The sequence below is a fragment of the Ipomoea nil genome, unplaced genomic scaffold, assembly GCF_001879475.1.
Source record: "Ipomoea nil cultivar Tokyo-kokei standard unplaced genomic scaffold, Asagao_1.1 scaffold0146, whole genome shotgun sequence".
Lineage (NCBI taxonomy): Eukaryota > Viridiplantae > Streptophyta > Magnoliopsida > Solanales > Convolvulaceae > Ipomoea > Ipomoea nil.
This window is the reverse complement of record NW_017616574.1, coordinates 1,778,857-1,850,945: the sequence shown is the minus strand read 5'-3', so window position 1 is coordinate 1,850,945 and position 72,089 is coordinate 1,778,857. Positions and strand designations below refer to the sequence as shown.

The following is a 72,089-nucleotide window of genomic DNA, read 5'->3' as shown; positions in this document are numbered from 1 at the left end:
TAACGAAAGTCACTATTTGACAATATAGGAGAAGGTCCCCAAATATCTGTAAAAATCAAGTCTAATACATTTTGACTAGAATGTGGCACGCTATCTCACTTGAAACGGGATGACTTTCCGAGATGACATGATGCGCAAGACTCGGGGGACCAGTTTTTATTAGTCGCGACCGGACAACTTTGTAAGATTTTATTCAGCACTTGTTTGTGTGGGTGACCAAGCCGGCGGTGCCAAATTGCGGGAGTAGCCCGGGAACTGACGAACGCAAAATTTGACCGGGAAACCGGGAGCTTGTATAGCCCGCCAACGGTTGGACCTCTAAGTAGTACTGCCCGAGTTGTGGAATCCTTCACAATAAAGCAATTATTAGGAAATTCAAAGAAAACATTGTTATCCATAGTGAATTTATGAACAGATAACAAAGGTACGGAAAGACTCAGGACATGTAGGATATTATTTAAACATAAAAACTTAGACTCGGATGGGATCGATGCACGACCGATTCGCGAAATAACCAAACCTGCGCCGTTGCCCACTCGTAAAACATCCGGACCGACGTACTCTTCAGATTGTCCCATCATATTGGCATCCGGGGTGGCGTGAGCTGTGGTTCCTGTGTCGGGATACCAACCATCAGCTGGAATAACCTGTGGCGCAGCCAGGATCTCGTCGGAGACAGCTACGTGCGCCTGCGCCGGCGGAGGAGTGCTATACCTTTTGTAACAGTACAGTGCCGAATGTCCATGGGACTTGCATATCTGGCACCTCGGGCCTCCGCGACCACCGCGGCCGCCACGGTGTTGATTTCCACGACCGCTACGATTGTTTGAGCCATGCTGCTGTGACGGTGGATGTCGCCCGCCTCCGTCGTTCGAGCCACGACCAGAACCAGCATAGAACGCCGTGTGCGAGGAACTGCCATCTCTGGCCGGGTAGTCATCAACGAGTATAAACTCGTGTGCTTGGAGAAAATCCGACATATGCGAGAGAGTTACCGGCGTACCGGACGCAGTGAGCGACGTAGCCAACGACTTGAGCTCCGGTCGGAGGCCACGAATCACATACAGATTCTACTCCATTAACGATAATGGCCGACCAGTTTGGAGAAGAGACTCCACAAGGATGCCAGCACGCTCGAGATAATCCGCAGTGGAGGAATTTCCTTGACGGAGGAGCTGCATCTGCCCTAAAAGATTCAGGCATCGTGCCTGACTGGTGGAGCCGAGAGCGCCGGAGATGGACGCCCAGATGTCCGCGGAGGTGTGCCGTCCGAGAGCTAGATGAAGGACCTCGTCCGACATCGAAGAGATCAACAGTGATAGGATGTTTTGATCCTGTTTAACCCAGGCATGGTAGGCCGGGTTTGGAGTGGCCGCTGCTACGGTGGTGGTCGTCGAGGAATCACCTGTCGACAGGGCTCCGATGACTGTCTCCGGTGGGCACGGAAGACTGCCGTCCACATAACCCAAAAGTTCTTAGCCACGAAGGAATGGAATGAGCTGCATCCGCCAAAATAGGAAATTTTTCGAGGTAAGTTTCATGGTGACATAGTGATGTGCACCAGCTAGTGGGTTGGCGGCGGCTGGCGAGGGGGCACCGGCGGTCGGCGGAGTGTGCTCCGAGGAATTAGACGACATGGCAGATGAGATAGGGTGGGAGGGGGTAGATTGTACGGTGGAGGTTTGGGGAGGATCTGATAACCTGTCTGATACCAGATTAGAAAAGGCTGTTGATCATTAACACAACAATAGGAGTAAAGAGTCTATCTATAACAAAACTCTAACAAATCCTAACTGATAGAACAAGCTAAGTCATCTATTCTAAAAACCACATATTAAACAACTATATAATATAACAGAAAATATAATATTACTAACAGTGGGCACTGGAAGAATTTTACTCATTCCTCTTAACGGAACAAGGTTAATAATCGAAACTGCTCTCCTATATCCTCAATCAAAAGAACCTTACTTAGTTTTAAGGATATTCGGTCCAACGGGTTTCATATAGAAACTAAATCAAAAACAATACCGTATTCCTTGATTGTCTCTGTGACAACTGATTGCTATAATCTGCAAGCGCACAGAGTCAATCACAGTATAAATTCCTGGAGTATTCCAGGGTCGATCCCACGAAGAACACTATTAACTGTTATCTTAAATAATCAAATTGTTGATAAGGAAATTCGCAAATAAATAGAATTAATGTGATTAAGAAGAATATTTATGAATTTTAAGCAAAGGGAAATCCAATTGAGAAAAGATTAGGGATTTGGGGTTCACCTATTAGATAATTAACTAACTCTCCTAAGTATTGATTCTTAAGACTATAGTGATGATTGCTTCAAATATATCCTAATACTCCGTCTAGCTACTAGGTTGTATCTAATTAACTGTGATCATCCGTCGATATCTCACCAACATTAATTAAACCCATTAAGCAACAATCAAATATCACCACAAATACCTAAAGCTATGTCTAGTTTAGGTCAATTGTGTTTATCTTACAAGTTCTAGGTTCATAATTCACCTGTCAGTTCTTCTTATGAACCCTAATATTAGAATTATGCCGTGGCCAGTCACACAATTCACAATTAAAATACATAAAATAAATATAATCAAGTTCAATTATTAAATTGAAATTGAAAGAATCAACACATGAAAAAGTAGTCAATTAATCTAATCTAGGCTAATCCAAATCCCCAATTAAGGTTCTAGCCAATAATCATAATTAAATGCATAAACAATTCAAGGAATATTATTCTGGAAATTTAAACAAGAAATAAAATAAAGAAGAAAAATAATTCAAGCTTAAGAGATGATAGCTGTGATTGAAGCTTGAAAATTCCTCGCTGAAATCTCCTCGCCGAACCGCTGCGGCCGCTCCCAAGCTTTCTATTTTCTCTCCTCTTTTCCGTTCTGTCCTCTTGTGCCGTCTTTCGCCCAAAATATATATCCAAGCCTTAATCCCTTTCTTTTCTTTCTTATCCGCTGCGCAAAACCCTGAAAATAAAACAAAACAAAGTCAAATTCAACTAAAATAATTATATCCTAATGACATAATAACTCAATTAAGCTTAAATATTAAAACACTTGTTAAAAATAGAATGAATAAAACTACCAAATAAATTTAATAATATAGATAAAATAAAACTCTTCTTTATATATTAATAAAAATGCAACTTTAGCCTAATATTTATTAAAACCCATATTTGTTAATGCCTTTTGCTTTTTAATAAAGTTATTTTGCTTTAAAAAAAATCACTAACTAAAATTACTCTAAATAATGCCTAGAAATTAAGCTTATCAAATTTCCCCACACTCAAGGTTTTGCTTGTCCTCAAGCAAACTTATTTAATGAAATCAAACTACCAACCATAACCATGTCAACTAGGCATTCAATTCAAATAAATTTGTGAACACATAATACTTCATGAGAGTTCAAAGTCATACGCACACAAGACAATAGAGAATAGTAGTCCTCACGGTTGTTCACTCAATCTCTCACAAATATATGTATAAGAAATGTACACACCATCCTCTATTGAGAGTGCACTTGCCATAGGCTTGCTTGTCCACCAAAACTTCACTACCAAAATTATATGAAGAACACGAGTCAAAAGGTCTTTATTTATGGGTTGTAATGGGGGCAAGGGTATGTGGTTCAAGAAAGAAAGGATATAAGGAAATACAAATAAAGTCCAAGGAATCAGTAGAGCCATAATTTCACCATATCAAGAGCAAGAACTTGTAAACCAATACAATGAACTCTACCAAACCATCGTTTCCTCATTCTTCCTCATCCTTTTCGCTGATAAACTCCCAAAACAACTTCAAAATCTCATTTTCCATTTTTTTTTCTGTTTCTTTTTTCTTTTTTTTTTCTCCTTTTATTCTAGTAAAACCGAATAGATTGCTCCTCATTTTCACACAACCCTCAATGGTACTCTTCCCATAATCACCAAATTTCTATCATGCCTTCATTGCTCACAAAATCATTTTAAGAATAAAATGAGCACAAAAATTTGGACTATCAAGATTTTCAACCTACAATTTAGAACATATCATTTTGTTCTTTTTTTTCATTTTCACATCCTTTTGATCACAAACAGTTCCTCACCCCAAGCAAACTCGCTCTACAATCACCTTTCAACTCCAATCTCACCCATACTTCACCACTTTTGGTCATCTTGCACAGATAAATGAAATAGTGACAACCACTGACCCAAGGACGGGTTAATAAGAGGCTTCTTTTATGAGTTACGGTTCTTTGGAACTGGCTAATGAAGAAAAATGTCTTATATTTATTATAAAGCTCAAAATGGTTCACTAGGGGAAAAATAACATGTACAAGGATGTGGTCATTTTTAAGGCTATCAGGCTAAATCCTAATACCTAAATCATTCTCGTGTCATCATATAACATGTAGCTCTGAAATGGTATGAAGCAAGTTCTAGAAGTAACACAATCAAAGAGGGCAAATAAACACTCAAAAAGAAAATAAGTTGCAGTGGGCAACCTCTAGGCTCAAAAGCTCACGGTGTGACAGAATTTGACTACTAACTCTATGCAAGCATACATATAGCCAAACACATTCATTGATATTTTGCACTCCCAAAACACTGAACTTATCTCCCAATCAACATAATCATTGGATGGCATTTTTTAAACTTTATTTTGCTGAAAAATGAAGGGAACGATGCAGAAAATTCCAGAAAAATGCAGAAAATTAGTGCAGAAAAATAGAAAAATGCATGCAGAAAACACCTCCTAAACTTTCCCTTCCCCACACTCAAACTCAACATTGCCCTCAATGTTAAATATAAACGCAGGTACAAGAATATGAAATAAACAGGAAACTCCCATGTTAGTTGCCAATTCCTTCAGGGAGGAAAGTGATCGTGTCAAAATAGGCAACAGTTTCCCCCTCTTTGTAATGCTTGAGTCGTTGTCCATTGACTATGAAAGGCCTCTTCTCAGCTCCTTCAATCTCTATGGCTCCATTTGAATGAACTTTAGTGACCACAAAAGGACCTGACCATCTAGACTTCAATTTCCCTGGAAAAAGTTTAAAGCGTGAGTTAAATAATAAACTTTCTGCCCAACTTCAAACTCTCGTCTCAAGATCCTTTTATCATGCCACGCTTTGGTCCTTTCCTTGTAAATGCGTGCATTCTCATAGGATTCGCGACGTATCTCATCCAACTCATGCAACTGTAGTAATCGTTTCTCACCTGCAGCTTTCAAATCAAAATTCAAAGTTTTAATCGCCCAATAAGAACGATGTTCTAATTCAACAGGAAGATGACATGATTTACCATAAACTAGCCTATAAGGTGACATCCCTAAGGGCGTCTTATAGGCGGTTCTGTATGCCCATAATGCATCAAGTAATTTCAAAGACCAATCCTTCCTAGATGAAGTAACTGTTTTTTCCAAAATTCTCTTAAGTTCACGGTTAGAAACCTCTACTTGACCACTTGACTGAGGATGGTATGTGGTCCCGTGCTTGAGATGACAACCGTATTTAAACAACAAAGCTTTAAATTGTGAGTTCTTAAAATGCACTCCATTGTCACATATAAAAGCTCTAGGAACACCATAGTGTGAGAAAAGATATTTAACAAATTTAATTACACTACTAGCGGTGTTATTAGGCAATGCAATTGCCTCTATCCATTTGGAGACATAATCAACAGCTACCAATATATAAGACTTACCACGAGAAGGTGGAAAAGGTCCCATAAAATCTAAACCCCAAACATCAAAAAGTTCTACCTCAAAGATTCCATGTTGAGGCATTTCGTGTCTTCTCCCAATTGTACCTGTACGTTGGCATCTATCGCATGCCATAACGTAGCTCTGTGCATCCTTGAACAAAGTTGGCCAATAAAAACCACTTTGTAAGACTTTGGCAGCAGTTTTATTATCTCCATGGTGTCCACCATATGGAGAAGAGTGACAGTGATAGAGTATTTGGACCATCTCCTCTTCAGGTACACATCGCCTAACAATCCCATCAGCACATCTCCTGAAAAGCAACGGTTTATCCCAAAAATAGTGCTTGATTTCTGAAAAAAACTTCTTTTTCTGGTAAGTATTAAAATCATGTGGAACAATGTTAGCAACCAAGAAGTTAACAAAATCAGCAAACCAAGGTACAACATTATCCTTAATAAACCATAGTCTCTCATCAGGGAACTCATCATTTATGGACTCCTCAACATTAGATTTTTCCACATGTTCCAACCTTGACAAGTGGTCAGCCACTAAGTTTTCAGTTCCTTTCTTATCTCTAATTTCCAAGTCAAATTCTTGCAATAACAAAACCCAACGGATCAATCTAGGTTTGGAATCTTTTTTAAGAAACAAATATTTAATGGCTGAATGATCTGTGTGGACAATTACCTTTGATCCAAAAAGATAAGAGCGAAATTTGTCAAGAGCAAAAACAATGGCTAAAAACTCTTTTTCAGTAGTTGCATAATTAATTTCAGCATCATTTAATACTTTGCTTGCATAACAAATCACATGCAACTTGTTACTTCTTCTTTGTCCCAAAACAGCACCTAATGCAAAATCACTAGCATCACACATAAGTTCAAAAGGTAAAGTCCAATCAGGTGCAACCATAATAGGGGCTGAAATTAAAGCTTGTTTAAGGCTATTAAAAGCCTTTGAACATGTATCATCAAACACAAAAGGGACATCTTTCACCAACAAATTACAAAGAGGTTTGGCAATCTTAGCAAAATCTTTAATGAACCTCCTATAAAAACCAGCATGACCTAGAAAACTTCTAATAGCACCGAAGAAGGGGGAGGTAACTTTTCAATAACCTCAACTTTAGAACGGTCTACCTCTATCACTTTAGCTGAAACTTTATGACCTAACATAATACCTTCAGGTACCATAAAATGGCATTTTTCCCAGTTAAGCACAAGATTTGTCTCTTCACAACGCTGTAAAACACGAGTCAAGTTAGCTAGACAAGTATCAAAAGAAGAACCAACTACTGAAAAATCATCCATAAAAATCTCAATTATATCCTCAACCATATTAGAAAAGATTGCCATCATACATCGTTGAAATGTAGCAGGTGCATTGCATAAACCAAATGGCATCCTTCTATATGCAAAAGTACCATATGGACAAATAAATGTAGTCTTTTCCTGGTCCTCGGGGGCAATGGGGATTTGAAAATAACCTGAATAGCCATCTAAAATACAATAGTATGCATAGCCAGCTAACCGTTCTAACATCTGGTCAACAAAAGGTAAAGGAAAATGGCCTTTACGGGTAGCTGCATTTAGCTTCCTATAGTCTATACATACTCTCCAACCTGTGACAGTTCTAGTAGGAATCAACTCATCTTTATCATTTTTAACAACAGTGATACCACCCTTTTTAGGAACAACCTGTACAAGACTAACCCATGCACTATCAGAAATGGGATAGATAATACCTGCATCAAGAAGCTTGTGAATTTCAGCACGTACCACTTCTTTCATGTTAGGATTAAGGCGCCTTTGACTTTCCACCCTTGGGGTATGATTTTCTTCCATCAATATCCTGTGCATACAAATTGAGGGACTAATCCCCTTAACATCAGCAATAGACCACCCTAAAGCAATCTTAAATTGCCTCAATATTCTCATTAGTTTTTCTTCTTCTGCAGGAAGCAAATCAGCATAAACAATCACAGGAAAAGTATTATTTACACCCAAGAAAACATATTTCAAATGTGATGGAAGTGGTTTAAGTTCAAGTTGAGGTGGTGTTTCATTAGAAGGGAGTGGGAAAGGGTTGCCACTACCTAAATCTTCATATTTCCTACTAAGGTGTGTAGGCAAATAACCTTGACCTTCCAACCTCATCAAAGACTCAACAAAATCAGATTCTTCTTCTTCCATTTTTATACTAAGTGCAAGACATGTTTCCAACGACTCACTAAATGAATGTTTAACAAATGTTTCTTTTGAAAGATCATCAATAACATCAACAACAAGACATGATTCATCAAAAGACGAGAACTTAACAGCTTTAGAGATAGAGAATTCCTCTTTTTCTGTTCCTACTCTAAAAATCAATTTGCCTAAAGGCATATCTATTATTACTCCTCCTGTCAACAAAAATGGTCTACCAAGAATAAGAGATGTATCTGTATCACTACCCATATCAAGAATCAGAAAATCAGCAGGAAAATAAAATTTACCAACTTTTACCAATATATCCTCCACTACTCCAAGCGGGTACTTGACTGATCTATCAGCAAGTTGAAGAGAGATTGTTGTTGGCTTCATTTCAGCTATTTCCAACTTATTGAAAAGAGTTAAAGGCATAAGGTTAATACTGGCACCTAGATCACATAAGCATTTATCAACAACAATATTACCAATAGTGCAAGGAATAGAAAAACTTCCTGGATCCATTAGCTTAGGAGGTAATTTGCTTTGTAGAATAGCACTACACTCCTCATTTAAGTGAACAGTAGCAAACTCTTCCAGTTTCTTTTTATTCGACACAATTTCCTTAATGTACTTGGCATAAGATGGCATATTAGCAAGCGCTTCTGTAAAAGGAATATTAATTTGTAATTTTTTAAAAACCTCTAAGAATCTTTTGAAGTTATTATCCTGGTTCCGCTTTTGTAACCTTTGTGGATATGGAATGGGGGGTACATAAGGTTTTACTATAGAGGAAGTGAGGTTTTGATCACTAGAATTCTCTTTAGGCACTTGCTCCTCTTCTTCTTTATCACTCTCTTTTTCAACACTCGTGGGTTCTTTTTCTTTCATAACTTCATTCAATATCTTACCACTTCTCAAGGTGACAGCCATAGCTCCTTCCCTAGGGTTTATTTCAATGGTACTAGGAAACTTACCTCGATCTTTTTCTGCAACCAATTTAGCCAACTGACCTACTTGCACCTCTAAATTATGAATGGATGCTTGGTTGGACTGAGCAACCTTATCAATCTTTACATCCATTTTCTTCATCATCGTGTCCTGGCTAGCCATGTATTGCATGAACATCTCCTCCAATTGAGGCTTCTTTTCCTGAGCAGGAAGTGGAGACTGTTGTGGCGCATGTGGCTGCTGGAAAGGTCTGTATTGCTGATGTTGGAATCCTGATGGTCCCTGTTGCTGGAATCCGGGTGGTCCCATTGGTCTTGCATTACCTTGATCTCTCCATAAGAAGTTAGGGTGATTTCGCCAACCTGGATTATATGTATTAGAAAATGGATCATTTCTTGGACGTTGCCTACCCATGTTGGATCCCATGTAATTAGCTTCCTCATAAGATGGTTGTGATGACTCTTCATTCATACAAACAGAAGAATTATGACCATATGTATTGCAATAAGAACAAAATTCTCTATTCGAACTATCACGAGTCATCAACAAGTTCATCTGTTTAGTCAATTCAGCCACTTGTGTTGTCAACTCAGATTGTGTGCTAATTTCATGCACAGCAGCTCTTCGACCTCTCACTGCCTTTTGTCAAGAATTAGTAGCTAAGCTCTCATAAATAGCTTCTAATTCATCACTATTTTTATCACCTGTGTATCCACCTGCAGCAGTATCTACAAGAGACTGACAATTAGGAGTTAAACCATCATAAAAGAATTGTGTCAACAATAACAATGGAAATTGATGGTGTGGACATTGTGTCAAAAGCAATTTAAAACGATCCCATGCCTCATGAAACAATTCACCCTCTCTTTGAGTAAAAGTGCATATTCTACTCCTATAGTCCATTGTCTTTTGAGATGAATAATATTTAAACATGAAAGCATTGTAAACATCATACCAAGTTCTTAAAGAACCCTCTGGTAAATTTAACAACCACTGCCTAGCATCACCCCTCATGCAATATGGAAAACATTTCATTCTAAGCTCTTCTTCAGATAAATTATTCAAAGGTAAAGTTTGTACCGTACTATAGAGCTCTCGCATGAAACCCAAAGCATCTTCACTTCCCAAACCGTTAAAGGTCGGGAGCATATTCAGATGGAAAGTCTTGAGTTCATAATTTCTAGCTGCATCAGATAATTGAATACAAGAAGGATTGACAGCTATTACCGGTCTTTGGATGTCTTGAAGACGTGGTTGAGCTGCTTGATTTTGAGGAGGTGGAACTATTGGTGGTACGGGGTCATCCAGTTGACCCACTCTATTGTTCTCAGCCATTTCAAGCCGCCTTCGTACCCTGTTTTTTCTGCAAGTACGCTCAATTTCAAGATCAATAGGAGAAATTCAACGTTTTTATGCCTCAGTGATCGCCTTAAGTTCATAAATAGAATAAAATAAAAATAGAAAAAACAAAAACTAAAAAAAAATAATAACGAACCTAAGAGATGATAGCTGTGATTGAAGCTCAAAAATTCCTCGTTGAAATCTCCTCGTCGAACCGCTGCTGCCGCTCCCAAGCTTTCTATTTTCTCTCCTTTTTTCCGTTCTGTCCTCTTGTTCCGTCTTTCGCCCAAAATATATATCCAAGCCTTAATCCCTTTCTTTTCTTTCTTATCCGTTGCGCAAAACCCTGAAAAGAAAACAAAACAAAGTCAAATTCAACTAAAATAATTATATCCTAATGACATAATAACTCAATTAAGCTTAAATATTAAAACACTTGTTAAAAATAGAATGAATAAAACTACCAAATAAATTTAATAATATAGATAAAATAACACTCTTCTTTATATATTAATAAAAATGTAACTTTAGCCTAATATTTATTAAAACCCGTATAAACTAGTCTAAACTAGTAACATATACTAAATATAATATTTATAATATAATTAACCCTAAAACTTAATTTATTTAATCAAATCACTAACTAAAATTACTCTAAATAATGCCTAGAAATTAAGCTTATCAACAACCCAAAATTTATTTTATAAATCCGGTTTTAAGAAAATCCAAAATAGCCAATTTTCGCTCCATAAAAATTTTTACGAAGAAAACGATGTTGAATAAATTATTTGAGCCATTTTAAATTTGATTCGACGCCAAGAATGGATTTAAATTCCAATATCCTAAATTTTCGGGTACATTGCGTGCCAAGTTTTGAACTGAGAAATTTATCTAAGAGAAATCAGGAGGAATCTGAGAAGCTTAAAACATGTGTTCATCAATAAATCATTTGGGAAAATTCCCTTTTTCAACCCCAAACTATATTAAATAGCAATTCAAGCCCTTGGTTCATGAAGCATGGTGGACCACAAGCCACCAACACTTTGTCTGATGCAACTTTCTAGCCAAAGCTTTTCCCCTTTTGCCCTCCACCAATTATGAGTGATCAACCTAGGGTTTTGTACTTCTATATATTGAGCATTTATCAGACTTAGCCTCTTGTTTCCACCCTTGAGCTCCCCCCTGCAAGAACACCAAGAACACACAATAAGTTCACCATTTTTCTACATTCAATCCTAGCCTTCCATTTCATCTTTGCTTTCATCCTTCTATGAGTTTATAAGTTAAGATTGGTTGTATGGTTTGTTTGAGATGTTTAGGAGGTGAAGGAGGTTGTAGCTAGCTAAGGAAGGAGGTGGAAACCAAGCTAGAAGAAGAGAAAGCTACAAAGGTATAACTCATGGACTCCCAAGTTATTTTCAAGACTCTATGAAGTCTTTTGATGTGTAGAAATGAGTAGAAATGCTAGATTTTGAAGTATTTGAGCTATTAAGTGATCTATTACTTGTCTATGATGTGCTATTGATGTTTTGGAGGAGTTAGAATTGTCTGAGAATGTTTTGCAAATGAAAAGAAGGTTTCTGGTGCACATACAGTTGCACCAGTGGGTATAGCGGATCCAGCCAACGGCCCACAGAGGGGACCGTTGGCTAGGGTCGTGGCCAGCCGGGTCTAGGGAACGGCCCTAGGAGGGGGCCGTTGCCTAGAGCCGGCATTTGATCGGTCTGAGGGGCGGGCCTAGTTGAGCACCGCCCCAAGTTCCGTTGAGTGCTTCCAATGCAGTAGTCGGGCCCTTGTGGCTCAGCTTCGTGTCGCTTCGGACGGGGTGTCATTGGCCCTTATGGCTTGGTACCTCGGGGTCATCTTGACGCACGTTTTGACTTTGATTTCGTTAAGTTTGGAGAAGATTTGAGCCTTTTATGCTTGTTTTTGTACAAGGATTTGTTGCAAAAGTATTTGGTTTTACTCCCAGTATTTGAGCTTATGAGCTATCAGACTTTGTTTATTTTATTTGTTGAGCATGTCATAGTATGATTGTTGAATAGAGAAGTATGAGCCTAAATGGTTGATTTTTTAGCTAGCAAAGCATGCCTAAAGTGGTTATTATAAATTGTTGAAGTTCACTGCCAAGTCGAACATGTTTATTTGAGAGTATTTTGAGTTCCAATAGCATGTCAACTACTTGCTAAGTGCTTTCGAGAAGATTTGTTAAGTTGTGAGTTTCAAGCATGATTTATTGGTTTTGATTGAGTTTTACAGTGAATAGAAAGTAGAAGCATATCTTTACAGTAAATGCCATTTTGAGCATGTCATGTTTTAAAAGTGCATAAGTGGCCAATGTGAGCCTAAGTATTATTTTTCTACAAACTCATATCCATTGTAGAGAGTTATTATTTGTCATATTGAGATTGAGTTGAGAAGTTATGTGCATATTTGCATAAGAAAAGTGTTGCATATTTGAGATGCATGAGTGTTAGGAATAATTGTAAATTTTGATGAGCCGAATGTATTTTTGAAAAATCAAGTAGTCCCCAATTTTATTCTATTTGAGTCAGTTTAAGTCTACATAGTATGGTGCACCCATATCATGCAACCCATGTACAAGTCTAGAAGATCATAATTTATTTGAAGAAGTTAAGCGGGATTATGGCTTAACACAATTATGATGTGGATAAGTCACTAAGAACTATGCTAAAAGAGTTGGATGATACGCGTGTAAGCTATTCCCAAGGTTGCAAAACACGCTAGGCGCCTAGGCGCCACCGATTTTTTGATTTTTTTTTTTTAAATTAAAAATTGTAAAATTTTAATACCTATATATCTAAAATGGTTAAAACTTAAAAGTTAAAACTATTTAAAAGTGTAAATTATTAATTATATAACATTATAATGTATAGTAAATTAGTAATATACTAATGTAGTAATGTAGTATAGTACTAATGTACTAATGTACTATAGTCTATAGTAGTATAGTTAAATAAGTTAATTATTTTTATTCATTTAATCCATATTCCATATTCCTATACTCCTAATTTCCTATAGTCCTATACTCCTATTACTCCATTAGACTATTAGTCCACATTCCACAACTCATACATTCATACATTGAAATATTGAATCATTGATATTTGAATAATTTGATACAAATCATACAATCATACATTCATAGTTTCATACTACACACTTCATAAGTTCATAGTTCATACATTCATACTTCAAGTCATCAAATTTAAAATAGTTCATAGACCATAGTTCATACATTCATACTTCAAGAGTTCAAGTCATCAAATTTCAAAGAAAGACACAAAGTACATGACAATTAAACACTAACAACATATCAAATATTCAAATGCAAGTATTCAACTTTCAAGGTGTTGTTCTTCCACTTGCCCATCTATCACTTGATTTTCATCATCTTCAAACTCAACCACCACTTCTTTTTCTTCACTTTCGGATTCAAAGTTATCTTCTTCAAGCTCCCTCAATCTAGAACTCCGTCGTGGTCTTAATGCATCATCACCTTCCTCATTAGTAGCCACTTCATCTTCACCAACAACCTCAACTTCATCCTCAACAATCCAATCTTGTGCGAAGGTTGCATCACTACTAAGTAATATTTCAACATTTTGCTCTTTTTTCATTTTGTTCATCAAGTTTGCATTGAATTGCACAAAGACTAGATTGTTTAGGCGATTAGATTCCAACCTATTTCTTTTCTTTGTATGTATCTACAAATATGCAAAACAAATGTCAAATATATCATTCCATCAAAAATAGAATACTAAAATAGAAAAGAAGTAAATAACTAAGTAAAGATTTAAGTATTTAACTAACCCCTTCAAATGTACTCCAATTCCTTTCACAACCCGATGAACTTGAAGTAAGAGATAGAACTTTTATCGCAATTGTTTGCAAGTTTGGAGTTGTCCCACCATAAGTTGACCACCACATTGTTACATCAAAATTGTATAAACAATATTAAGTATAAAAAATCAAAATATATAAAATTTTAATTTAAAATTCAAAACTAGTATGTAACTCATTTACCCGGATCATATCACTCATTATTTGTCTCACATCCTTTGACCGCAAGTGTCTTCCCAAATACACCATCTTTCCTCTTGTAAATGGGAAATTCATCATTCAATACCTTGTTTTGCATTTCTAAATCGTCATGGTAATATGTTTCAAGAAACTCAATACATCCAAGAGAAACATTAACATCCAAATGAAGTCGAGGATCCTTAAAATGATAATAAGGATTCAACATGAAAGCCATCAAATGAAGAGGAGAATCTAGCCTATTGCTCATCTTTTCTTCAACTATCTTAATAATAGGCTCATAGTTTCTTACCACTTCATTCAATGCCTTCTTAAGGTCCTCTTTGGCTTGCATAAGCTCACCATAAACAAATCCCATTGAAGGTTTTTTATCTTGATCAACAATACGAAGCACCTTCACCAACGGTGCAAAAACATTCAAGCATAATGTAACCCCTTGCCAAAATGAAGTATTCGTGACAGTAGCATAGGAAGCTTTCCCTTTAACTGTGTTGGCAAACTTACATTCCTCCCATTCATTGCTACTAAACATAGCCTCTAATTCAATTTTCTTAGCAAGTAAACTCTGCAAAGTTAGAAATGCAGAAGCAAACCTAGTCACACCTGGCCTAATTATGTCACGTTTCTTTGTATAGGTTCTCATCATTGCCAATGTTTTGTGGTGTGCATAGATAAAGATAGTTAAGCTCTTTGCTTGATCAAGAACTTTTTTGAACCGGGGTAAACCTGCAAAGGATTCAAGTATGAAGTATGAAGTATGAACAATTACAAGATTTAAAGTTAAAGAATAAAGATTAAAGAATAAAGATTTAAAGATTGAAAGGTACCTGCAATGCTTTCAAGCATTAAATTAATGGAATGAGTTGCACAACATGTCCAAAATAGTCGTGGCCTCTTCTCCTTCAACAATTTAGCCGCTCCCATGTTGTTTGCGGCATTATCTGTGACAATTTGTACAACATTGTTCTCTCCAACTTCTTTAATCCCATGCTCCACATATTCAAATATAAACTGACTTGTGTGTGCCTCACTTGAACATTCTTTAGAAGATAGAAAAATAGTGTCTAATCTTGAATTTACACACAAGTTCATGACGCTTCTTCTCTTCCTATCTGTCCATGCGTCAGTCATAATTGAGCAGCCATTTTGTTTCCACAATGCCTCATGTTCCTTCAAACTGTCCTTGACGCGATCAACCTCTTTTTTCAAATATGTTTCACTCAGTTCATATCTATTTGGTGTCTGCGCTCCCGGACCGAATTGACCAGCAGCTTCAATCATCAACTTGAAGCTATCTTTCTCAAGAACATGAAATGGAACAGCTGCTTCATACGCCCATCTACATATGTACTCTTTCACTCGGTTCACCCTCTCCTTGTCAAATGCCTCAGTTATACGTTGTTGCGCCGGGCCCCTTCTTGAACTCAAAGAAATTTCAAGATTGATTTGGTTAGCAAACTTATCCATAGGGCCAATTGGACGAGGTGGCCTCATTTGTTCAGACTCTTGCAACTCATCAACATCAATACTATTTGTAGGCGTATTACTCAAACTCTCATGTGAACCAATGTTTACCTCCGCTCTTATATTAAGTTCTTCAGCTCTCTTGTTCTTTTTTTTGTTCTTCGCCATAATGAGAGCATCTCTACATTTTATTTGATCTTCTTTTGAAGCTATGGGGCATTTGCTAACATTCCCTGAAATACCGACAATATGCTCTTTGATCCGATAAACCCCACCAGACATTACTTTCTTGCACAATAGACATTTAATCTTGTCCAATGACTTAGTAGGATCATTAAGTACCCCATAGTCCCAACCTACATCATTGGACTTTCTTTTTATTGTAGTTGATGTTGTAGATGGTTGAGAAGATCCAACACTTTGAGTTTGATTTGGTGGTTGAGAAATATCTTCACTTCCCAATTCCATTTCCTAATTAATAATAGTATAATACTTAATAGTTAATACTTAGCAAATTAGCAATTGAATAACAAATTAACAATATACTAATATAGTAATATAGGAATATAGCAATTGAATACCAAATTAGCAATTGAATAGCAATATAGGCATATAGAAATTGAATAGCAAATTAGCAATTCAATAGCAAATTAGCAATATAGCAATTGAATAGCAAATTAGCAATTCAATAGCAAATTAGCAATATAGCAATTGAATAGCAAATTAGCAATATAGCAATTGAAAATTATTAATTATATAAATAATTAAATATATAACTATATAACTATATAACTATATAGAATACTCATTTAAAAATTAAAATAATAATATGCAATTATGCATTGATATCTACTAATCCAGTCATAGAGTAAGCTTGGAATCAACACATTCAACTATAGCCTTTTAGGCTTTTACAGATAAACACACAAGCAAATTGCACATACAAAAGATGCCATCCTATTCAATTATTCAACACATTCAAATTGCACATACAAAACATACAAGCAAATTTCAGTGAATAGTGAATACCAAAATAGGCTTACCTGGAGTGCGGACTGTGGGAGGCTGTGTGGCGCTGTGTGGCGGCGTGCGGCGGTAGGCGGAGGCGGGAGCGGTGTGAGGCGGGAGCGGTGTGCGGACTGCGGAGGCCGGAGGTCTGAAATCTGAATAGCTGCAAGGGTTTCTCCGTTTCTGGTCTTCAGAATCGCGATTTGAATCGCGTTTTTTTTTTTTTTGGGGTTAATCGCCAAAACGACGTCGTTTTGGCGATTAACCCAAAATAAATAAATAAATAAATAAACCGGGGTTCGGCCGGCTAGGCGGCCGGCCGCGGAGATGGCCGATTACGGCCTTCTTCGCGGCGGCGCAATGCCGCCTAGCGCCTAGGCGCCGATTAATCGGCGCCTAGGCGCGATTTTTGCAACACTGGCTATGCCAAATGGTTTTAAGTTCGAATCTCAAGTTAAGCATTTTTACCTTACTTGGGAGAGTAAGGAGCACCATATGGGAGACTAGGTACCACCGTATGGGAGACTAAGTAAATCGTGCAGACAAATTATTTGATCAACTTGATATGTCAGAACATTTATGAATGACAAGAAATGTCAAGCTTGCCGCGCCGAACTTATTCAAATCTTGGAGGCTACAATTTTCAAGAGACAGCAACGAGCAAAATATTCAAATCATCTGACAAAAGGCGAAAAGACTACTGTCAAACATTTCAGAACAAGTTGACAACTTTATTTTGATCAACTACATACGAAGATGGACGATCGAGATCGAAAGTTGATCAACGGGCAAATAGCTTTCTTTGGCTATAAATTGTCCAAGCAGACTTGAAGATAGCAACGATTTGAATACGGCTGATCAATTAAGATATACAAGCAAGAGAAAAGCAAGCAATATTCAAATCAGCCAAGAAGCAATATATTGCGCTATATACGATAGAATTCAAGTCTGAGTGAGAGAAAATTTTTATCTCTTTGTAATATTCTCTACTGAGTGTAGAAAGAGGGCGGAGTAACTAGAGAGAGTGAAAAACCCTGGTTGAGTGTAGCTTTGTGTGTAGCACTCAGTGTAAAGGGCAGAGTAACAAGAGGAGCTTGTAAAAACCCTGTGAGAGCGTAGCTTTGTGCGTAGTCAGGGACGGAGGCAAAGGGGGGGCAGGGGGGGCAGCTGCCCCCCCTCGCCCCACCCCCACCCCTACCCTATATATAGCCTTTATATATATATATATATATATATATATATATATATATATATATATATATATATATATATATATATGTATATATGTATATGTATATACAGTACATTATTAGTATAAGTATTACAGAACAGATTATGTAATCAAAAGCTTCAGTAGACAAGGTGGTAAGAGGTGCGTTTGAATATTTTAATGGCTTGGGTTTGAGTCCTTGCAATAGCATTGTCAAAATCGTCTACATCTTTGCTTCAACACAATTAAATTTTGACATCCATACATATATATTAATAATGAGATGTCTTTCTTTTTTATAATAATAATGAGATGTATATATCACTTTTTTTATATTAATAATGTGATGTATATATAACTTTCTTTATATTAATAATGGGATGTGTAATTTATAATGTGTTTTATATTCGAATTGTTTTATCAAATTAATTATGTTTCATATTTTGTTATAAATATTTTTATAAAATTTTAATATGTTTTATTTTCGCTATATCCAACAATATTTATTGTTATACTTAAGTGTTTCATTTTTTTTTTTCAAAATTTCTCTGTTCTTTTAATTTTTTGCTCCCACCGAAAAAAATTCCCGGATTCACCACTGAATCCAGCCCTACTTCTTTGCCCCCCCTCAACATAATTTCTTGCTCCGTCCCTGTGCGTAGTTCTCGTGGTGTAGAAATACAGCTTGGTGCGAAGTACTCGGGAAGGCGGAGTAACAAGAGGAGCTTGCGAAAAACCTTGGAGGAGTGTAGCTTTGTGCGAAGCACTCGGAGAAGTGTCGGTGGACACTTATTCACTATTGTATCTGGGTGATCGAAGAATAGTGAATTTCCTCCTTGAAGTGAAAGGAGAAGAGTGGAGTAGGAGAATTACACCATCTCCGAACCACTATAAATCTCTCTCTCTATTTACTTACTGCTCACATATTTCGTGCATGCTTATTCTAACTGCGAACTAACCCGATTACGATTTATCGCATATCTTTATCTGTCTGGGTTTGATAGTTCCCACGTTCGCATGCAAGCCAAACTTTACGTACATCATCTTTGAACCATATCAAGTGTTTCTAAAGTGTTGCATGTATAGAATCTCTCTTTGAGCACTACACAATCAAGCATAACACTTTACTGTTATATATTCCGCTGTGCACTCTAAGTTGTTTAACATGCTTATGCTTGTTATTTAGAGTTGAAATTATCAAAGTGTTATTTGTCTTGTGTGTTTTGGAAATAAGTTTGAAAAGTTAGAGAAGTTTATTCACCCCCCTCTAGACTTCTCGCCACCCTTTCGAGACCAACAATGAGTGATATATTTATATCACTACTACAGAATTCACATACAACGTCGGGCCTTTAACGTCGGCTAAATATATAGCCGATGTTAAAAGTATTTTCTATTTTTTTTAAATATATATATATATATATATATATATATATATATATATATATATATATATATATATATATATATATATATATATATATATATATATATATATAGGGTTGAGTTCAAATGAGGACAACAATATATAGAGGACTGTGAGGACAAATAATGGGCACACAACAAATTACTATCAGGCACACAAGAATACATGTAAGCATCAAGTTTCGAACCCAGGCTCTATTAATTAACAAATGTATGCACGCGACATACAAACTGTGGCACACGACTACTTTCGGTCATGCACCCAACATACAGGCTAATGGCACACACTACATCTGTCATCACAGTACTCTATAATATACTTGTCCTCATTTGAACGCAAGTCTATATATATATATATATATATATATATATAACGTCGGCTATTAGTTAATAGCCGACGTTATATACTACAATTAAAAAATATTTAAAAATAATTACCCAACCACGTCGGCTATTCAAAATAGCCGACGTCATATATGATTTTTAAAATTTTAAATTTTTTAATTTTAAATTCGTTACCCCTACAAAGTCGGCTATCCTTAATAGCCGACGTTGTAGGGTTTTTAAAACCCTTCCCCCACCCCCAAATTTTCATTCTAGTCCAAAATTGATCCAAATTGCAGCACTGTCTCCCGCCCACGCCATATTCACCGCCACACGCCGCCGTCGTGACATGCCGCCATCGCCACATCACACCGCGACACCGCTCCACCACCCCGCACCGCGCTGGACAGCTACCGCCACACCGCCCCTTCGCTCTCCGCACCATAGGCTCCACCGGTCAGCCACACAGCGACAGCCGCGCTGGACACCGGACACCACTGCTACTCCGCGACACAGCCGCGCCGGACTCCTTCGCGACACCGCTGCCTTCTCGCCAGCGCCGGTATTTCTTTCCTTTTTTTTTTTTTTTTTTTTTAATTTCTAATAATATTAGAATTGATTATTATTATTAATTATTTCGATTTTTTTTAATTATTTCGAATTTTAGTAAATAATGTTGATATATTTGTATTTTAGGGTTTATTGTTTATTATTTTAGTAAATAATGTTGATCCAACAAATTATATTGTCACAATACATATATCTGCTGTACTGAATGCACTCCCAAGAATGGATATTTTAAGCTGCCTAACACTTCATGTAGTGTTGTCTCTCACAGACAAACTGGATAATATATATGGCCTGGCCTACCATTTGCCTTCATCTACCTATAATAAATTAGTGGTTTCTTAAATTTTGCCAAACACAAATCACACCACTTTCTAAAGAATTTCTTGTTTACTACTACATACTACACCAATTTATTTGATTCTTTGCTCTCTGATCTATTTGTTGATATGCTAAAGTATGCTGTTTTACAAAGACTCTATCCTTTCTTTATTCCCTAGCTTGCTTTATTTGGTCTTAGTGTAGGTAAGATGAATTCACTACTGGAAATTCTGAAATTTCCGACCACCTGAAAGTGATCTTAAATCAAGTTGAAAGTCTTTTTCCGACCACTTTTGGTATCCGGAAAAACCTTTGTTGCTATTTCCGACCACTTTTTGAACTTTTTGGTATCAACTTAATTTAAGATCATTTTCTGGTGGTCGGAAATTTCAGAATTTCCAGTAGTGATTTGTGGAACATATGGAAGGATCATATTAGAAATGACTTCTATGTAATGTAGATATATTTAATGTAGAACATATTGAAGATACATTAAGAGATGAGAGATTTAGATGGCTTGGACATGTACATTTAATGTAGACCTTTTGCCTATGGATGCCTTTGTTGAGTGATAAGATGCTAGTGAGAAAAAAAAAAAAAAAGAAATAGGATTTTTAATTTGGAAGTGAGAGATTAAGATGTTTACAAATTTTTCTACTGATGTGAAGGTGAGGTTTTCACAATGCCTTGCACACTGATCCTGACCTTGTATTTTGTTTATTGGAAAAAATTTTACATGTAGTATGGATAGTTTGATACACATAATGTCTGTTTAAATCTTACTCCAGAGCTTCCTGGTCTTAATATCTCTCTTATCCTCAGGTTAGCAATTGGAAAAGCATAAATGCTTCCTATTTTAACTTGTAGAACACACATTATCCCTAAACATCGATTCCAAAATTTAGATGCAAAGTGTGTATTTCTGTTTTTTCCCTGAAAATCTAACTTCAGGACTTCATGGCCTTGAAACTCTCCAAAATCAAGACAGCTACTGTTTATTAATGGGTGGCTCCTAATTTTACTTGTAGAGAAGATTTTACCCATATTCTTTTGTGATAATTTCGGATAATGTTTATCCCACTTTTTGTTCCTTGACTATAGTGGAATGTCCACTGTGGTTTCAATATGTTGTTGCAGTATGCGGTTCTATACTGTTGACGTGAATAGTATTCCACACAATCTTGTTATATGCGCGGGTGTCACTGTAAGTTTCTCCAACTCTTCATGGTCTATAGTTCCTTACAACGTGGGTTCATCAAGAAACCGATAATTTGAAGAATATATTATCAAAATGTTTTTAGTTAGTGTTACTGTTTTCTACTTAGTTTGTCAAGAAACTTGATTAGTGCTTTATGTTTTACACTTGCATGTAAATGCATCTTGCTGGGTGGAAGTGTAGAACTTGTCCAGAAGCAGCTACAAAGAGCTATAGATCGGGAGAGAATATCGTCCAGGTTCACAACATCTGAGAGTATTGAGGTTAGGCCTGGAGCTTTTCCTTATATAAGAGGTGGCTATTGAAATTTGAACTTTCAGTTTTATTAAATATTGCTTGGATATTAAAAATTGTGTTTTATAATGAAAAAATTTGTAGTTTAGTCACTTAGTGTAACTTAAATCTGGTTAAGCAGCATTCATGACAATGGGTCTTTGCAACCGGACTGATAGTGGCAGATTTGCTTGCACATGGATTTGCTTACAGATAATCAAAGATTTGCTTGCACATGGATTTTGACATTAGTAGGAGTTTATGTATAAGCTATTTCTTTTGCACTAAGTATTTTAAATATTTTTATTTCTCATAGGATTAATTGAAATTTCAGAGTTGAAATACAAATCTTTTATACAAATCCAATTTGTATTTTTTTTTATTTTTTTTAATATGACTTAAGACGTTGGTTATTTAGTAATAACCGACGTCTATACTTATTTTTTTTAAAAAATAAAATATACAACGTCGGCTATTACGTAATAGCCGACGTTGTATATTTTTTTCTTTTTAAAAAATAAGTATAGACGTCGGTTATTATTAAATAAAAAAAATATATACAACGTCGGTTTTCATTTAGCCGACGTTGTATGTTTACTATACAATGTCGCCCAGAACAATGACGCTTTTTAGCCGACGTTAAAGGCCTGCTGTGTAGTAGTGTATATATCTATTGTGAGGAAAACCTTGTTTTGGAAGACCCGTTTGGACTATGTCTTTTCAGAGTAAAAGAGAAAGCAATGGGCATTTCAATCCGATATCATGTAGCGCAGCGTATTCCCACATTACGAGGTTGGAAACTGCTCGCCAGGCTTGGAATCCTGGTCAGGGGGTGTGCATACTAATAGTTCGATACCTGATTCCATAGAGTTTGAGTTTTGGAACCACGAGATTGGTTCTGTGGGCGGGATGAGAGATTGGCCAGCTAGATGCCGCGCCCAATAGGTCTATTCACATTATGGTGAAGCCCGGTCTCGCCCACGAGTAAGGAGAAAGCGAGTCATCTCGACTCTAAGAAAGCGAGTTATTGAGACTCTAAGAAAATGAGTCAACACGACTCTAAGAAAGCGAGTCTTTGTGACTCTAAGAAAAGAAGAGCATAGCGAGTCATTTTTGGCTCTAAGAAACCTCCACAGAAAAAGTATTCTTTTTACAAAAGAGCGTATATGTATATATATCTATACTTATTATATATCTTGCACGAGATTGCATGATTAGTAGCATGAGATTGCTTATGAGTTCTTTGATAGCATGAATTTGCTTAAGAGATATATGCCCTACACGAGATTGCATTAGTAGTAGCACAATATTGCTTATATATATGTTTTGCACAAGATTGGATGAGTAGTAGCACGAGATTGCTTATATATATGTTTTGCACGAGATTGCATGAGTAGTAGCACGAGATTGCTTATGTATATGTTTTGCACGAGATTGCATGACTAGTAGCACGAGATTGCTCACATATATCTTGCACTAGATTGCATGAGTTGCTTATGAGTTATACGCCTTGCACTAGATTGCATGATTGATAGTATGAGCTTGTAGTGAGTTATATGTCTTGCAAGAGAATGCATGATAAGAATATGATATCATATGAATGCTTATTTGAGTTATATGAGAAAGCATGTGTTTATTGAGTAATTGAGAAGCTTAGTTTGTTCATGAGACGAGATTGTGATAAATTGTTTATTGAATAAGTATGCCTATATGAGTATTAGGTTGCAAGCATCTAGAAGTTGATGCCAAGTATGTCTAAGTGTATAGGCCTGTTTGAGCAAAGAATGTGGAACTTTGTTTTCCAAAGTATATACTGTATTTACTTTACAGGGTTGGGTGGTATTATACTTAGCTTCGTGCTAACGGGTTTTGTTTGCTACTTGTTGTTTGTTAACCCCTTTTAGGTGGGCCCAGTTCGTAAGAAAGAGAGCACGAGTTAGACTAGTTTAGCTTACATGGCTTTGTAGTCTAAACTCTCATGTTATTTTGGATGTGTAGTTGACTACCTTATCTTTTGATGGTGTTGAACACCGGGGCTTTGTTTCCCCAATTTTGGTTGTAGTACTTTAAGTTTGACTCTTTTAGATTCCTTTTATAGCATGCGCAGTCACCGTGGGCGGTGACACCTCTTTATATTTATTTAGTTGTTTATATCCGCTGCTTTAATTTATCTTTAAAGGTTTAGTTTGTTAATTAAGTTTAAGAAAAGTGGGGTGTTACAGTCTCGACAAAAATGGTAAATAACCAGAAAATGGAAATCAAAGAACTTCCTTACTTTTTTTTAGGCTTGTATTATCTTTATATCAGGCCCCAAATTTCCTGCGTTGCACTTGCGGTGAAATTTAAAGATACACATTCTTTTGGTTTATGGCATGACCGCTTAGGTCACCAAGGGCAAACTATGATAAGCCGGATACTTTCAAACTCGACTGGACACAACCTTCTTAGGACAAACACTCTTTCTACAAAAAGATTTCACATGTGTTCCCTATGCAAAGGGAAAACTTATTCTAAGGCCCTCACATCCTAAGATTGATTTTGAGTTACCTGTCTTCCTGCAGAAGTTACGGGATGATATTTGTGGACCAATTCATCCTTCATCCGGACCATTATGATATTTCATGGTCCTTATTGATGCTTCCACCCGATGAACACATGTGTGCCTACTGTCCACATGAAATAAGGCATTCACAAAGTTCATAAGTCAACTCATTAGATTGAATGCTCAATTCCCCGATTATCCTATTATGAATATAAGAATGGATACAACTGGTGAATTCACCTCGTCAACTTTTGACGATTATTTTATGGCCATGGGGATTAAGGTGGAACATCCTATACCATACGTCCATACCCAGAGTGGTCTAGCTGAATCCCTTATCAAAAGAATTGAGCTAATAGCTAGACCATTACTGCAACGGTCCAGTCTACCAGTCTCTTGTTGGGGACATGCAGTATTGCATGCTGCTGATTTGAAACAACTCCGGCCAACTGCATACCATGAATAAACCCCCATACACATAATACGTGGTAGAATTAAACATTTTCCGATCTGCGTTTCTAGTCTTAGTATGTAGTCCATTTTATTGTATCACCACCTCACGCGTATCTCTATGGGCTATAAACCTCCGTCTGCTGTTTAAATACCTAGAGCCCATTATAGGGGATCAATAGATACGCTGACTACATACGTAATGAAGATTGTTTCTCGGCATTCGGGGGAGATAATAGATTAACTTTTAATGGAATGCCAAGAAATTTTATAGAATGAAAACATCTTCATTATTAAAATTCCACGTACTAGTTAGACTGAACTGGAAGTTCAGAAAATAATCTAATTGCGATATTAGCAAATAATCTGCCAAACATATTCATTGATCATAGTGATCATAAAAGAGTGACTAGGTCCCATATATTTTTCCCAATTTGGAACAAATATATCTACCGATACTCCTTGACGCCAGAAGTGTAGGAGATCTATCTATGAAAAGAGATAAGAATCATAATACTAGATCTAGTAAATAAACATTGTCACTCTTGAAAAAGTTTGAATAATTTAGTCCTGAAGACGCTCGTCCAGATGATGAGAAACCCTAGTCAAATCATAGGTGCACCAAACAAACATAATACTAGGGATGCGGGACAACCAGATGTGATTTGAATAGTTCTAGGAAATTTCTAGAATCTGGTTGACTCAAATATTGTCATGAACAATTATAAATATGGGAGAAATTCTTGAGAAATGTTATAAGTTGTCGACAACACAATTGCTTTCAAATTGCTCATATTATATGACAATCTGGATCCAGAGCTAGGTGCCAGAAGCGCCTAGATTGATTAACGTATAAAGAAAGCATTAAAGGCATATACAGCTAACTAGCTAATATATTCCTTTCGTACACCATTGAGGTATTAACCCTATAGGTTACAAATGGTGTGGAAAGAAAACAAGAATAACGAGGTGATAGAGTATGACGCGAGTTTGTAGCCTATGGGTTCACGCAGAGACCCTGGATTGATTTTAATCAAATATACTCTCACGGTAAATGGCATTAAGTTCCGCTACATAATATTATTGACAGAATAATAAATTTAGACATGCAATTCATATTTATTTTGAGAAATCCCCGATGGATTTATAATTCCCGAAATGAGAATTTATGTGCCATTATGTACTCTTTAAAGGGTTGCGAATGGAGTTATTATCCTCATTAAGAAGGAATAATATGTACCATTGTGTGCTCGATAAAGGGTTGATAATGAACTTATTTATTAGTTATTATCTCAGTCAATATTGATAGTGTAAACATCAATGAGATATCTAAAGAGCTTGATGATATCAGTTCATGTCTAAAGGCGGAGATTTTGAAAAAAGTTTGGGAAAGCTAGGTATTATCTCGACTTGAAGATCGAGTTTTTCATTGAATGAATTTAATAGACCAGTTTGCCTATTTTTCACCTATCTATATGGTTAAGTATCATGGTTTCGTCAAACTATAGGTTGCCTAATAATCTCTTGAAGTAGATAAGGAACCGTTTAGACTAAGTAAGGATACCTTAACAGTCCTTTAAATCATTTGTCGTTGGAGCACCTTTTTAGAACCAGAAGTTCCATAATCGCAACATGCATGATATTCGCGATAAAATTGCTAGTAACATCTAGGGCTCCTTCTACAATGAAATATTGGAATAATGTTTAATATATTCTTCGAGAGTTTGGTATTTATATGAGAAACAAATGTATGGTTTTGATAGGCTGTTTGGGTATTGGCTATTATATATGTTTGATCCCCGTGATGCCAAAACTCCAAACTGGTTAAACAATGAATTACCCCCAATGTCCCAAATAAGGACAATAACACCTGAATTGCACAAATGATATATGAGTATGTTAAAGAATATTTGACAAAGCATATATATTAAGGTCTCCTCAATAGAGACTGGAGTCACTTTTGGCAATATTGTGTATGAGACCTCAAAGGTGCATGAACCGACTATTGCCGTGCTAAATGACATTCATATTGTGTGCAGTGATACTGTGTTTAGAACTATGTGGGCAGAATTTGAGTGGGAAAACAAGGTCGCTGTACATACTGTTATTCAAAATGAGAAAGAGTTTCTGGACCATATTATCAAATCAACCAATATGAAATGCTTGACTGCTCCGTCTGCTCTAGAAGGTGAATGTGGGTTTCTTGCTGCAAACTTGTACGCAAAGAGTGTCTTTGGAGAGGATGCTTTGGTTAGTGTGAGCATTGAGAAACAAGCAGATGGGAAGCTTAGCGGCTATATAAGGATTAGGAGCAAAACTCAAGGAATTGCTCTAAGCTTAGGGGACAAGATCACTCTCAAGCAGAAAAAGGAGGCAATTGATCTAGTCTTGCGATATCCAATCAGCAAACCTCTCAAGCCCTCTTCGCCGGTGCAATCCCATTTCTATCATTTGATAATTTCCTCTCAGGAGCAATCCCGACCTCTCTTTGATGAACAACAACTTGACAGGTCAAATTCCACAAGGCATCGGAGATCTTCCAAAACTTGAAATCTTGAACCTGTGGACTAACAATCTATCTGGGTTTACCGCAGAAACTCGGCTCAAATGCCAAGTTACAGATTCTCAATGACTCTACCAATTCTCTCTCCGGTCCAATTCCGGCCAATCTTTGGCTTGGCAACAAGCTGGAGAAGCTAATCTTGTTCAGCAACGACTTCATCTATCGGAGCTTTGCCGAAATCTCTGTCCGTCTGTACAGCTTTATGCAGGATTAGAAACTTAAAAGTGAAATGTCATTTTTACCCTAATTTTTAACCGTTCAAACATTTATTTAACGGAGAGGGAAAGAAATAGCCACTTTAAAAATAATTGAGGGGGACAAAGTGATTACATAAATAACACAGGGGAAAAATATGCTATAAGCAAACAACTCAGCGGGAAAAAGCGTCATTTTCCCTTGTTTATATACTATTAATTGAAATTATTAAATAAAAAAATCAATCCTCCTTGAGACAAAAAATAAAAAATAAAAAATAAAACTAAAAAAAACTCTTGTTGAAATTACATTAACCTTAATAGTTCCTTATCACCTTGTTGTATAAAATTCATTTGTATTTTGTAGGTGTTAAAAATTTCAATATAATTCATAGAAGGGGAAATCGCACTCGCTCAATTATTAGCGGATATGCAGGTCGCTCAATTATTAGCAGATATGCAGGTCGCTCAATTATTAGCATATATTCAATGTAGTCCCTGATTTTCAATTTGAACAAATTCGATTCTTTAATCTTTCTAACTTTAGCCAATTTAGTCCGTCTATGACATTTCTCATTTACAACCGTTTAAGACGTGTATTTTTAGAATTTCACACCCCACTTAATATTTTCCCTACTTCCTTCCTTCTTTTACCAATGCTCAGCCTCACCTTCGCCAGAATTTCACCATTAATTTAATCTTGTTGGGTTAACATGTAATTTTGGCTTTCATTTCATTATTTCTAGGAGAAATCACCATTTGGTCTTTAAATTGTTTCTTAACTGTCAATATAGTCACTAGTTTTCAATTTCAACTAATTTGATCCTTGAATTGTTTAAAATTTCATCAATTAAATCCTTCGAGGATCAAATTGACGAAATTTTAAAAATAGAGAAATTACCATTTTGGTCCCTCAGAATGGTTTAATTTACAAAATTTTAAACAACTCGATGATCAAATTAGTTGAAAATGAAAACTATGGGCTACATTGACAGTTGAAAAATAATTGAGGGGACCAAAATGATATTTTTTTCCTTATTTCTATCTATAAATTCCATATATAAGTCAACTCACAAGCAATCAGAATCCCCTAATCTCCAAATCGTCTACAATTGTAAAAGCAATAGGTAAGAATTTCACAAGCAATCACAATGTTTAGCCTCACCTCCGCCGCATTGCTCAGCCTTGCTTCCATCGTGCGCTGCGTGCGTCACCTCTGGGAGGACCGACTACACTGACACCATTGGTCGCTGAAACTGCCCTCTTCGGTTCCCGATCTATGATGATAAATTGTTTAGCAATCTGAACAAGGGTTTCCATTTACCATTGCGGCGTTGAATTATGAATTGAAGGTAGGTATTTTCTTGCATTCCACTTTGGCGACCACCGCGAGAACCGAACTGGCTTGTTCTTGATTAGCGCCTAACCTCTTGCTAAAATCTTCTTGCAATTATCTTCCAGTGAGAATCGAATCAGAACTTGCATTGTATTGACTGATCCGATGTGTGCCGAGCCAGTGATAGGGAAATCCTTATGAGATTTCGCCCTAGTCACATCCAAATGAGGTATCTCATTCACAAATTTCCTAGTTAAGGTAACTTTCTCCTCCTTTTTTGCCAAATTTCTCCACAATATTTTTGTAATTTTCACAACATGCCTACCTTGATTTAATGAGCCAGTTTGAAAATCTCTAGAAGTTGGATTTTAATTTGATTCAATGTTGTTGTTGTGTTGAAGATTCCAATTAATTTCTATTGTGATCGTTGAATTTCTATTCTATATAACATATGCAAATGTACCTAACAACGTCGCCAGGAGGGGTTTCTGATTTCTACTTTCTACTTTAGTACTTTATTGAGCTGCAGCTTCTACCTTACCCTAGCTAGGCACCTTAGCTAAGAACTTAACTGTACTAGCTACAACATTAATCCAACATGGTAAAATTAATGGTGAAATTTCGACGGAGGCGAGGCTGGGCATTGGTAGAGGAGGGAATGAATTGGGGAAAATATTAAGTAGGGTGTGAAATTCTCAAAATGCGCATGCCTTAAATGGTTGTTAATGAGAAATATCACAAAAAGACTAAATTGGCTAAAGTTAGAAAGATTGAAGATCGAATTTGTTCAAATTAAAAACAAGGGACTACATTGCATATCTGTTAATAATTGAGGGACCAAAAGTGCGATTTCCCCTTTATAGAAAAAATGTATCAAACATATACTTAAAGGTTTGACTTATTGTAAAAAAAAAATGTATATTGGCCTTCTCGTTATGAGTCAGTCAATTATAAGTAACTTAAGTTTATTTACTTTCTTGTGATCATTTGCAAGCTAAAGTACAATGCGACCTTCACCCATAATACACTTTTGGATAGCGATTGTAGGTTTTCATTTAAATCAATGAAAAATGCATTATAGAGAGTTACGGGTTACCGTCTTGCTTATAAGTTGGAATCACTTACTCAATGCACCATTTAAAACTATTTGAGATATGTAACATTGTAACATTTGTCATTACCTCACCATCCCCTAACTATTTATATATTTGTGCTTTTTTTTTTTTTTTTTTTTTTTTTTTTTTGACAAGTTGGAATCACTTACTCAATGCATCATTTAAAACTATTTGAGATATGTAACATTTGTCATTACCTCACCATCTCCTAACTATTTATATATTTGTGCTTCTTTTTTTTTTTAAAAAAAAGTGTCAAGTAGACTACATGACTAATAAATTTTGTGCTATTAAGTCATTGAATTTAAAATATGTGCAATTGAACAATTAAACAAAAAAAATGTGCGCATATGTAATGTTTTTTTTTAATATTTATTTTGGTGTAATTTGAGTTGAAAATATTTCAATTTTTATTATAATTAGCACGATAGAATGAATATAAACTCTTAAAGCATACCATGCAAGTAATGTAGCTAAGAGAAAATTAAAAAATTATTTCAATTGCACATATTTTACTTTTGATTTAATTGCTTACATTATAAGTTTAGTAACTTAATTGCCAAACATGAAAAGGGTAATAATTTATTTGACATTTTTTCTTTATATTTTACAAAATTCTATAACCAATATTAACCCAAATAATTCAACCCTTCATTAAAAAAAGTTAATTATTCTATACCTATATGAAAATCTAATAATATAATTTCTATATATATAAAAGAAAAAAATCTGAATAGTATATTTGAAGTCCAATTGTGTCTATTTTGTACTCATCTTAAGAGCATCCACAACCCTATCACTTTTATTTTCATATCTTATGGACACATCTCTTTCACATCACCCTATAATACCATTGTTCTCTCTCCATTTTTCTTCCTATTTTGTGGGCCATACACTCATCCACATCATCTATGGAGTATTACTGTATTCAATTTCTTATAATTATAATTCAAAATTGTAATTATAATTTTAAAATTTGATCTTAAATCAAAATAAAATTAAATAATTTTTGAATTACAACATATAAATTCATACATTAATTCAAATAATTAACACCACATTAAATTTCAGAAGCGAATACAAAATCTGTCAACAATTAAAAATTAATTATTGTTAATAGTCTATATGCACTCAACAAAGTCTACACAAAGTTAATTAAGAATGTATTTGAGAATCACATGACTCGAAATTCATATAGAGGTATTATTTGTTGGATTGCAGGTTTATCGCCTTTAGCTCGTGGAGAACAGTAATAAAGAGTAATAATATCAAGAAGAAGAATAAAGAACAAAGAAAAGTAATTCTTATTATCATCCAGAGAAGGAACTCTGTACAACATTACAATGGTATATATAATATCTCTATCATAATAGCCTTCAGGACTCTTACAGAATTAGGACTCCTACAGTATTAAGAATCCTATCATCAATAGAATAATGTCCATATAAGGTTTTACAACACTCCCCCTTGGACATTATTTTGCCATAATCATGCCTCGTTAAAAACTTGCTAGGAAAACCCTGTGGGAAAAACCTGGACAAGAAAAGAGTACAATAGAAGATATATTCATGTCTCATTAAAAACTTCACTAGGAAAACTGCGTGGGAAAAACCTAGTTGAAAAAAAGAGTACATCATATATGTAAACCATATATTGTATTGGTCGCCTCATTAAAAATCTTAACTTAAGAAAACCATGTGGGAAAAACTTAGTTAAGGGAAAAAGAGTACAACCATAAGCCTTCAGGGCATAATCGACATAATCTTTAGGATTTCGGGGTTTGTTTACTTCTCCCCATTTACATTACTATATCATACTCATGCCTCGTTAAAAACCTCACTATAAAAACCCAGTGGGAAAATTAGTTGAGGAAAAGAGTGCATGATGTATGTGTATTCTTTAGATTAACTGCCTCGTTAAAAATCTTAGATTTAAGGAAAAAACTTCGTGGGGAAAAACACAAAGGAAAAAAGTACAGCTGTTAGTCGTCAAAACCCAATCTTCAGGATTGTAAAATTATACTTCCCCTCAAGAAGACAATCTTCAAATCCACACATAAAATATATATCCAAAGTTATAGAAATGGATTAGTCAAATCTTCTGAATTGTCACTAGAGTGAATATTCTGCACAATAATTTTGTGACTCTTCTAGAGCTCGTATTGGTTGAATTTTGACGTGCTCGCTTGACTCAGGAGCCAGTGTATAATTCTGAGGTCGTTCAACAAGTTTTAGATCACCCATAGTTGCTAATTCCAAGCATAAATTCTGAAGGGTCTCCTTGGTTTTGTTGATTATTGCCGAGGTTCGGCGGGTGGACGACGTCACCCGGCAAAGAGCTAGTGAAGTTGTTGATGAAAGCGTCAAAGTGAGTCAGAGACTTGATTCTTGAAATGCCGAGCGTGAACGTCGAGCTAAAGTTATTGCCGTGAACTAAGCCCTCAATCTCCATTAAAAAAAAAAATATGAAATGTCATGTTTACCGTTATTTTTAACAGTTCAAACATTTATTTAACTGAGAGAGGAAGAAATAGCCACTTTAAAAACACAAGAAGAGAATGTGCTATAAGCAAACAACTCAGGGGGAAAAGCGTCATTTTCCCTATAAACAATAATATAAACATTAAAATTTTAATTAAGATGATATTAAATAATCACTTGTCTGCATTAACTCAATATATTAAGATAATTTCTCATGACTTTATTATATATATCTAATCTATTCTAAAAAGATAATAAGTCTCAATCAAAGTTATATCACTCATTGATGTCCATGTTTTTAATACTAATCATTTTGTACATTATGCTTTTAGAGTTGTACTATATAAATTTTTGGACAAAAATACCCCTACCGTTATAACTTCCGTTATCTTTTCCATTATTGTTACCATGCACATGCATCCACCATATATTTTCTTATATTTTTTTTCAATAATAATACTATTCTTTAGACATTATATATTGAATTATTATAATAAATAAATTTGATTTCATATATCTTTTAATTAGTAGGAATTTGTTAATTATTTTAAAAGATATAAATATTGGGCATATGTTTTTGCGCATCGCGCATAGAAAAGACTAAGTATATATTATAAAAGACAATGTTGTGAAGGCATACAGCATACCCCATGGTAGCTAAATATTATCATCCATATCATCTTTTATTTTTCATATGATCTATTTTGTATATAAGTAAAAAAAAAAAAAAAAAAAAAAAAAAAAAAACAAACTATCAACAAGAAATGGCTAAAAATTAACATTTTTTCTCTCTCTCCTTTTATCTCTTTCTTCTAACTCATCTAAAATTCATTAAAAAGGCTTTGTTGGCATGCTCTAAGAGCAACCACATCATCTTGGATTTTTTGTGGTTTTTAGGTGCCACTTAAGAGAGAGAGAAAAAAAAAAGGAGAAAATCAAAAGGAAAAAACAGAAAAGAAATAGGACAAACTAAAAAAAAAAACAAAAAACAAAAAAAAAAAACAAAAAAAAACAAAGCACCGTTTCTTCTTCATAGTGGTCGCGAGCTGGTAGTCACTCTAAAGCACCCCCAGCGGGTGCAGGGAAACACGTGCCTCTGGGGCCGACAGTGCGCATGCATGACATTATGATCGAATTAAAGTTATTGCAAGGTTGTTAGATGTCTAATTCACTTTTCCCGATCATAATTATATCCTTTCTGATCCCATGTCGGTTGATGCTGGGATAAATCATACTAATTTTGGTCGGATATGATCGGTACAAACATTGTGATTAATTACCAAACACGATGTTAGGTAAACAAGGTATATTATCTATCAATAGTTTTTTGGAATTATGTTAAAAGAAAGAGAAAAACAAACAAACAAACAAATTAAACAAAAATCAAACGAATAAAAACTTCAAGTAGTAACCACTTGACAGTGCTAATGCGCGCAACATACACTATCGCCCTTTATTATAACGATATAGTAATAATAGAAAATTTATTGTAAATTATCATGGAAACTTTTTATACTCGGTACCACTCAAAATCAATGGTAAATGTATCGAATTTGTGCCAAACGTCCACCACAATACTTGTACAAGCTCAATATGTTTTAAAATTTGTAAACTTTACACTAGATACAAGAAGTACAATGCTAATGGATACGATAGTTTTTCCCACAACAACAACACTCTTTGGGCCCAATCACCTAATACTAGTATATTTGGAAGTCTTGCAAGCTTTTAAGACAAGTGGATAAAAAAAAAGTGACAATGCCACATATCTTTACAATTTCATGAATGAACACAATCTTAGCTGTGCAATATCTAGATCTCGTTGGCAACTACAAATAAATAAATAAAGCACAACGAAGAGAAGAGTTCAGACACATTTACTGGGCATGCCTTTCACGCATTTATTGGGCTATCAAAAAGAGTGTGTGTATTTTTTTATTTTTTTTTTTGTTTGAGTTTGTTTATATATAAAATAGACAATGTAGATTGTAGATGACAAATATTTAACAACTATTGAGGCTTTCGCAAGATTCAAATATAAGGGAATTAAGAGAGAGAACAATATGGTGACTAATAAATATTTATAATCAAGATACTCGCAATAACGTTGAATAATAAAAATGTTGACTATTATAAATAGAAAAAAAAAAAAAAAGAGTATGGAGTAATATTTGAAGTAAATAAGAAAACAAATTATTATTGTATTTATAACGTGGAATCATAATATTTCTCAGTATATATAAATATAATACTAGCTAGGATTTGTCGTTGATAGATGATGTTTGATTTGAATAGTACAGTCTAAAATAAGGATTATTTTCGATGTTTGATTTGAATAGTAGAGTCTAAAATAAGGATTATTTTCAATTTTGGTGGCTGTCAGGCCTGAGGCTCATGCTTTCTTCCAAGTGATAAGATTTCTTCATATTTGTTTGGATGGTTGGTCTTTAGGGTCTTTGACTAAAATGAAAACATTTGTTGTGAGTTGTAGAAAAAAATAAAATTAATTTAAAATTTGGATTATTATTATTATTATAATATAATGGAGAAAATTTGTTGTTAAAATGCAGTGAATGGTTTTTGAGTAAACTTGAATAAAAAAACACTACACCATTTAATTTACCACTTGAAAACAGTACAGTCTCCCATCCATGATCCATGCACCAAGAAAATACAGAATGAAGATAGAAAAAAAAAAACAAGTTAGGTTGGAAATGGGATAGAAACAACATATAAGCTTAGTTACTACATAGACGACTCCGGTGGTGCGGCATAGGCGGCCGGCAAGATGGTACTCGCACGTTGAGCCTTAACAATCTCCTCAACCCTCTCCTCGCTCAATCCAAGAGCGGCTGCCAACTCCGGCCCTCTCAACAACTGCATCACTGAGCCCTCGCCCACCAAGAACTGCGGCTGGTTGTCCTTGGCTGACGTCGTGAACCCGAAGAACACAAATGGCCCGTTCCTCGACGCTATCTGGCAGAACGGGAAGAAGCGCGGCACCCAAAACACGTCTCCCTGCCTTACCTGCGCATTCATGGCCAGCGTGCCGTTGGGGTACACCACCTCAACTTCTCCCATTCCTTCCACCACTATACCGTACTCTATTGCCCTCGGATTTACATGCGGCGCCATCATCGATCCCTACGTACATTTAATTTATATATAGTCAATTCGATCAAGCACATGTTGAGAACGTATATAGCTAGGTACGTACGTACCGCTGTGAGATTGACCAGATAAACAGTAACGTCAGGGATTTTGAGAGGAGCATAATCGTTTTCGTCAACGGCCAAGCTCCACCCATACTCGTTACTGAAATCGGGCTTTTTGTCGTTGTCGAAGATATTGTAAGAATCTGGAGCATCATCATCATCTCCATTATTATTATTATTATTATTATTATTGCTGAAGAAGGGATAATAATAATGATTGGTCAACAGCTTCCTCATGAACAGCCATGGAGCCCAATAATGCTGCTGCTGCTGTTCTACATCAGAATAATGCACAATTCTCTTAAGGTGAGCTAGAATCGGGGCTGTGTAATTGGAGTTTGTTAAAGACACAATTGGACCCGACACTTTGGTGCCCACAAGTTTCGAAATCTCTACCATTGAAACCTGTAAGTACGTAGTTGTGTATGTTATGTTACAGGCCAGGAACGTATAGTACTCCATAAGTATATATACTCATCAAACTAAAGCGGCAATATATATAAATAATCAAGAAGAAGATTATGAAAAAATTGTAAAGATGAGATAGATTACTCACATTCAATGCGGTTGATAGCGTGTAAGGATCAAACCCGGCAAGAACAGATGTAGGATGCATGCCGCCACCAATGAAGAAAGACTGAAATTTAATTTATTCGATCAGTAGATCCAGTACGTACTCTTCGATAAACTAACCCTCCCTCGGTAAGAGCAGAGCAGAGCAGAGCATTAATTTGTAGCTAAGTTGTAACCCTAGCTCCCTCGAGAAAGAGAAATACAAAACTGGAGAAATAAAAAAGTAATTGGAAAAAGCTAGGGAGGGTACCTGGAAAGTATATGTATCTGCCCCTCTCATGTCAGAGGTGTCAACAATATTAATGCTGCAAATGATATGGAGTCTCTGCCCTTCTGCTGTGTTCTCCACATAGAAAGCAGACCCAGCTTCAATTGTGTACATATCTCCGGATTTCACTTTCCTTTCCGCCAATTTATCCTTGTACACGTGTCCAATCCTTGCTTCCCCTGTATGTTTGTATTATATATGTAACATCAACAAAATCCATCTAATACTCCTTTAATTTAGTTACCTAGCTAGATGTCAATGTTGAGCATATAATAAACTTTTTTATTGAGACAGAACGACCTACCTTGGTTAATGAAGAGGACGAGATGGGAATCAAGGTACTGAGGAATGAGCAAGCTTTGAGGCTCCATAGTAATGAACCCAATATGCATCAATCTTCCACTTGTACTAGTGCTGCCTCTCACTACTTTGATCACTCCAGATTCGGTTCTCACCACCTCTTTCGCTTCATTCAAAATGAACATCTTCTTTTGCCCCCCACTTCTCTCTTCTCCTTCAAACTCTCTTCTTCCCAGACCTTCTACTGCACAATAAGCAACCAAAACCAGCACCAACAAACTCATCTGCTGCTTCCCCATTTTTGCACTGCACTCGATCTGCAGATTTGCTTGCTTTCAAACGGTGATCCAGAGGAGAGGTTATGTAGAGCTGGGGAGACATGACAGGTGTAAGCCATGCATGATTTGCAAGATATGCTGGCGCTTTCTAGTGTAGACACACACACACAGATGATCACTTCTTTCTTTTTTAGTTGTTTGCCTATGCTCATGCCTTTCCTTGTAGCACTAGTTTTATTGTTACGTTTCGCCCTTTTTCCCTTTCCTAGTTACATTGCTTTAATTGTTGTGCAAATCCTAAGGTGCTATCACCAGTATAAACACTATCAAACCATAAAAAAAAAAAAACAAAAAAAAAAAACCAAGGAGGTTTAAGTTGCAGCTCCCTTAAATTCTACCCCAACAAATCAAATAACAAAATACTTTATTTCAATATATATATATATATATATATATATATATATATATATATATATATATATATATATATAATTAAATTCCAATGTATTGAATGTTTCCCGTGCAATTGTGCAGTTTTAATGTGTGTCAGATTTATACTTCGAGTTTTGTGCTTAACGTGAGTAGTTGTTGAAGGTGCATGCGGTGTGTGCAATGTACTTAACAGGCGTAGTTGTCCGTGAGTTTGTGTTTTGAAGGTATTTTGTTTGTGTGCTTAATGTATACTTAAACTGCGTCAGTTAATGCTTAATGTGCGTCCAATCGCACGGGAAACCATTCCTGTGCCTGATCCTGTCCTCTATATATATATATATATATATATATATATATATATATATATATATATATATTACTTCCGAATTTAATATACCCACGTAATCATTCGCTGTATATATGTTCTACTTTCGCACATAATCATGTATTGAATGTTAAATGCGTGTAGTAACTGGAGAATTATCTAATTTCCTGAAAAACTTCAACATCTCCATAATTTGCAAATATGCAATTAACCAACCTCTATTACTCTATACGATCAAGAGTAAATACAATGTTCTATACAAACGAATTTTGAAGAGCTGACGACTATGCAGCATTCCTAATTCCAACGCCTATAAGTACTCCTTTAATTTCTTGCAAAATTCATACCCCCAAACTAGGCATTCAAAATTGCCATTTTTTGCAGTTCACATATTGAATTATTTTCATAAGAAACTGAATGAAAACAGCAATTAATAGAATTGAATGACTCCTGTTATTGCAATGGGTGGCTCAACCTCAACACGCTTGGCCTTTCCTTCTTGAAGTAATTGCGGTAGTGAATTGGCTTCTACAGGCGCAGTTCCTTTGCTGGTCCATAATGTCACGTGAGACCATTCATTTTTAGACTGAATCTTTTCACCATTAATAGAGCCAATGCAAGCTTCAAGTGCAGCCACCCTTTCAGAGAATAATAGAGCCGTCATTTCTACAGGCACCTGTTGATGAAGAAAGGGAGCAAAACTTGCAAGAGCTGCCACACTGTGACTTCCTTTATGAGCAAGCGTCACGTGGGCCTTTTGAAGGTGGCTTCCCAAGTTTTTGTCCTTAAGAAAAGCTCCGGCTTCAGAGTCATTCTTAGCCAACTGTCCAAATTGATAATCAGATCGTTAGATGAAAAGTTTAGCCTCCCAAACTATGTGGATTGTGATGTGTATTGCTACTAGTAGATATGATTCAATTTGCAGAAATATTGTGTTTGTCGGCCTAACTTATCTTGGAGCTCATCTAGTCTAAAAAGAAGAAGCTCAACCAAACAATAAAAATCACAAAGTGGCATTTCAGGCCTGATAACAAGAAGCCACCTCTTATTCAAGGAGTACCAGATAAAAACTTTTTAGAAAAACCTCTTTTGACTGGGCCAAACAAGCTAACACATGTATAAACAGATGGAAACATCGAAAAAAAATATATGGATTGAGTGTTTCTGTGCATGCAAAGAGACTAAAATGTGATTTCTAGCCAATTGGCAATTGCCTTCATGGTCAGGTAGGTTGAGCTATTCATTCACAACCACTTTGCTTCAGAAAAAAAAAAAAAATCTAATAAAAGGTCAAAGAACACCACCACAGCAACACTACTGCAGTACTGCCAGTGGCATGTAAACAGATTTAATAGATAAAATTAAATCCTAATGTTTACTCCATGACATAAGAGTTACTGCATGGATTTGTTGTTGTTATTATTATTATTATTATTATTATTATTATTATTATTATTATTATTATTATTATTATTATTATTATTATAATGCTTATCTGATTATTCATGATAGAATCAACCAACTCCCAGATAGCCAATGAATATAAAAAGTTTCTCTTTTAAAACATCATACAAATAATTGCCACATCAGGGAGTAATTTTAGGAGGGTGGTAAAACAACATTTTTCTTAATAGATTTAGGCATTTTACAAACAGTAAAAATGTTGATGTCTTTAAGATCTATAGTGCTCTACCAAGTTTTAGAAATGCAGATAGAGAAGTGAAGAGGGGGGAAAACAAGCTTACATTATCAAGAAGACTTTGGATTTCTGTAACAGGCAAGCTGACGGCAGCAAACACAATTGTTCCAAGCTTCCTCTTCTCAATTGCTGGTGTCTCACCCGTAGCAATAGCCCTCAGTTGTTCCAATACTTGTTTAACAGCAAATTCAAATGGAACCTGAAAAGTGTGGAGCACAATATTACATGACACCAACTAGACAGCAGCAAGACTTTGGTAGTGGTAAGAGCAGACTCAACACCATCATCTTATGCATATTGAGCTTCCTTGGCTCTATATTCTTGTTTTAGAGTGGTGCAAAATTGTTCTTGTTTGATTCAAATTGTCACCTCTATCAACACTGTTTCCCTAAATGTGGAAGGGGGGAGGGGGGGGGGGGGGGGGGGGGTGGGGATAATGCAACATGATATTTTTTTTTTCCTCAGGAGGACAATCTAGCCACAGCAGCAGTGTAGCGGCCAGCCGGGAACTAAATATCATGGTTAATAATCTCAACTATACACTTTTCAGGAAAATGAAAGAGAAAACCAATGGAATATGCCTGACAAATTATAGAAGAATGCAAAATCATGTAATGATGCTATGACATCTGCAGTGACCTGTATTGAATTAAGATAGTCAGCATTTGCAAACAACACATCTCGTAGTTCTTTCTCCCACTTAGCCCACTCTTTTGCAAATGTCCCTTTTGCTGGCTCCAATCTGCCAGAACAAAGAAATGATTCTATTATTTACATGTGTGCATGTACAAAGAGGAGGAGGAGGGTAAGTTGATATAGAGACCTCCAAATTCCAGAATGAATAAACAGGTGTTAAACACAACATTTCTAAAGAAATATAGAAGAACATTGATGCAGTAGTTAGTGATTAAGAGTTACTAATAAGAAAATGATAACAAAGCAAAATGAAAGCCAAGAAGAGAAGATGTTAATATTTCAGGCAAAGAAGTACTCTGCATAAAGTAATGACATAACCTTCATCCCATCAGAAGCAATTTTATGCAAGGAATGTGCTTTAGATTACTCTTCCATTTACAGAATTTTATAAGAAATGCTTCCAGAAAATGGCACATGGAGCACCCCAATGACACATAATCAGTGCATAAGGGGCCTCACAAAAGCATCAAATGGATTGTGATATATAAATTAAGCAATCACTATTTTCAGAAAGGACAGTGTCTTGAGACTTACCTAAATGAGAAGAATAAACCCAGAGCAGGAATATAAAATTTCAGTACCAACTATTGATCAAAGAGTAAAGATTTGGAGAAACATTACGAAGTCACAATTCAGGTAAAATTTGGGGAAAGATATACACTACAAACATTTCTACCACTAAAAGCAATTCACAGTGCAAGAAATTTTATTTATTTATTTATTTTAAAGTATGAATGAGGAGTCTATCAACTAGCAAAGAATTGAATATAATATTTTGCTCACCTCCGATGCCTACTAGTATGGAGATGGTACAACTTCATTCCTTCCTCCAAAATAGACTTCACTGAATCCGGTAAAGGAGACCTTCACATTGTATTGTAGAAAAATATGCATGATGTTTTTGGAAAACAAATTGAAAGATAAAAAACCAATTTGATGATAGAAATGAGCTGTCGCAACCAAAACTCTAGGATATTACAAGAAGTAAATGGAAACCTTTATATCAAATGAGGGCTTTAAGGTGCAAAAATTATAAGAAGCTAGGAACGTTATCATTTTAATCAATTGCATCATTTTGCTGTTTTATTGGAACTCCCAAATTCCACATCCTCCTTCGGGTAATATCACTAACAAGCATTGACTTTTCACTTTTGAGAAACTTCTGTTCAGTTCCGTAGCCATGAAAACTTAACATCACTATCAGACTCTAGCAGTACTTCATATTCCCAAAGCACACATGATGCTTCACCTATTCAGCATACATCAATGAAATGGATATGTTGTAAGAACTGCTTATCGCATCAGAAAACTAGATGCTTATTTGGTGAAAATGTGAAATTCAAATAAAATTCAGTATTATTGACTATAATTACATCCCATGGCAAGAGAGGAATAGAAGGATGAAAAAACATAAAGATGCAGTGTTAATAGTTGGGGACACAAACATTGTTCAATTTGATTGATTAAAGATTTGGAAATCTGAATTTGGTTGGGACCTGAAAACCAAATTCCATACATACATAATGTTTGAGAACCAAAGTTCTCTCATTTCCCTGGTTTGTTCAGACTTCACCTTGCTAATGCCATTTAGGTTGCCTTTACTTTCACTAGTAATACACTAGAGTGGACAGACAACTCATCCTTTGAGAAACCATTCAAATCAAGAAAATATACAATCAAGAACTGATGGATAGCAAACGTCTTTAATGCAAGAGAAAGTGAATCAATCAATCAGATTGAAGATAACTAAAGTGAATATCATGATGGATAAAATGTACTGAAGAAATCATTCTGACCTTTCGGATTTTAGTAAAGGTATTTTGACAAGTGAGCCAAAACGTCCGATCAGATCAGTCTCAAACTCCTCTCGACTCTAAGAAAACATGGACAAATGTATGTGAATGATATTTTGAAATGACATACATCACCAAGAATCTTAACAATTAATTAAAAAATTTTACCCTGCCATCATAAAGATCATAAAACATTAGCAATACATAGCCGGCATTTGGTGATGACTTGTCAAGATTTCCCTGTTTGATGAGGAAAAGAGATTCATCAACCATGAGACTCAGCAGAGTAGAATGTCATATAAAAAGGAAGAGTGATGTACCGGATGATTAACTCGGTGTAGTACTCGAAATATGAAAACGGCAAGAGCATCAAGTGAAAATGGATTTCTTTCAGTTCCTGCATGTTTGGTGAAATAAGAGTCAGAATTACAGCTTTTAAAAATACACCAGGATTCAATGAACAAACAAAAAGGAAATGTTACATTAATCAAGATCCCAACCAAAACCTACTACCAGTACAAACCAAAAAATCTAAAAAAAATTGAGTAAGGAAAATTAAGGCCAACGTAGTCCAATATAAGGAAACATGGATACACAGGTAGAAAGAACGAAGTTGGATATGGAGCACTATCAATTATGTCGTACAATATTTAGAATCTCTTGCTTTGCTTTATCAATTCATACTTTAATTTTATACATATACTCCGTAATTGATTGATTTGCAGTATCCAAATTGCTTGATGGCACCAGCTTTTAGCTCAGAGCATACTAAGAGATGCACAGTGACAATCTAGAAAGAGACAGTTATACGATGACACTGGAGGCATTCTGAAGAAAATAATGATATAGCAAATCTGAAACTGGAGGAGTTCTCCATTGAAAGGCACATAGATTCATGTCCCATTCCTTCAGTGATGCTATTTTCTCCATTGAATAAGGTTGGCAAATACAGCAAGTTGAAATAAAAATAAGTATAACCCAACAAAGTAAAGTACAGGAAAATCAAGATATATAATAGCACCATAATGCAATCATGAAGAAGTATGGCAAAGCACTTAATTAATACTCTATGGAAGCTAACATGTATAGCAACAATATATGGAAGCTAACATGTATAGCAATCTAGCTATAGACTTTAGAAAAAAAAATTTAAAAACCTTCTGAGTCAGGAACAACTGGAATTGCAGATGATTTGGTGCTTCGACACATATCCTCAATCTGCACAAACAAAATGCATTTGTCATGGGCAAAAATATTTAGGTTGCTCAATTAAAAATGTTATAATGTATACAAGCAGAGGAGAGAATAACATAAGCTGGGGGTCCAAATCACATGTGCCATCTACAGGAGGGGGGATTAACAAGACCTCATCCCTAGGAAGAACCAAAGCAGTGGAAAGTACAGACCAAAATCTTTGAAAAGATTTTAGCACCAATGAGCACACCAAGCACTTCTTCAACTTTTCCCTCACAAAATCCAAATTCCTTCCTTCAAAGAAACAACTAAACTATTTCCATTTTTATTTATTTATTCTTTTATAAGAAAAATGGATGTATTAACTGGCACCAAGGAGGTGCCATCTAAAGTACAGACAAAACAAACACAGGATTATCGATGCAAGTTTGAGTTTATCTTTAGAGTTACTACTGAACAATAAAAACTTCTAAAAAGTAATTCCATTTATCCCAGTTGAGGTTGCTTTGATAACATTTTGCACCATTCTAGTATGATCTCTCATAAGACCTTCAATTAACAGCCATTGATAGCTAGGGTGTACATAGTTAAATGCAGAAGTGCTTGACACTGAATTATACTAATGTATACTAATGGAGAGATGTAAGCAAATAAATAACAAATATTACCTGTCTCCAGACTTCCTCGTTTGGTGCATTCTTGTCAGCAAGCATTACTGAATAAGATTTTGCCCTGCGTGCATCAGCAACCTTCTGCCAGTATCTAGCTGTTGATATAAACGACAAGGTAATTGATAAGCAGTTGGTAATTAAAAATTCTCAGGCTTTGACATCAACTGAAAACCCATCTAATTTTGTAGCAAGAAAGAACCAAATAACACTTTGCTTTTCAGTAAACGGTTGATGGACTAATGGGTTACACTCTAATCCTAGGAGAATATCAGGGCAGTTTAGTGGTCTCTGACCCTCTGTACAGTCAAAGTCCATTTCGCATGTATTTCATGCTTAGTAAAAAGAAAAAAGGGGGGAGGGGAATGAGCATAGATCACCATAACCACAACAGTTTATTGAATGAACTACTGAAGGTCCATCCATACCTTTAATAAGATCACCCATTAAACTTTGAACTGGTCGATCATCCCCAAGACCTCCTGGGGCATTCAGTATTTCCTTACATAGTGCAGATTTAGCACAACCAGGTATTCCTGCAATTTAAAACTGATCAAAACGAAAACATACAGCAACTAGCAGCTATGTGCCTGACACCATCAAAGGAAAGTTAATGGCATAATACAAATCCTTTTAAATATCAGGATACAAGCATATACTTCAATAATTTTTCAGGCATTTCAACTTTGCAACACACATTATTATTATTAAGCTTCATACGTTTGGAATCTCACCACACAGGTTTTCACTCTTAATTAAGCCTGCAAATGAGTACCAGTCCATTTCTCTTCTTGATTTATCCCATTAATTTTCTTACTGCAAATGATTCCACGGTAAGTTATCAAAAATAAATAAAGAGAAATCCTAAACTAACTCTCACTTTCACATAATTTTCCATAAATAAATAAATGATTTGACATTTGTGCATAATGGCATTATGTGCAGTTAAATTAATAATGCATTGCTTCTAGAATACTCTCGCAGTTTTATTGGCATTTGACATGGCACATGGTCTATGAAAAGCTAATTCCATGCTTCTACACCTACTTCTTTTGCTGAAGTATTCCAATAATACCTTTGGTTTTGTATTTGATACATGTAGTCTGGTTTAATGTTGAAGGGCATTAGAGCATTTTACAAACCTATATTAAATGTTCTTAGAAGTCCAGTAGTGGGCAATATTTTTGTGACATCTTGAAAAAGAAACATGGCAAGTTAAATGGAAAAAAGTTCCTATTTACTGAGAGAGGACAATCAAAGTACACAAATTACAAAGTGGCATGTAAATACCTAAGAAACATGAAGCAAATTCCTATTTTCGTTCCCTAGAAAAGAAAATAGTATTTCTCAAGCATATACTTTTCGCTTTTGATAGGTGAATAGATTATATATAAAAAAAAAAAGGTGCCGAAGAGATGCCACAAATACAAGTTACAATGAGCATACAGAAAGCACAAAAATCAACAAAAATTTGGGCTATTGAAGAAACTGATCAAAGAAAGGGCACTATTAGGATACTCCCCTTCTCATGGATGCATTTTGCAAAATGAAAAGCAAATTAAAAGCACAAACTTTGAAAAGCTTCTTACAAGGCATGAAATATATCAGATGAACATGCAAAGCATGGAAGCAACATAATATACAGCTAAACAATTGGGGAAAAAAAACCATCACAGGAACAAGAACAATACCTGGAAAGAAAACTATGAGACCTTCATCCTTCATAACAGTATCCTTGCTAGAAATACTATGGCCAAGTGGTGGCACATCCTTCTCCTGCTCAAGATCACCTTCTTCATCTCGTCCATCAGTAATAGCTAGGAAATCTTCAGATTTCACAAAGCTTCCAGCAGCTCCAATCAATGCCTGGTTTTGTGGGCTACGCTTTGCATACTGTTCTAGGAAAGGCTCGGCTTCACTGAGATATATGGATGATGAGAGTTGCTTATTCCCATGCTTTCTGCGTATGTACACAGCCCTGGAAACAGAAGTTTACACAAGATGGAATGGATCAGAAACTAAAGGCCAGTTGAAAGGAAAGGCTGTCAACAAGTACCATTCATCTAGCATCTTGCTCATTGCTTGTTGTTTCGCTGGTGAAGTGTTCCAAATCTTCATTTGCCTAGAACCACAAGAAGATTACACAACTGTGAAAATAGGATTTGCATGGACATTATAATACAGCAAAGCTGGCAACAAGCCACTGTGTTCATACACTACCAAAGACCAGATTTCCAGCATTTGCAGGTTTATATAGCGGACTTAATGTAAATACATGCTTATTTTCTAGCAATACCATTGGCTAGTTTCAGCATTAAGTCATTAACTTCACTATTTTGTCATTTCACGTGTTTTACTTATTACATCCGATAGATAAAACAGCATAGATGCATGCAGAAACAGCAACAACCACATGATGAAACAATGAAGTTGCAAGCATAGAATTAATGCAAACACAGAGAACATGTTGAACCCATAAGTTGATCTCAAGCAGCAATGAAATTGCTATTAAAGATATTTGAATCTGCTAGAAATAAGGTAAGAGAGCAAAAGTCAAATAACTCTTCTTTCCATGATCGGAGGAACATAAGACAGAAAGAGCAAACAGAATTTGCAATCAACTGGATTAGTATAGGATCAGCATATAAATTTTCCGGAAGTTAAACTCGATGTTTCTGTTTTGGTAGGTAGATGCACATGTAGAATGGTGCAGCAATGATCCGTTATGAGCTTTGATGTTGAACCTGCTTCATTTAAGGGGTTATAAACAGACAATCACCTGAGATAATAGGTCTTGTATGCCATTGGGCCTTGTTTAAAAAGAGTTGGCAAGCCATTACGTATCAGAAAAGTTCTCAACTGCAAGGAATATAAGATGAAGTTTAGAATGAAGAAATTCAACATGTACACAACATATTTTCAGTTCAGATCAGAAATAATTGTGCTCAAACAGGTGTACAGGCTTCCTCTTTTTTTTTTTTTTTTTTTTTTTTTTGTAGGAATTCTATTCGATAAAAGCATATATACCTTGTATGTAAGAAATTTCAACTTGACCATCAGATTGGCATCTTCATCAGCTAAGCTATTGTTATCATCATCACCTTTTACCATTTGACTGCTGCCTTTTAAAATGTGAGCAGCAGTTTCCCCATTGGCTTTGAATAAGTTCAGATCAACAAAAAAGCCTATGGAAGAGCAAGAAAATCAGCAGCTAATATATGATTGGTTTATATATCACTATATCGGGGAAACACTAAAATTTATCTATTTTCCATGGGATTTTGGATCTTAAGTAGAGAAAGACAGTTGATACTACAAAACAATCATGAACCCATATGCACTTGTACAAAGCTTAAGATACCTGTTTGCATAAAATATGTATCTTAAGGACCATGGGAAACACTACCATCTATTTAATGATTAAAGACCTTAGAAAACAGTAGCATCTATCTCAAAGAACATACAATACACTAGAATGTTATTACTATATGGGATGCCTACTCTGTATATCATAGAGGATACAGAAGCTTTATCATTTTCAAACTGATAATACCTATATCTCAAGCTGTTAATAGCATTATTTTTTTTCCATGTCAAAACTAAACCTATTCATTCTTCACACAGGCAATTAACAATCCTTTGACAGCAGTGAGCAACAAAAATATATAATCTCTTAAACATCCAGCAGGTAGACAACTTTGGAGAAAAAATTGTCTTGCGTGATGCATTTTTTAAAATTTTTTAAGTCTCCTATTAGAGAATTAATGGTAATAGTTTAAAAATTTTCAGGTATAATATTGACAAATTCAACAACAATTAAAAACATAAAATGCATCTTTATTATCAAACAGAAGACAATAGTTCCTCATTTAACATAGGTCAAGCTGAAGAGAAAATTACGATTCACCGGATTATATTTAAAACCCTTGAAGAAGTACAGTTTTATTGGAATCTAGAAGAAAACAAAATGCTTACCTCGATATAGTGGCCACAATTCAGGCTTCCGCCTGAAACATGTTGATTATCTTGTTAATAAATAAACAAAATATATATAATACACATACACGTATGTGTGTGCACACATACATGAATCATGCAATTGATCTGTCCCATTCAAACTAACTAAATGAAAAAAAAAAAAAAAAAAACTAAAGTACAAGCAAAAAAGTTCAAAATAGACCTCATCTCCTTGTGGTATTGCCGGAAGACTGAATCATTAAACACATGGATCACCATTTTGAAGTGCAGATTGTCACTGGATACATCTTTAATTTTTTTAAAGTCATAGAAGCATTTAAAGGACGTACGATAGCGTCTTTCCCTCATTAGACGAATCATTTCCTGTAACAAGTACAAATTTATACACAAGTTAATATTGATCTGACCAAGTAAAAATATTAATGCACAGTGTAACTGAACAGTGTTAGGGTAGTGATCTAAGAGGTGGGATAGAAGGTTCTATCAAGCTACTTGGTTTTTTGTATGAAGTGCAAAATTGACAAACAACCAATATTGATCAGACAGTGAAAATCCTAAACTTAGCAACTAATTGTCACAAATAATCAGATAAATCCAGATAGCACTGTCCAATCAACTTAGTGCACCACCACCAGTTCTGCAGGAACTATGTATATGCAAAGAAATTTATCAAAACTTTTTTTTCCTGATAAGTTCTCAAATATAGTAAATAGGAACAGCTGACTGAAGCTGTTTCAGTCATTTGTGTTAAATTACAAAACAAGTACTCTAACCTGTAATTTTGCAGTTGAATAATCAGCAGGATGTGCTTGTAAGAACTTTGAAATTACAGATCGGTCAGCAGTTCTCGAATGTGAATTCGATGTTTCAGTCCCAAACCAATCAAGATGATTTGGACAAAATGCGGAACCAACACCATTGAGAAGTGCTTTTATTTGCTGCAGAGATTGTTACAAAGTACTTTCAAGAAATGTGACTGTAAGCATAACTTTGCCCTCTATAGAATATGCTGGTTGTTACCTGCTTCTCATCTGACCTATTTGCAGCACAAATTTCACGAAGGGTTGGTCCCAAGTCTAAGCCAGCTGGAAATATAAAGCAACATTTTAGACACATTTGAGACAATACAAAAATAAAACAAGGTAACAAAGAATTAGGTACATTGTTGCTTCGATAAAAACGAAGGTGCACAAAGGAGAAGTAATCCCATATACTTCTAATGCCTTATTGAGTGTTAGAACTTGTGAGTTGAAGGTTCAGCAGAACATCCAACAAGTGGCAAAGATGTAAATCAGGCAAGGCAGCAGGACTCTATAAACTAGGGACCCAAGGTGGCATGTATGACACCCTACATGAAACCAAACTAATTTTAGTAATTTCAAGTTTTGTCATTTTGGTTTCATGTTTATAAATTTCAAGGTTTGGATGTGATTTTAAAAATCAGGTTTCAGATTTATTTTGATAACTTGGTATTAGCTCAAATTAAAAAAAAAAAAAATTAGACAGAATAATAAAATAAATAAGACTGTTAAAAAAATAGTTAGGTCCTTCAATTTTGTAGCAGAACAACATCATATATGAACAAAGAATGCTAACTGAAACAGTGACTCACTTAAAAAGATACTAAATGACCACTTCCTTAGGACAACTGTTCAAATTTACTGAATTTGAGTATGAGCCAGCTAATGACGAACATAGTACTGTGATTTCCCATGTACTGTAAGTTGTCCCACAATTCTATAATGCTTCAATATTTACATAAGACCATGCTATCCTTGTGATAAGAAGGATCAGATGTAGAATGAATAATTAACGATGTTCAAATGAACAAAATGCAGGAAAATAAAAGCTTACCCCCCTCTAATGGTGGCAGAGGAAAGTCCCTTAACACCTGCTCCAAATGTTCCAAGCTCTCACGCCTTACAACACGAGCCACAAGACCCTCCAAAATATCGCCTTGCACCTTTATATGGTCTTTTGATCCTGAGCATCCAGGCAAGGAAAAGGGGATAAGAAAAAGATTTCTAAAATAACATCAGAAAGCATTCAGTAAAAACACGATAGCACTCTTTGCAAATAATATGCCAAGGATGTAGGAAACAAGACTTTAAAGGCACTATAAAGATGCTAATAGTAAGAAAAGGATAATTTCAGGTCAACTCATAAAACCATGATTTTGTTATTTGCTTATATGTGTTTGAGCTTGGTATACTAATAGTTCTGTTTTTTTTTCCTTTTATATTCATTGCATTGTAGGAAAGCTCAAGGCAATATGGCATTTGATGAATAATATATAAAGTGGCATTATCATGTAACTGAAGCAAATAAAGCAGTGGAGCAATATATGATGCGGAGCCCCAAATGCTGCTTAAGCATAAGGTACAAATACTCTCTAAAGAAACAAGAACTAAATTTCATTATTGGTGCATAGGACACAAGCATAAGGAACTCATCCGAAGCACACAGCCAATTTGGCAAATACACACATAACATGCTGTTCTAATCAGGATAAAACTTACCAGGGACAGATATATCAGCAACTTCATCCAGAGCCTTGCAGACAGAGGTTGCTGTTCCCTCCTCACGGAGGGCATCAAATGCAGCAAAAAAAGACGTCACTGACTTCCTTCAAAATGAAGGGGAAAAAATTGTTACAAAACTTTAGCTAGTTTTCATTACCTCATAAATAAAGCGAAGTTTTTAACAATCCAACAAAATTCTCTCTTTTGTCAAAGAACAAGATTCAAGCAGTAATTAGATCCTACTGCCCATGTACAGTGCAATAAGACGAGAGCAAACCTATTTTCAAGTGTTCCAATTTCAATTTAGATATACCTCATTTAGCTTTAAATATTGTCAGTAAATTATCAAACTTTAGAAAATCAACAGGAGTTCATCCAACCATTTCCAAGCATATCAACCATTAAGCTCCAGACATCACCAGTAAATGATCACATTTTAGAAGAGAAGTAAAAGGACTTCATCCAAAAATTATGTAAGGTGTGACATTTTTAGAAGAGAAGTAACAGGATTTCATCTAAATAGTTGTGCAAGTAAAAACAAACTGATAATGAGTTCTCATGATATGAATCAAAATGGAAATGGCAATTCTTAATAATTCACCTTGTTGAGAATAACCACACATGATTTGTTGGTAGGCGCCACTTTCTGCAAAAAGCAATTATATCTGGAGTTGAATGAAACTTTGGTTTTCCATTCCCCAATTCTGCTACTGCAGTAACAACTACTGCTCAAAGACAAGTATAAGAAAAATATCAGGAAGTGCAGCGACAATATAATGGACGCACACAAAGTAAGAAACATGGAATCCAAACATCCATCTAGATAACACACTAAAATCTGAAGACAGCGTAACGGGTTCAGGCATATTGGGCATCACATTGATATAGGGTATCCAGATCCTACAAAGTATGAACTGATCTATTTTTGCTTGGTTAAATAAATAAAAATTAAGAAAGGAAGGCAGTACTATATCTAAACACCCAAATCTCAAGAAATGAATCAGGAACTGAGTGGTACAAAACATGAAAATGTAAGGGGGGAAAATAATGGGAAGTGTGGCAAAGATAGGCTTGAATCCTTCAGCCATGTAAATAGATAACTGAAGTGAAATTACTAGTTCTGTGGTCAAAATTGCCTTCTATTACATGATCAGGGCTTAGATTTCAAGTAATGGAACTATGGAAGTGTTGCAAAGATAGGCTCGAATCCTTCAGCCATGTAAATATATAACTGAAATGAAATTACTAGTTATATGGTCAAAATTGCATTCTATTACATGATCAAGGCTTAGATTTCTTCACTTAGAGATCAGAATAAGATTTCAGAATTCATGTCCTTGACTTGGAGAAGACACTGTACTTCAAACAGTTAAAGTAGTACAGTTGGTGCAATAAAATAAATAAGTTCTGAATGGTTGTAAGTTTAATTGCTAAAAGAATTAACATATCAATTGATTTGATAGTTGAATGTCACATGCCAACTTGGCTTAGTTTTGTTCCCTTACCATAATCTTCCCGTGGACGTTGCCCATGATCTCCCAAGACAGCAGTGACTAGTTCCATTGATAGGCACATGCGGTTTTTCTGAAAGAGGATAGCTAGTTACACTATCATAGTAAAGGTTAAAATCTTTCAAGGGCAGTCAGAACCAGACTATGCAAGTCCTATATTCATTAAAAGTAGTGTCTTTACATCATAAATTAGCATAGATAATTCATGCAACACATGAAATAAATACACCACTTAATTTAACTTAATATCACCCTAGACCATGAAAAGCACCGGTATATGAGGTTGAAATAAATGCAACTCTCTATGTATATTCAATGTAACCATATACCAAAGAAGCAAATTGCACTAAAATATGATATGCCAATTCATTTCAGCAGTTTTCCCAATAATCTAAACCTAATACCATTGAGAATAGAATGAAAACCACCCAAAGCCTCAAAAAAGGAGGAAAATAATCTTTTCAGATATAAAGTCACTGATTTATAATTCAACTAACGTTTTCTTACTAACCAGCAATATTTATTGTCTCTCCAACAGACACCATACAATAGTTCAAAGCATGGGACCATAGAAAAAAAAAAAATTAATAGTTTTTAGAAGGTTAAACTGGAATTTGAAGCTTTCTTATCAATACAGCTGTAATCTTCAGCCAAATAGCATTAACCAATCACCATTCAGGTACCACAAAAAGCAGACCTAACGATGGTCTCCTACTCTCCTAGGTTCTTTATGAAGTTAATGCAGCAAACACATTTTAGTTAATATTTCCATCATAGGAAGGCAAAGAAAATTTTCTAATTCTGAACCTCAAGATATTCATTGAACTCTTCTTGCTTCCTGCTTGCATGAGGACCCCAAGCTTCTTGAAACATCCGTCCTAGAACAAAGACACCAACAGCAGTATAACTGCACCAAACATAAATTTTGCAAATTTCAGTTTATATATAAAAGAGCTGATACTTTCGTATATAGGAGTTCAAGGGCAACAATAATCACAAGACTAATATATATATTGTACATGACCATTTTTAGAATCATTGCAAATTTTGACAGAATTCAAAGATGTGCATGCATTAGGCTTAGTTTGTCATTCCCCACAAATTATTCTGAACTGGTGCACGTCACATAATTCAAAGAACAAACATGTCCAATACCATATAATTCATTCGAATTTTAACAATAATAAGAGTTCTATAAAAAATAGCGCACTCATCCCAGCTCCTTTTTTCTAATAACACACCAAGCAATAGAATCAACTAGGCAGACAAAATAACAAACTGCAATGATACTATTCGTGGGATCTTTAGGTATTGTGCTAGCATGTTTGTCTGGATTTAAATGTTACCTAGTTCCTCAAGCAGGGAGCATATAATCATGCATCAGAACCAATCAATGATTCAACTACAGAGTAGTAGCACTATAAACTTGACATGAACTAAGAGAAAATGAAATACAATAGGCAAACAATCCACTGCATGGTTACTGACTATCAAATAAACAACATATGTTCACTTGTTTTATAGGAAACTCATATCAATAGAGAACATAAAATAAAAATATTACAACCAGACAACAGAAAGGATAATTATTATGAACCTACATGTTACCAAAGCTATTTTTGGCATATGCTCCACCCTCATGTCCCGCATACATAAAAAGAGACCCAGAATGCTTAAGAGATACCTGAATAAAATCAGTCCAAAAGTACCACTGAATCAAATAAATACATAAATGGTTGAAAATTAAGGGAAAAAAAAGAAAAAAGGCAACCACTTTTTTTTTTTTTTTGGGGGGGGGGGGGGGGGGGGGGTGTGGAGTTCGGGGGCGGTACAGAGAGTGATAAAAGCTCTTAAGTAGGACAACAAGGATCCGTGATTAACCTTAAAAAAAGGGAAGCATGTGACTACCAAATTAACTAAGTACAAGAATCTATGGGTATATTCCTACCTCCACTGTGGCCAAACCTTTGGTCACCATCTCGATCATCCGTGCTCTAATCTGAAAATTGCTATGATCAAATTAACTTAACTTACATTTAAACCTCATTCCAACAACATTGAAGAATGAATTACCTCTTGATCAGACTTCTCATTTTCAAATTTGGGATAGAATGTAGCTCTTACTTGAGCTTGTGAGAACGTGGACTTGCCAACTATAAAATTCTCCAGTAAATTACCTCTAAATACATTGCTAAGAGCAGCATTCTTTTGCCCATTTATTGGCTTGTTAACTCCATTAGTCTGGACTTCAGCTGAAGCTTGATTAGTTGGAGCATTTCCAACTTCAACTGCTGCTGGTTCACTTACTTTTCCATAAGATTTCTGCTTCCAAACAACCTTTTGATTATGAGCTGGTATCTGATTCATCGTTCCAATGCCTCCAAACTGCAAATGTGGCAATGGAACACTAGAGTGCACATTTTTGTCGGCAATATCCAGCAAATTGATTCCACGGGTGACATCTTCAACAGTAGCAGCAGTTGCAGGCTCCATTTTTGAGGATGAACTGGGTATCCTATTGGAACTTGGCTTTTCTTGCCATCTTTGTTCCCTAAAACCACCCCTTTTCTGCATTTTGTAAATAAAACCAATTACCATCCCTTTCCGGGATGCTACCAGCAAAAGAAAATGATTGAAAGAAATTGGGCATACTCAATTATAGAGAGCCCTTAAGAATCTACCAGATTCAAAATTATAGAATTGAAGAATATGCAAAAAAAACATCGGATGATCTCACAGTGTAGAGATCCAAATAAAAGCAAGCTCTGAATATGAACCCTAAGTGCATACTAAAAGGAGGCTGTTAGAAATTAGGAGCCTCAAATAGTAATAATGCTTTGAAACTTCTATAAGATATCTACTATTAAACTGAGTGCACATTTAAAACAAGAGAGATTTTTCTCTCTCAAGTTTCGATAGCTTGACCAGTTTCCTCACACTTCCCATTCATTTGAGAGGGAAAATCTGGCAAGGTAGCCGTTATGCTTCACTCGTTGAAAACACACAGTGATCAAGCACAGTTAGCAACTCTGCGTTAAAATCATCATAACACAGATAAACTTAAATCGGATAAAACAAAATATAAACATAATGATTAAATTAAGGAAAACAGTAATCCGTATATAACTATGTCAATTCCATCCAGAATTACATATATGATCATTCAATTTTCGTCCGATAGAGAAATTTTGAGCTCAAGAGAGCACACCAGCTTCCAAATTGGAGCAAATAATGGTTAACATTCATACGACAGATGAAGACAACGCAATAAACATACAGACGGAAGAAGATTACCTGCTTCTGCGACATAGGCGGTGGACGGAAGAGTGAAGTGGAGAAAGTGAGAGAGCGAGAGTGGATGAAGATGAAAGTTCTGGAAGGGAGAGAAGCAGGTGAAGAAGAAGAAGAAGAAGAAGGATAGCGAGAAAAGCGTGCGACGTTGAAACAGAAAATGATCCTCTGCGACGCCGACATCCACAGGAGAGGAGTGTGTGTGTGTATATCCACGTAAATATGGAGGAGGTAAGGAGCGTAAATTAGCGGGGAAGTGCAGAGCGGCGCAACCGTCTTCGAGTCAATCGGTTCCAAAAGGAGAAAGTAGAAAGGCCCGGTCTTTGCTTGCTTACGTTACTGGTGAGACTGACTCAACGTGCTCACGTGTTAGTTCATCACTTTTTTTTAAAAAAAGTTTTTTGAATTAATTTAGTATAAAAATTACTCCGGACTATATTTAATAATTACAGAGTACTATTTAGAAAAAAAAAATAAATTAAAGAAATTAAAAAAAGATTTAATACTTAAATTCAGCAGTCGCACTGTGCTTCAACTCTCTTCTCTTCTCTTCTCTTTCACTACCACCATCACCGTCTTCGAGGGATTCTTGTTCTCGGCTTCTCCAGAAGCTTCCATGGTGGTTCTCGCACTGGATTCCTCTCCGTTTCCCAGCGCCGCTGGTTCTCCGGCTTCGTTGTTTAATCCCAAAACCTCCCCGCACACATCTCACTCTCTGTATAACTTAACGTCCCGACCGGGGAATCAATCGCCGATCTTTTCCGTATTCATTTCCGCCGGGCCAACAGCGGTTATGAGTTGCAGACCAAAATTTGTGAGATTAGAGCAAGGTTAATTGCTGCCTTGAATTGTTGGTTTGTTTTTGAATGGCATTGGGGGATTTGATGGCTTCCAGGTTCTCGCAGTCGTCGGCCACCGTTGTTTCCAGTCACTTGGAGGACTATGCCAATCACGAGGATTAGGGACTCTTTGGAGACTGCTCGCAGAGTTGCAGTAGCTATGCCGGCAATGGCAGTGCTAGTGCTAGTGGTGACAGAGCCACCACTTCGATGACTACTGCCGCAGACCTAGTGTATTTAATTTTTTTTTTAATTTATGCTTATGCGAAAGCCACAAAGGCATTTATTGGAACTTACCGAGTTGATGTGTTCATTTACACTTTTTAAAAATTTATGGGTTAATTGACTTTTTTTAAAAAGAAAAATAATAAAATTAGCGGTCTATTTCACCTTTTTTCTTTTTATTTTTAAAAAGATAAGGGTCAAATAAACCCTCAAACTATACTCAAATGTGCAAATAAGCTCTTCAACTTCAAAAACCTCCAATTAAAATTTTAAATTTACAAAAAAAAAAGAAAAAAATGCAATTACTCTATTTTGTAGGTTACTTCAGGTAACTTCTAAATTATTTATTTAATTTGATTTTTTAAGCTTATTTGCAGGTTGATTACACATATTTTTAAAAAATGATATATTATATTAAATTTTTATTTTAATTAACTAATTAATAATATATAACAAATTTTAAAAATAATCTTCATTTATACTTAATGTTTTTTGCCGTCCACCACCACCTCTTCTTCCCGGAGGATGGCATCGCTGTCTTTTTCAATTTTAAAGGGTAAGCTCCAGAATTGGAAGAAGGTCATGCAGCCTCCTCGATGAAGACTTCAGCCAATGAAACTTGCAGAGTAATAAGGGTAAGATAAGCTCCAAAGAAAGGGAAAAAAAAATATTTTCACCCTCAAAATAGACTTTGGCAATGTTGATCTTTAAAACAAAGGTGCATCTATCTTCTTCTTATTATTCCATATTACCGTAAATGATCTTCTTCCCTGCTCAATCTCAACCATTCCAAACGCATGCTTCACTGCATCAGTTGCCCATTTGGCCATGCTCTTCGCTTGTTCCCCCGTATGGTGAAGAAACCCTCCGGTCTTCTCTTTCCCCGCCTGCACCGTCTCCTTCGCCGCCTCTGCCATCTCCGTTGCATTCTCCCTCGTCGCCTGCGCCGCCCCCAAAGCCTTCTCTTTCGTAGTCTCTGTCATCCCCGAAGCCTTCTCTTTCGCACTCTGGGCCGTGTCGGAAGCTTTGTCCTTCGCCGACTCAGTCTTCTGGCTGGCGCTGCCCGTCGTCTACTGCTCCCGCTCCTTGGCGGTCTGCATCATGTCCGATGCCTTGTCCTTCGCAGTGCAGAACATCACAATGGAATTTATTAATTAGTATTAATTAGTTAATTAAAATAAAAAGTTAATATAATATATATCTTTAAAAATATGTGCCACGTCACCCCGCCAAATAAACTTAAAAAATCAAATTAATAAATAATTTACAGGTTACCTGTAGATAACCTCATAACCTACAAAATAATTTAATTGAACCTTTTTTTTTTATAAGTTTGAGGTTTTAATTGAAGCTTTTTGGAGTTGAAGGGCTTAATTGCACATTTAAGGATAGTTGGAGGGCTTATTTGACCTTTATCCCTTTTTAAAATAAAATTTGAATTAATTTAGTATAATTACTATTTAGAAAATAAAACTTATAGCTTTTAGAACTATAATAGATTTTTAAGATGAGTTTTTTATATAAATATTTTTTGATAAGTTTTACAATTATTTATCTATTGAAATACAAGTTTGTCAACTATCAAAGATCTCATGGTCAAGCAACATCAGTGTGCTTCTCTCAAATGGAAGACCACATATTTAAACACCAATGAGAGCATTGACAATATTACACTATAACTTGAGTCAGTAGTATTAAAGAAAAGGGTGTTAGTGCCTCATTTAAATAGTTTATAGTTAAGCTATATCATACTATTCTTCCAGAATTCCCGTATCATTGTATCATCGTATGACTAATAATGGAATACTTTAGTATATAATTCTGCGCTTGCAAAGAAATATAAACTTTAAAAAAATATTTGGAAATATACTACATATAAACAAGGAAAATGGCACAACACTTTTTTCTCTAAATTATTTATGTATTTAAATGATTCCCTCAAACATTTTGAAAGTGACTTTTTTCCCAATCCCTATTAAATAAGCGTTTGAACTCTTAAAATTAATGACAAAATAAGTATTTCAAATCACTTTTATTTTCTAACAAATTATTGCTTGAACTATTCAAATTTTGCAAATCATTTGCAAATATTATATGTATTATTTGAATATTTGTGTTTAAGTCTTTAACTTTTTTATTAGAATTATCTTAAAATTATAATTATAATATTTATAAATGGTATCGGTTCTTTTTCACATATATTCTGATTCCCACATATAAGTAATAATTTGTTGGAGATGAAAAAATAAATAAAATACCTAGTTTGTTATTATTTTTAACAGTCCAAAGTCCAAACGTCCATTTAATAAAGAGAGAAAAAATTGTCACTTTTAAAATAACTAAAGGAAGAATATGGATACATAAATAATCTAATCTAATCTAACTCTATAATAAAGCAAGAACTTCTTGCCAATAAAATTCTCCCGCCCACTTAAAACGCAGTCGTTTTGCCCATAAGTTGGTGTCTATTGCATTTTACCGCTCACGTAATACGATTTCGTTTGCTGAGAAATGTATCCATAATTCGGCTAATTAATGCTGTCTTTATAAATGTACAGATTCCAATATGATTATCCTTTACTGTAATTGTGTTGTACAAGGTGAATATACAACTTTTTAGCTTACCAATGCAGATATTTTTAGCTTACCAATGCAGATAACTTCTGAGAAATCGAATGGTTTTTAACCTTTCAAAGTAGACCACTACTTATATGTCTATATATATTTAGACATATAAAGCCTGAAAAATTGAATTGTTGCTCACCTTTAAAAGAAGACCACTACTTTTATATATATATATATATATATATATATATATATATATATATATATATATATATATATATATATATATATATATATATATATATATATATATATATATATATATATATATATATATATATATATATATATATATATATATAGGCGAGTTCAGGTGCGTCGGTGTCTTACGGTGCTGCGGTGCGCATCACCAATAGTTCAACAAATATACACCATCAACATTAGGAAATACAGCACAGAAAACAGAGAGATATTAGGTACGCATCACCAAACACACACCATTAGGTGTGAGTAAAAACACCATACAGTGTTCGGAAATACATCATTGGGGGTGGTGAGTTATATGGTGTATTTTTTTTTGGGACTGTTGTGTATTTTTTGATGTTTTATTGCATTTCATTGTGGTGTGTTTCCTTACACTGTTGGTGCATATTGTTAACAATGTTGGTATATAACTTTTTCCTCTCTCTCTCTCTATATATATATATATATATATATATATATATATATATATATATATATAAAGTCTGAAAAATTGAATGGTTATCTACAACCATATTAAAAACCCCTTGATATAATACAAACAATAGTTCCAAGACTGCTTCATCATGAAAACTCTTCGAGAGTTGTAATTCAAAATCTGATTGTTGCCTATAAAAGGCTACCTTCAGATTGTGATTTCCTGCTGAATAAACCTGTTCTGCCCATCACCATTCTCCATCTTCAAAACAGTAGTAAAATGCCTTCCATGTTCATTGCTGTCAAAGATATCCATTATGTCCACAACCTCAAAGGAATTAGAGTTCGTTGTGTAAGGATCTATGATGTGCCTGAAAAGAGGGGAGGGAGTACCATCAAGAGTATGGAGTGTCTGCTCCATGATGATCAGGTAGTTTTCTTTAGTTTTTTTAGTTACTCCATTGTAAAACAGAAGCATGTTTACATCTTCATTGTAAAACAGAAGCATGTTTGTTTCATAGAAGCATGTTTCCATCTTCATTCTGCAAAACAGATGCCTGAAAATTTTATTTAAGTAGATAAGCAAAGACTGCATGCTACTCTTTTAAGCATACTGTATTTTTTTTTTTTTTTTTGTTAAACATGCTTATGTTTTTTATAGTTTTTTGGGTGAAGTGCCAAATAGCACCATGAACCAACAATGAAATGTCATCCCGCATCCTAATCTTATATAAGTGATTATTCGATTCACAAACCAAAAAAAATTGTCCGCCTAGCCTTTTTAACAGGTTTCCCGGTTGCCTAGATGACATGGCTCCGGTTAAAATCTGACGTGCAAAGAAAAGGTACGAATTTCGCTTATTTGACGTTAAAATCTAACAGGTTTCCTACGAATTTGGCTTATTTATAAAAGATTCATCGTCTCCCTATCGTAAAAACGTATTGTAGACGAAGACGACTGCCTGGGTTTTCCGTTTCCTCCGTCGACGACCCAATTTCAGTTTCCATGATCTGTAGACGAAGACGACCGAAGCTCGCAGGCAGCCTAGATCACTCTCTTCCAAGTTTCTCATGATCTGTTTCTTCTTTTTCCGATCACCTGTCCCTGCCTGTACCTGTGATGCTATGATTTTTCGCATTTTATCGATCACTTTAACAATTCTCCTAATTCTTTCAATTATTCTTTCTGGATTAAACTGTTTTTAATCGTTGTTTCTTTTGATTTTCAACAATATTACTATAGATTTTCCAGTTTGCACTGTTAATTTTCCAGTTTGCACTGCCATAATTGCTGAATTCCAGTTCAGCTTGCATTGAATTGTTGTCATATTTTCCAGTCCATTTTAAATTTCTGCAATTTTTAATAGTTGCCATAATTGCTGAATTCCAGTCCATTTCATTCTTGGGGAAACTTGCTGATTTCCAGTCCACAATCACTAGTGCCTAACATGTAAACCAATTTCAGTATTGGGGAAACTTGAGATCAGTATTACAAATTGTAATCTTAAAGCAACTCAAACCACCTAAATTGGGGAAACTTGAGATTAGTATTACAAATTACAAGTCGCGATAGGGATTTGCGATTTAGGTTTCTTCAGACTTCGATATGGATTTGATTCGAAATACGCAGAAAATGGGTTGATTTCGCCTAAATTATTACAGTAAATAGCTGACTGGATGCCACATCTACAAAATAGGACATGTCGCAGCCAAGTCACCGCCACATCACTAACTTATAACCTTTAACTTGAAGGTTACCTGTTAAAAAGGCTAGGCGGACAATTTTTTTTAGTTTGTGAATCGAATAATCACTTATATAAGATTAGGGTGCGGGATGACATTTCGTTGTTGGTTCATGGTGCTATTTGGCACTTCACCCTAGTTTTTTTATTTACTTCATTGCAAAACAGAAGCATGTTTATGTAAAAATTGTAAAACAGAAGCATGTTTCCATCTTCATTCTGCAAAACAGATGCCTGATAAATTCATTTAAGTAAATAGGCAAAGACTGAATGCTACTCTTTTAAGCATACTGTATTTTTTTTTCCAGGGAGATTATATACATGTCAATATTCAGAACAAAGATGTTGTAAAATACAAAGAAGTCTTAAAAAAAGGCCAGCTCTATGAGATAAGAACTTCTATGCTGTTACAAATTATTACCTGTACAAGGTCACTCAATACAAATATATGCTGAAGCTCAATTATAAAACAGAAGTCAAACAGATAAATTCTATAGGCTTTCCCCTTCTTATGTTTCGGCTAACAAGTTTTGTGTCTTTGAAAGATCCCAAGGAAGTGAATGACAAGGAGCTCATTGGTAATACACTTCTACTATTACTAATACAACTGCTTAGACATATAATAACTGCTTATATTCTTTGAATATTTTTTTCAGATGTTATACGTCGTGTGGTGGAGATATATAATCCCATGGACAAGATTGTGGGTGGTAAAGCCACAAAACTGATTGACTTTCAAATATGTGATAATGCGTAAGTTTTATTCTTAATAATGTGAAAACTAATTATTTGTCTAATAGGTCTGTTTTGCCTATTTCCTATATATATATATATATATATATATATATATATATATATATATATATATATATATATATATATATTTAATAAACTTATTTAGTTTCCTGTTCTACCTACCCAAAACAGTGACAATTACTTGATGTGTACCTTGTGGGATTCTCATGTTGAGTCTCTACTGCCATACTACAATTTAAATTCAAATGAACCAGTCATTGTAGTTTCAATGTTGTAGGGCAAAGGTGGTTAGTGGTGAGTTTTGTAACCTTAGACATATTTCTTATTTTGGACTATGTCAACAATGCTATGTTTTTTATGTGTACTTTTTTTGTAGGTGAGGTGAGAATAACATCTTCATATGATGCAAACTAAGCTATGGTTTAATGCTGACTTTGATGAGTTCAAGGACTTCAGATCTCAGTTAATATATACACTGCTTATACTTAGTTTATGTAATAATTTTTAAACAAGTTTAATATTCTGAAAAATCATTTTTACTTTGTGGAAGGTTAAAAGTTCAAGAGACTCCAAGTCTGAGCATTATCACTCTTTACTAATAGTCCACAGGGATTAATAGTTTCCAAAAGGGTGAAAGAATTGTGTCAACAATCTTTGATCTCTATAAGCTGCAAGGGGTTAGTTTACCATTATGCATGTTTATTTGAAACTATGATGTTATATTTAACATATTTTATCTAACTATTTTTTCAGGATGTGGATTATTATGTGCCTGCTGAAATTATGGCTATAGAGGCTTCTACAAGAGAATGGTACTACATGGCCTGCATGACACCTGGCTGTAACAAGAAGCTTAAAAAAGCTGAAGGGTCCCTAATATGTGAAAAGTGTGAAAAACCCTTTGAGGAATGTACGGCTAGATATAAAGTTTCGGTTAGAGGCTTAGACAAAACTACAGATGCCCCTTTCATGCTCTAGGATAGGGAGGTGGGAGAATTGGTTGGCATCCCTGCTGTTCTTTTGTATGAAAAGTACAAAAAGGTACTTCTATTTGTTTAAAAAAATTGTATAATATTTCTATAATATGACTTATATTTTCACAAATCCTAGCACTTATCAGGCTGATTGATGTTGACATCCCCACTGAGCTTGAGGTACTGATTGGTTTAAAAATGGTGTTTAAAGTGGGGATTAAAAGAGCTCAAATGAAAGGGACTAATCCAGCTTTCAATGTAATGAGGGTCCTAAGGGATGAGGAGTTATTAGCTGCTTACTGTGCCAGATTGTTTGAAGATCAGGACAAAGATCTCATGTCACAGCAGATAGAAGAGGATGAGAACACTTCTGAACATTCTGAGGTGAATTATATTGACCTAAACCCTATTTTTTCTTCAAATTCATTTAGCATTTGTTAATTTTTTATACCTATTGTTTTGCAGGAAGCCTCTAAAGAGAAGAGGTCAATAGTCCTGCTAACACACAGCCAACACAATCCCAAGTGAATGCTAAACCTGACTCACCTACTACTAAAAGGTCACTGCTGGATCAGTTTTCATCCTCAAAAGGGAGCAAAAGATCTAAGGAGGCAGTCATTAAGAAGGAAAAGATGAACTGAAGTATTTCATAACATTTGTGAAGAACATTCTAAGCATAGTTTACTATGTTTATTTTTTATTTATTTTTTATTTTTTTATTCTGAAATGCATTTAATTGTTTTGTTGACTCTTTTGTTTTTATGATAATGTGGTAGACACCAAAACACTTTATTTTTGTTATATTATTTTCTTATTAGTTGCTATTATTTTCTAAGTTTTATTTTCTGTTTAAGTAAAATAATTGTTGATTATTATCTATGTTTTATTTTGTTATTCTCTGTGTTTTATTTTCTATATTACTTTGGGATCTTATTGTATATTCTCTGTTGCTATTATTAGCTCTGTTTTTTTTCCTGTTTACCAATACTTTAAGGTATTGGACTTAAACAGGGTTTATGGCAAGTTTCCTGATGTACAATCAGAGCAACCTGTAGCTGGAATGGCTTGAAGACAAACAACATATACTATAGTGCTTAGAATGTGTCTTGCTATGTATAGACAATGCTAAAGCTTTAGAAAATTTAGTTTGCCTTTAATAATGTAACCTAAGACAGTTGAAGTGTAGTTCTAATTCATTTCTGAGATATAATGTACTATGCGTGTTTTAATCACATACCTATTTCCTTATTTATGTCTTCTTTCTGTCAAATGCTTATATATCTTAAAATAGATAGATATATTTCAAACCTAGGATGGAAAAAACCAAGGATAACATTACTGCTTGGACAATGACTTAAAAATAAACAAACAGTTCACATGTAAAATAAACACTTGCACTTTATAAGATAAATGGCAAACAATATCAATAACACTCCCAAATATTGACTTAACATATTGAAAAGCATTACAAAATTGTGGTTTAAAATACAAAATAGGCATCACATAATTTTCCATTTTCACATATTTTACTTACTAAATATAGTATAATATATATCATATTATTATACAATTTAAGAATACAAAATTATTAGTGAGAACAAACATTATCATACAGAGTTCTGTAAACAGAGCACATCAAAACAAACAGGTAGAGTCAAAAGTGATATTAAACAATTCTCCATGACAATCATTTGTAAGGTTATTGCCACAATCAGTGCAAAATGGCAATCACTTTGGTTGGACAAATAACTCATCTAGGCAAATACTTTATGTACAGTAAAATTCAGCTCCTTCAATTTTAAAAATAATGCATCACATTTTATTTATAATCTCATACTTTAGTTGAACTGGAACTAAAGACAGTATTTGCTATAATGTAGTGCTTAAAAAGGGCACTTTTGATGTATGTGGATCGAGTGTGTATTATAATTACTCATCTAGCTTGATACGTTAAAAAAAAAAATTCAGCTCCTTCAATTTTAAAAATAATGCATCACATTAATTTATAATCTCATACTTTAGTTGAACTGGAACTACAAACAGTATTTGCTATAACTTAGTGTTTAAAAAGTGGGCTTTTGATATATGGATCGAGTGTGTATTATAAATTACTCATCTAGGCAAATACTTAAAAAAAAAAAAAAAAAAAAAAGAAGCTCCCTCAATTTTAAAAATAATGCATCACATTTATTTATAATCTCATACTTTAGTTGAACTGGAACTAAAAAAAAGTATTTGCTATAGTTTAGTGTTTCAAAAGGGGGCTTTTGATATATGAATCGAGTGTGTATTATAAATAACTTTGAGTATATGACTTCTTTCTTTTGTTTTGGACTAAAATATTGAACTGTAATGGAACTTAATGAACGAAAGGGGTTTCTCTAATTATATGCCCAGTGCATTATGAATGTTTAAAAATAAGTTTTGTGAATTTGTAAAACTTTGAATTTGTAAATTTATTTTTAGTGTAGGAATTTTTGCGCTCTATTCTGTGAAATGAACAGTTATAGCTTCAAAAGGTGTAACAAGTTTTTCAAAGACTCCATGGTGTCGATTTGACAATTATATTAACAATATACTACAAAGTGCTTTCAAAAAGCATTTTTACAAAGACTAAAATCTATTAATACACCACAAATGCTTTTCAATTTCAAAACATGTACAAATAGGACTTAAACAGCTAATAAAAAATGTGCATCAAAAATCTTTTACATCAATGGCCAAAATCTGGGAAAAAAAGTATAGTTATTTCCTCATAAATAATCAAGGGAAAATGGCACTTCTTCCCCCTAAGTTATATACTTATAGCACTTTCTCCCCCTGAATTATTTAAGTGGCTGTTTTTCCCCCTGAAATGTTAAATGGACATACTTACCCTTAAAATAAATATTTAAAATAAATATTTAATTTATTTTCCTTCTCTAACAAATTATGACAATAATTTGGTTCAAACCAAACAAACACTATAGCAACCAAACCGAAATATTCCAATTACAATTTAGAATCGAAACTCGATATTTATAGTTTATTAAAATCGCGAACCGAAACGGACGATTCATGTACCGAACTGAAAAAATAAAATACATTTATTGTTGAATTTAGACTATTTAAAATAAAAAATAAAATTTTAAAATAAAGACGGTTCAAAATCCCGAACCGGATCCAGAACCGCCGATTCACGGTTCAAGATCCAATTTTTTTTATTCATAATTTTAATGAATTGAAATCCAAATATTAGGTTCTAGATCTTAATCATAACTGGAAACTTTTAATTCAATTGCTATAGTGTCCGGTTCAGTTTGATCTGAACCGTGGTCATCCCTACGTATACGCGATAATTTGTTGGAGAAGTAAAATAAATAAAATGTTTACTTTAAGGGTAGAAATGTCAATTTAATATATCAGGGGGAAAAATTACCACTTTTAAAAAAATTGAGGGGGCTAATGTGCTTACCTAAATAATTGAGGGGGAAAAATGACTATAAGTATATAACTCAGGGGAAAAAAGTGCCATTTTCCCAATAATCAATAAAAAATATACCTCATTCTATAGGCATACAAGAACATTAATCGAATTAAAGAGCAGACACAAAATTAATGAAAAAAATTGCAATGTGATGCACCAATAATCGAATTTCGCTAATTTACCAAATAGAACAAATTTTTAAATAAAGCATAAATCAGAACACTTGTATTTTTTTTTTTTTTTGAAATCGTGTATTTAATAACCAAACTAAATATTATAGAGTGTATTCATTTTCTGTTTTCATATGATGAGGCCCGTCTAATAAGCTGAATTAGCCTGCTACTAACAGAAAACAAATAACAATTCAAAACACAATTTGGCATCAAAATTCACTATCATCATTTGCCATATTATGGCATCAAACAAAGTAGTAATCTCCTAACGAAATTTATGAGTACTTGAAAATTTGGGAATCCAGGTATTTAAGTAACAGATGAAGTAGCTCACACTTTAATATACTCAATCCCTTATATGAGGCCTAGCTAAACACGTACAAGAAGTTTACTAATAAAAAATTTAAAGCAAAACAATAGCATCAGAATTGTGAATCATCATTTGCCAAATTCTGGGAACAAAAAAGTTAGTAATCTCATTCAAAAATGAAAAGTAGGACAATATTGGGAATCCATGTATTTAATGAGCAGATAAAGTAGCACACACTAATAGCAATTTCAAGAAAAATTGAACAGTTATACTATAATTACTCAACATGAAATAAGACAACTAAAATTCACACAACTCATACTTCATATATATCAAAGACATGCTATCAGAGTGGTGATTACACACATTTTCAGAGCAATGAGGCAAATTAAAACTTCTACGGCACAAAGAGGAAGCATTTGATTGACCAAAAAGGTACAAAAAAGTTAAATTCTTACTTGACTTTTGCTTTTTATACTTTCCACAACTTACAGTTTACTTCATACACCTTGAAATGTTGCACCCTACACCTTCTGTCCCTGCAAAACAGATTTCTGTAACAAATCAGTAGATATTCACAATCATATCTTAACCATGTATCTAACAATTACACATGATGAATAAGTCTTAAAATGCGATCTCTAAAATAAACGCAGAATGCACTTCAGATATATAGTGTAAGCTATCAATTATGAAATTATAACGATGTCTTAGATCAATGCAATAAAATCTGTACAAATCATCAAACAGAAGCATAAACCATAAGAAATTCTAAAAAAATGGTAGATTTACTTAGCTCATATGTTGTTTCTGAAATTAGGGTTTTGGACGATCATCTCGAACTCATCAAAGCAGAACAATCGAAGCTAGGAAACATGTTATGGTTACGATAGAAGAAAACCCTAGCTTCAAAAATAGAATAAACCTATTTTATCGACTGGTTATACAAATAAAGAGGTAAATACCATGATGGTAAATACCCTGATTGTTACGATAGAAGAAAACCCAAGCCGGGCACAAAGAATGCAAAAGTAAGTTGAAGGAAACAAACAGATGGCTTCAAGGCTTACGAATCCATCTTTGGTTTGTACTCCCTCGCACTATAACCAAAATATAACTCGCAAAACACCCTTGAAGCCATCTATATACTATAGAGGACATGCTTTGTGCCAAGCTTTTGGATAGAGTGAGAGATGGGCAGAGGAGTGCGAGAGAGGTGGAGGAAGGCGAGAGAGGTGAAAGGATTGTAGAGAGAGGCGGAGGAATGCGAAGGGTGGGGTAGGGTAGAATTTATATTCCGGTTTAGTGGGTCGGGTAAGTAGGGCGGGTAGTTTGAAGGCGTTTGGGTTAGTATTGTGTTTTGACTAAGCTTTGGCCTTACTTTTACCACTTTTATTTAGTAGAATGGTCTAATTAATTATTTGTTGTGTAATAGATTAATAGGATATTGGTAGGATATATCCCGACCGACATGGGTTGGGATTTTCTTGTTGTTTGTGCGGGATCTTTGGGTCGGGCTTCATTTAGCCAGAGCGGTCGGACCCGACCGCTAGACTGCCCGACCGATATCTTTTCCCGGTCATCATGCCTTCACCTTATGAAGAGACGAAGAGGATGAAGAGAGGCACGTGGCAGTGCTATGCGTTGACAGAGAGGGCTCACCGGGTGAAGACGCGTGGAGGCTACGTGGGTTACATGCCGGTAGGCCGGAAGTTTGTCTCCGGCCAAAGGCTATAAGTACCCACGGCGGCTATAGTGAGGGGGACTTTTGGACGATCAATATGTTATTTACAGAGCTGCCCGACTGCAGTTAGTCGGCCCTCAGAATAACCATCTAGATTGTACTAGGACCACTTTTGATCAATAAAATTCCCCTTTACTACTATTATTTAGTCTCATTCAGTACTTTGACTGCACTACGTTATTTGTACTATCATTTTGGCACCGTCTGTGGGGACCCGGTACAAAAAGCTATTGTAGACGAGTACCAGATCCCGATCATCACCATGTTTCCGTTCATGTACCAAGCACCGGAGGATGAGGAAGCAAGTTCATCCGACCACGCTTACACTCAACACCAGGGTCAGACAGTTGACCGCAATCTCAACCTTTCACCTCTTCTATCGGCAGCTCCCAACCCGATCAATTATATTCAACCGGCGTATCCAACGCCCGATCAGCAGTATCCGTTCCCAGTGAGTTATCCATATCCAGTTCCACCACCTCAATATGGATGTTGGTCCGGAACTCCAATGTATTATCCACCGGCTGGTTACCTGCCATACATGCCTGCGTACATGGCTCCAGCTTCCGCTCTCCCGAATTACCCGACCATGCCGACCGAGCCCGAGCTTCAGCCCGCTCCCCGGGCTAGGCGCTCGGCTCGCTTGAGGTTGGGGTCTCAGGGGCCAAGGTCATGGAGGAACCACGGTAGGAAATGTATAGTCAGGCGGCTGAAGAGGTCGAGTTAGAAGCCAATCGAGCGAGTACATTTGAGTGACTCCGACTAGCAATGAGGCAAAGGTTGGGACCGCAGGACCCAAATAGGCGCTCGGTTGATTCTCCCATGCGAGCAGCCAGTCAATCGGGGTCGTTAGGACATAGTGGGGCTCAAGCACATCGTCGTCGCCAGGCTCGGGAACCAGCCCGCACGGTCGAGCAAGACGAGACCCGAGGAATGTTAAACGATCTTCGAGCAGAATTCACTCGCTGGCAGAATGAGCATGCCTCAAGGCCTCCTCCCGATCATACCGCTTCATTATTGCGGACACACTTCACGGCGGAGATCATGGCTCAACCTTACCCGCTGGATTTGCGCATCCCTGGGAACAAAGAGTATAACGGCCGGACAGACTCGGAGGTACACATCAACACTTACTATAGCAATATGTTGATGATGGGAGTGACTGACGCCGTGATGTGCCGGACTTTCTACTCGACGTTTTCTGGTCGGGCGGCCGAGTGGTTTTGAACGTTGCAGCCGGGATCCATTTCTGATTTCGCCAGTTTGGCGACCAAGTTTACTCGGAAGTTTGTCACTTCCAAAGTTGTCCAGAGGCCTTACATGTACCTCGAGAAGGCTAAATAGTTGGAGGGAGAAAGTTTGACCAATTTCCTAGTCAAGTGGAAAGCGGCGGTCGGAGAGGTCGAGCCTATGGACGACCTAACAGCCATTCACATGCTGCATATTTCTCTCCGGGCGGGTTATTTGTATCGGGATTTTATACTCCACCCGCCTATCACTTATGAGGAAGCACTTCGTAGAGTGACGGATTATGCCAATGCTGGAGAAGAAAATGCCGTAAAACGCTCCCAGGAGGTCGGATCTTCCCGGAAAGCTTCCGCTCGGTCAAACCATCGGTCGGCTGAAGACCATCCCCGACCACGAGCACGGCGTTAAACCGATCGGCTGCGGAAGCCATGCAATATGCTCAGTCCTGCAACCTTATTCGTCTACCTCATCCGGGACCGGATGGGCCAGATAAGTCGAAACATTGTGCTTATCATCGGTGTGCTGAGCATGACACGGAGGATTGCACCCATCTGAAACAATTGTTGGAAGACTTGCTCCAATTAGGGAAGTTGGATAAGTGTGTGGGGAAGAGAGAAGAGAGTAAAAAACCATCTGACAGGAAGGATCACAGACGCTCCCATCGCCCTGATCGATCAAACCAAGACCGGAGAGATCAAGGTCGGCGAGATCCCGATCCACCTTCGAGTGGTTGGCAAACCTCAAAGCCGACCATTCATGTTATATTCGGGGGCTTGGAAGACGCTTCCCAAGCTCGAAACCCTTGCCCGGTCGCGATTGTCGACTCCCAGGAAACTGGTAAGAGGCAAAAGATGGAGCCGATCACCTTTTCTTTGGAAGATCAACCCGAGAGTGGAGACACCGGGATGGAGGCGCTTGTTGTTACGATCGACATCATGGGAGTCGACGTACAAAGGGTGATGGTAGACACCGGGAGCAGTGTTAATGTCCTTTATTTGGACGTTTTTGAGAAGCTAAAACTTGACCGCCGGGAGCTGATTCCGGTCGGTGTACCCCTATCAGGATTCACCGGGGCTACCATTCGTCTTGAAGGGAAAATCGTCCCCCCGGTCGAGCCAAGGACTCCGCCCAAGTCAGTCAAGACCGAGATGGAATTTGTGGTCGTGAATCTTCATTGCGTCCACAATGTGATCCTAGGCCGCCCGGCCATTATATCTATGCATCACCTGTGCATGAAGTTTCCCACCCCGGCTGGGGTCGGAGTTCTACGCGGTGACGTTCAGTCGACCAGGAAATGCTATACCCGAGCGGTTAGTCGGCGTGAAAGACCGGAAAGAATAGCCAGAGCCATCTGAAGAGATAGAGGAGGCTCCTTTGTCGGAAGGTCGGCCGGAGAGAAAAATAAAGATCGGTCAGGCTCTCACCCCTGAACTGCGATTGGAAGTGTTAGCAATCCTCTGGGAATTTGCCGATATATTTGCATGGGGGCCTGAGGATATGCCCGGAATTGATCGAACAGTGATTTGTCATTGGTTGGCCGTAGACCCTGTTGCTAAACCGATCGTTCAAAAGACTTGGCATTTATCATCCGATCGCCGCGAGTTTGTTCGTGAGGAAGTAAAGAAAATGGCCGCAATCAGTCACATCCGCCCGGTCACTTATCCCGAATGGGTGGCGAACATTGTGCTCGTCCCAGAGCCTCCATCCTGGAGGATGTGCATTGATTTCACTGACTTGAACAAGGCATGCCCGTTGGATCCTTACCCGTTGCCGAGCATCCATCAGATGGCTGATGAGATGGCCGGGGCCGAGTTGATGAGCTTCTGGACGCTTTCAAAGGTTATCATCAGATTATGATGAGCCATGAAGATGAGAGCA

The 72,089-nt window shown here is 35.8% G+C and overlaps 5 protein-coding genes across 7 annotated transcripts; 2 read left to right on the top strand and 3 right to left on the bottom strand.

The window, feature by feature from the left end:
- Positions 1 to 14,255: 14,255 nt before the first annotated feature.
- Positions 14,256 to 16,192, bottom strand: LOC109174002. The gene is made up of 2 exons (XM_019323303.1): positions 15,088 to 16,192; positions 14,256 to 14,986 (listed from the first exon to the last, which is right to left on the bottom strand). The coding sequence occupies exons 1-2, from the start codon at positions 16,190 to 16,192 to the stop codon at positions 14,256 to 14,258; spliced, it is 1,836 nt and encodes a 611-aa protein (XP_019178848.1).
- A 5,063-nt stretch (positions 16,193 to 21,255) lies between these two features.
- Positions 21,256 to 27,814, top strand: LOC109173052 (coatomer subunit beta-2-like). 3 transcript variants are annotated; one of them, XR_002052838.1, is made up of 2 exons: positions 21,256 to 22,058; positions 23,973 to 24,152. XR_002052838.1 is itself a non-coding variant. In XM_019322313.1 (2 exons), exon 2 carries the CDS (start codon positions 27,119 to 27,121, stop codon positions 27,608 to 27,610), a length of 492 nt encoding a protein of 163 aa, XP_019177858.1. In that variant the 5' UTR covers positions 21,270 to 22,058; positions 27,100 to 27,118; the 3' UTR covers positions 27,611 to 27,814. The 3 variants fall into 3 exon arrangements, 1 of the variants encoding a protein (XP_019177858.1); XR_002052837.1 differs by lacking the exon at positions 23,973 to 24,152 and adding an exon at positions 22,211 to 22,398; XM_019322313.1 differs by lacking the exon at positions 23,973 to 24,152 and adding an exon at positions 27,100 to 27,814 and having other exon boundaries at positions 21,270 to 22,058.
- Positions 27,815 to 35,338: 7,524 nt separating this feature from the next.
- LOC109173045 (vicilin-like seed storage protein At2g28490) lies at positions 35,339 to 37,454 on the bottom strand. Its single transcript, XM_019322309.1, has 5 exons — positions 37,109 to 37,454; positions 36,787 to 36,983; positions 36,520 to 36,600; positions 35,970 to 36,368; positions 35,339 to 35,892 (listed from the first exon to the last, which is right to left on the bottom strand). The coding sequence occupies exons 1-5, from the start codon at positions 37,401 to 37,403 to the stop codon at positions 35,494 to 35,496; spliced, it is 1,371 nt and encodes a 456-aa protein (XP_019177854.1). The 5' UTR covers positions 37,404 to 37,454; the 3' UTR covers positions 35,339 to 35,493.
- Positions 37,455 to 38,341: 887 nt separating this feature from the next.
- LOC109173036 lies at positions 38,342 to 55,791 on the bottom strand. The gene is made up of 27 exons (XM_019322300.1): positions 55,495 to 55,791; positions 54,274 to 54,768; positions 54,149 to 54,199; positions 53,802 to 53,884; positions 53,008 to 53,107; positions 52,195 to 52,273; positions 51,291 to 51,414; positions 50,687 to 50,793; positions 50,022 to 50,150; positions 49,188 to 49,252; positions 48,941 to 49,105; positions 48,370 to 48,530; positions 48,165 to 48,196; positions 47,217 to 47,374; positions 46,969 to 47,048; positions 46,246 to 46,311; positions 45,881 to 46,167; positions 44,618 to 44,725; positions 44,190 to 44,287; positions 43,485 to 43,545; positions 42,648 to 42,724; positions 42,496 to 42,567; positions 42,331 to 42,407; positions 41,318 to 41,398; positions 40,478 to 40,580; positions 39,885 to 40,037; positions 38,342 to 38,962 (listed from the first exon to the last, which is right to left on the bottom strand). Exons 1-27 carry the CDS (start codon positions 55,672 to 55,674, stop codon positions 38,570 to 38,572), a joined length of 3,585 nt encoding a protein of 1,194 aa, XP_019177845.1. The 5' UTR covers positions 55,675 to 55,791; the 3' UTR covers positions 38,342 to 38,569.
- Positions 55,792 to 70,639: 14,848 nt separating this feature from the next.
- On the top strand, positions 70,640 to 71,566 carry LOC109173987. The gene has a single exon (XM_019323302.1). It carries the CDS (start codon positions 70,640 to 70,642, stop codon positions 71,564 to 71,566), a length of 927 nt encoding a protein of 308 aa, XP_019178847.1.
- Positions 71,567 to 72,089: the final 523 nt, after the last annotated feature.

What these genes read in the sequence shown, in the direction of transcription:
- LOC109174002 (XM_019323303.1), bottom strand. Translation starts at nt 16,192, where the DNA reads ATGGAATTGGGAAGTGAAGATATTTCTCAACCACCAAATCAAACTCAA. An exon ending in AATGCTTGAAAGCATTGCAG is followed by an intron (nt 14,987 to 15,087) that starts GTACCTTTCAAT and finishes AATCCTTTGCAG; the next exon opens with GTTTACCCCGGTTCAAAAAA.
- LOC109173052 (XM_019322313.1), top strand. Translation starts at nt 27,119, where the DNA reads ATGTGGGCAGAATTTGAGTGGGAAAACAAGGTCGCTGTACATACTGTT.
- LOC109173045 (XM_019322309.1), bottom strand. Translation starts at nt 37,403, where the DNA reads ATGGGGAAGCAGCAGATGAGTTTGTTGGTGCTGGTTTTGGTTGCTTAT. An exon ending in CAGATACATATACTTTCCAG is followed by an intron (nt 36,601 to 36,786) that starts GTACCCTCCCTA and finishes ATTAAATTTCAG; the next exon opens with TCTTTCTTCATTGGTGGCGG. An exon ending in ATCTGGTCAATCTCACAGCG is followed by an intron (nt 35,893 to 35,969) that starts GTACGTACGTAC and finishes AAATGTACGTAG; the next exon opens with GGATCGATGATGGCGCCGCA.
- LOC109173036 (XM_019322300.1), bottom strand. Translation starts at nt 55,674, where the DNA reads ATGTCGGCGTCGCAGAGGATCATTTTCTGTTTCAACGTCGCACGCTTT. An exon ending in CGCCTATGTCGCAGAAGCAG is followed by an intron (nt 54,769 to 55,494) that starts GTAATCTTCTTC and finishes TACAAAATGCAG; the next exon opens with AAAAGGGGTGGTTTTAGGGA. An exon ending in AATGGGTGATCTTATTAAAG is followed by an intron (nt 44,288 to 44,617) that starts GTATGGATGGAC and finishes TTATATCAACAG; the next exon opens with CTAGATACTGGCAGAAGGTT.
- LOC109173987 (XM_019323302.1), top strand. Translation starts at nt 70,640, where the DNA reads ATGCAATATGCTCAGTCCTGCAACCTTATTCGTCTACCTCATCCGGGA.